The following is a 72,089-nucleotide window of genomic DNA, read 5'->3' as shown; positions in this document are numbered from 1 at the left end:
CCGGTTAATACAATTCTAACATGAATAATAAACATTTATCATGATATAAGGAAATAAATAATAACTTTATTATTGCCTCTAGGGCATATTTCCTTCAGTCTCCCACTTGCACTAGAGTCAATAATCTAGTTCACATCGCCATGTGATTTAACATCAATAGTTCACATCACCATGTGATTAACACCCATAGTTCACATCGTCATGTCACCAACACCCAAAGGGTTTACTAGAGTCAGTAATCTAGTTCACATCGCTATGTGATTAACACCCAAAGAGTACTAAGGTGTGATCATGTGTTGCTTGTGAGATAATTTTAGTCAACGGGTCTGTCACATTCAGATCCGTAAGTATTTTGCAAATTTCTATGTCTACAATGCTCTGCACAGAGCTACTCTAGCTAATTGCTCCCACTTTCAATATGTATCTAGACCGAGACTTAGAGTCATCTAGATTAGTGTCAAAACTTGCATCGACGTAACCCTTTACGACGAACCTTTTGTCACTTCCATAATCGAGAAACATATCCTTATTCCAGTAAGGATAATTTTGACCGCTGTCCAGTGATCTACTCCTAGATCACTATTGTACTCCCTTGCCAAAATCAGTGTAGGGTATATAATAGATCTGGTACACAGCATGGCATACTTTATAGAACCTATGGCCGAGGCATAGGGAATGACTTTCATTCTTTTTCCATCTTCTGCCGTGGTCGGGCTTTGAGTCTTACTCAATTTCACACCTTGTAACACAGGCAAGAAACTCTTTCTTTGACTGTTCCATTTTGAACCACTTCAAAATCTTGTTAAGGTATGTACTCATTGAAAAAACTTATCAAGCGTCTTGATCTATCTCTATAGATCTTGATGCTCAATATGTAAGCAGCTTCACCAAGGTCTTTCTTTGAAAAACTCCTTTCAAACACTCCTTTATGCTTTGCAGAATAATTCTACATTATTTCCGATCAACAATATGTCATTCACATATACTTATCAGAAATGTTGTAATGCTCCCACTCACTTTCTTGTAAATACAGGCTTCACCGCAAGTCTGTATAAAACTATATCCTTTGATCAACTTATCAAAGCGTATATTCCAACTCCGAGATGCTTGCACCAGTCCATAGATGGATCGCTGGAGCTTGCATATTTTGTTAGCACCTTTAGGATTGACAAAACCTTCTGGTTGCATCATATACAACTCTTCTTTAATAAATCCATTAAGGAATGCAGTTTTGTTTATCCATTTGCCAGATTTCATAAAATGCGGCAATTGCTAACATGATTCGGACAGACTTAAGCATAGATACAAGTGAGAAACTCTCATCATAGTCAACACCTTAAAGTTGTCGAAAACCTTTTGCAACAATTCTAGCTTTGTAGATAGTAACACTACTATCAGCGTCCGTCTTCCTCTTGAAGATCCATTTAATCTCAATGGCTCGCCGATCATTGGGCAAGTTAATCAAAGTCCATACTTTGTTCTCATACATGGATCTCATCTCAGATTTCATGGCCTCAAGCCATTTTGCAGAATCTGGGCTCACCATTGCTTCTTCATAGTTCGTAGGTTCGTCATGGTCTAGTAACATAACCTCCAGAATAGGATTACCGTACCACTCTGGTGCGGATCTTACTCTGGTTGACCTACGAGGTTCAGTAATAACTTGATCTGAAGTTCCATGATCATCATCATTAACTTCCTCATTAATTGGTATAGGCGTCACAGAAACTGGTTTCTGCGATGAACTACTTTCCAATAAGGGAGCAGGTACAATTACCTCATCAAGTTCTACTTTCCTCCCACTCACTTCTTTCGAGAGAAACTCCTTCTCCAGAAAAATTCCGAATTTAGCAACAAAAGTTTTGCCTTCGGATCTGTGATAGAAGGTGTACCCAACAGTTTCCTTTGGGTATCCTATGAAGACACATTTCTCCGATTTGGGTTCGAGCTTATCAGGTTGAAGTTTTTTTTTCACATAAGCATCGCAGCCCCAAACTTCAAGAAACGACAACTTTGGTTTCTTGCCAAACCACAGTTCATAAGGCGTCGTCTCAACGGATTTTCATGGTGCCCTATTTAACGTGAATGCAGCCGTCTCTAAAGCATAACCCCAAAACGATAGTGGTAGATCGGTAAGAGACATCATATATCGCACCATATCTAATAAAGTACGGTTACGATGTTCGGACACACCATTACACTGTGGTGTTCCAGGTGGCGTGAGTAGTGAAAATATTTCACATTGTTTTAACCGAAGGCCAAACTCATAACTCAAATATTTTACCTCTGCGATCATATCGTAGAAACTTTCATTTTCTTGTTACGATGATTCTCCACTTCACTCTGAAATTCTTTGAACTTTTCAAATGTTTCAGACTTGTGTTTCATCAAGTAGATATACCCATATCTGCTCAAATCATCTGTCAAGGTCAGAAAATAACGATACTTGCCGTGAGCCTTAACACTCATCAGACCGCATACATCAGTATGTATTATTTTCAATAAGTCAGTTGCTCGCTCCATTGTTCCGGAGAACGGAGTCTTAGTCATCTTGCCCATGAGGCATGGTTCGCAAGCATCAAGTGATTCCAAAATCCCATCAGTATGGAGTTTCCCCATGCGCTTTACACCAATATGACCTAAACGGCAGTGCCACAAATAAGTTGCACTATCATTATTAACTTTGCATCTTTTGGCTTCATTATTATGAATATGTGTATCACTACGATCGAGATCCAACAAACCATTTTATTGGGTGTATGACCATAGAAGGTTTTATTCATGTAAACAGAACAACAATTATTCTCTAATTTAAATGAATAACCGTATTGCAACAAACATGATCCAAGCATATTCATGCTCAACGTAAACAACAAATAACACTTATTTAGTTTCAACACTAATCCCGAAAGTATAGGGACTGTGCGATGATGATCATATCAATCTTGGAATTACTTCCAACACACATCGTCACCTCGCCTTTTACTAGTCTATGTTTATTCTGCAACTCCCGTTTCGAGTTACTACTCTTAGCAACTGAACTAGTATCAAATGTCGAGGGGTTGCTATAAACACTAGTAAAGTACACATCAATAACATGTATATCCAATATACCTTGGTTCACTTTGCCATCCTTCTTATCCACCAAATACTTGGGGTAGTTCCGCTTCCAGTGACCAGTCCCTTTGTAGTAGAAGCACTGAGTCTCAGGCTTAGGACCAGACTTAGGCTTCTTCACTTGAGCAGCAACTTGCTTGCCGTTCTTCTTGAAGTTCCCCTTCTTCCCTTTGCCCTTTTCTAGAAACTAGTGGTCTCGTCAACCATCAACACTTGATGCTCTTTCTTGATTTCTACCTTTGTCGATTTCAGCATCGCGAAGAGCTTGGGAATTTCTTTCGTCATCCCTTGCATACTATAGTTCATCACGAAGTTCTACTAACTTGGTGATGGTGACTAGAGAATTCTGTCAATCACTATTTTATCTGGAAGATTAACTCCCACTTGATTCAAGCGATTGTAGTACCCAGACAATCTGAGCACATGCTCACTGCTTGAGCTATTCTCCTCCATCTTTTAGCTATAGCACTTGTTGGAGACTTCATATCTCTCAACTCGGGTATTTGCTTGAAATATTAACTTCAACACCTGGAACATCTCATATGGTCCATGACGTTCAAAACGTCTTTGAAGTCCCGATTCTAAGTCGTTAAGCATGGTGCACTAAGCTATCAAGTAGTCATCATATTGAGCTAGCCAAACGTTCATAACGTCTGCATCTGCTCCTGCAATAGGTCTGTCACCTAGCGGTGCATCAAGGACATAATTCTTCTGTGCAGCAATGAGGATAATCCTCAGATCACGGATCCAATCCGCATCTTTGCTACTAACATCTTTCAACATAATTTTTCTCTAGGAACATATCAAAAATAAACACAGGGAAGTAACAACGCGAGCTATTGATCTACAACATAATTTGCAAAATACTATCAGGACTAAGTTCATGATAAATTTAAGTTCAATTAATCATATTACTTAAGAACTCCCACTTAGATAGACATCCCTCTAATCCTCTGAGTGATCACGTGATCCATATCAACTAAACCATGTCCGATCATCACGTGAGATGGAGTAGTTTCAACGGTGAACATCACTATGTTGATCATATCTACTATATGATTCACGCTCGACCTTTCGGTCTCCGTGTTCCGAGGCCATATCTGTTATATGCTAGGCTCGTCAAGTTTAACCTGAGTATTCCGCGTGTGCAACTGTGTTGCACCCGTTGTATTTGAACGTAGATCCTATCACACCCGATCATCACGTGGTGTCTCAGCACGAAGAACTTTCGCAACGGTGCATACTCAGGGAGAACACTTATACTTTGATAATTTAGTGAGGGATCATCTTATAATGCTACTGTCAATCAAAGCAAGATAAGATGCATAAAAGATAAACATCACATGCAATCAATATAAGTGATATGATATGGCCATCATCATCTTCTGCTTGTGATCTCCATCTCTGGAGCACCGTCATGATCACCATCGTCACCGGCGCGACACCTTGATCTCCATCGTAGCATCATTGTCGTCTTGCCAATCTTATGCTTCTACGACTATCGCTATCGCTTAGTGATAAAGTAAAGCATTACAGGGCGATTGCATTGCATACAATAAAGCGACAACCATATGGCTCCTGCCAGTTGCCGATAAATCGGTTACAAAACATGATCATCTCATACAATAAATTTAGCATCATGCTTTGACCATATCACATCACAACATGCCCTGCAAAAACAAGTTAGACGTCCTCTACTTTGTTGTTGCAAGTTTTACGTTGCTGCTATGGGCTTAGTAAGAACCGTTCTTACCTATGCATCAAAACCACAACGATAGTTTGTCAAGTTGGTGCTGTTTTAACCTTCGCAAGGACCGGGCGTAGCCACACTCGGTTCAACTAAAGTGAGAGAGACAGACACCCGCCAGTCACCTTTAAGCAACGAGTGCTCGCAACGGTGAAACCAGTCTCGCGTAAGCGTACGCGTAATGTCGGTCCGGGCCGCTTCATCTCACAATACCGCTGAACCAAAATATGACATGCTGGTAAGCAGTATGACTTATATCACCCACAACTCACTTGTGTTCTACTCATGCATATAACATCAACGCATAAAACCAGGCTCGGATGCCACTGTTGGGGAACGTAGTAATTTCAAAAAAATTCCTACGCACACGCAAGATCATGGTGATGCATAGCAACGAGAGGGGAGAGTGTTGTCCACGTACCCTCGTAGACCGAAAGCGGAAGCGTTAACACAACGCGGTTGATGTAGTCGTACGTCTTCACGATCCGACCGATCAAGTACCGAACGCACGGCACCTCCGAGTTCAGCACACGTTCAGCTCGATGACGTCCCTCGAACTCCGATCCAGCCGAGTATTGAGGGAGAGTTTCGTCAGCACGACGGCGTGGTGACAATGATGATGTTCTACCGACGCAGGGCTTCGCCTAAGCACCGCTACGATATTATCGAGGTGTAATATGGTGGAGGGGGGCACCGCACACGGCTAAGAGATCAATGATCAATTGTTGTGTCTATGGGGTGCCCCCCTGCCCCCGTATATAAAGGAGCAAGGGGGGAGGTGGCCGGCCTAGGAGGAGGGCGCGCCAAGGGGGGAGTCCTACTTCCACCGGGAGTAGGACTCCTCCTTTCCTTGTTGGACTAGGAGAAGGGAAGGGAGAAGGAGAAGGGGGCGCCCCCCTCCCTAGTCCAATTCGGACTAGTCCATGGGGAGGGGTGTGGCCACCCTTTGGGGCCTTTCTCTCCTTTCCCGTATAGCCCATTAAGGCCCAATACGAATTCCCGTAACTCTCCGGTACTCCGAAAAATACCCGAATCACTCGGAACCTTTCCGATGTCCGAATATAGTCGTCCAATATATCGATCTTTACGTCTCGACCATTTTGAGACTCCTCGTCATGTTCGCGATCTCATCCGGGACTCCGAACTCCTTCGGTACATCAAAACTCATAAACTCATAATAAAACTGTCATCGTAACGTTAAGCGTGCGGACCCTACGGGTTCGAGAACTATGTAGACATGACCGAGACACGTCTCCGGTAAATAACCAATAGCGGGACCTGGATGCCCATATTGGCTCCCACATATTTTACGAAGATCTTTATCGGTCAAACCGCATAACAACATACGTTGTTCCCTTTGTCATCGGTATGTTACTTGCCCGAGATTCGATCGTCGGTATCTTAATACCTAGTTCAATCTCGTTACCGACAAGTCTCTTTACTCGTTCCGTAATACATCATCTCGCAACAAACTCATTAGTTGCAATGCTTGCAAGGCTTAAGTGATGTGCATTACCGAGAGGGCCCAGAGATACCTCTCCAACAATCGGAGTGACAAATCCTAATCTCGAAATACGCCAACCCAACAAGTACCTTCGGAGACACCTGTAGAGCACCTTTATAATCACCCAGTTACGTTGTGACGTTTAGTAGCACACAAAGTGTTCCTCCGGTAAACGGGAGTTGCATAATCTCATAGTCATAGGACCATGTATAAGTCATGAAGAAAGCTATAGCAACATACTAAACGATCGAGTGCTAAGCTAACGGAATGGGTCAAGTCAATCACATCATTCTCCTAATGATGTGATCCCGTTAATCAAATGACAACTCATGTCTATGGCTAGGAAACATAACCATCTTTGATCAACGAGCTAGTCAAGTAGAGGCATACTAGTGACACTCTGTTTGTCTATGTATTCACACATGTATCAAGTTTCCGGTTAATACAATTCTAGCATGAATAATAAACATTTATCATGATATAAGGAAATAAATAATAACTTTATTATTGCCTCTAGGGCATATTTTCTTCAGATATATCATACCAATAAAAGACATGTAATATGGTCATAGTACCCCTGATAAGGTACAAATCCATTCATACCTAGGGGTGATAATGAAGTGATGTTAGGGCCTAAACTTCTACATCTCACTAACACTAAAGCACTCATATAATTGCAAACTACGTCAGGCCTGACACTATATTTGCTATCTTTGTTCAGAGTGAGTCCCCAACAAAAGCTATATGGCCAATATAAGAAATATCAACTTATGTCAAGCTCACAACAAATCTTGGGTATTCCATCAGGAAAATCAAGATATGAGCATGATATGATGAAATGATATTGGCTCTTTATTTGATCCCAACAATGCCATATCACTATACTAGTGACTGAATTCACGGGAGTAGTCTTCTCATGGAAGTCATAGTCTTCTCATGGAAGTCATCTAAATACACTTTAACGGCTACTTCCACTAATCATTCTAACATAATTGCTTTATCTAAAAGTACTGCCAAATATGTATGGCCCAGCAGAATGATTAACCACACTCAAAATCATGTGGTTGGGATTCATCGGAATCACATAACTTGATTTGTCAAGATGCTACTACTTGTGTTACTCAAAAACTACATGTTATATGAAGAGCAATATCATAAAGTACATTGCTCGAAAATTACTTATCCTCACGAATTATAGAAAAGTGAGGAAACAATATGCAAACAACATACTTTGAAAATCCTACAGATCATTCATAATGTCATGATCATATCAATGGAATTTGTATTACACATTCTCCAGGTTTGCAAAGTTCAGGGGGAGTAATCTCCCAAATCTATAACCTATTAACAATCCTAAGATTGCATATATTTTACTCTTTTTTCCTTCATGAGTTTTTCCCTAATGGTTTCTCATGAAGGTTTTTAACGAGACAATATAAACACAAGTGCCCGTATATGTCATGTTATATCTCCTTATATTTTTCCCACTGGGTTTTAAAGGAGTTTTCAATGGCATATCATATCGCACACTTTTCCCTTGTGAGTTTTCTCTCAAAGATTCTCATAATGGTTTTTAACGAGGCAATATATTACCAAAGATCATACGTCACACTTTCTGTTTTCCCTATCAGGGTTTTTAAAGAAAGTACTCAAAACATATTAATTGTTCTCTAAACTCACCGATGAGTTTTCTCCTTCTTCAAAGGTTTTTCTCATATGAGTTATCAAGAGCCAATAATCATTATATGTTGCATCATTTTCTCCTTATTATTTTTTCCACTGGGTTTAAAGGAGTTTTAGCAACATATCTGCACTATTCTCCTCATATTTTTTCCACAGGGTTTTTGAAAGGAGACATTCAAGATTACAAAGAATTTGTGAAGATGATGGACATACCCAAGAAGAGGCGTTGTACAAGGGGTAGTGTTAAGAATAGAATAGTTGCTTATTATTTAAGCTAATTAGGATTAAGTTAATTGTTAGATTGGTTTCTTGATTCTCAAGCAACCATGTACTTCCTTGGCTCTCAAGACAACTAGGTAATTCCTTGTCTCTCAAGTAACATTGAATTTACTTGACTCCCAAGTAACATGTGTACTTCCGCCCGGGTAAAAATACTCCACTTCTATCATCAATAAAGACTAATGGATCATCTTTCATTCAACTCTCTCATTTTTTTTTTTACTTTATCTACTTCAAACAGGTGCAAGCGAAGGAGGTGAATCGGTCGAGGTTCATGAAAGGAACACTAGGCTAGTTAAGATTAGCTGGCATGTGAACAGAGTTATACCGTTGCTTCTATGAGTCGCTCGCAACAGCTCAGTGCTTGCTCGAGAGAGCCAGCATAGTTAAAGCTGAATGCTCGATTAATGAAAGTCTCTTGTCCGGGAAAAATGAAGGACGTGTAGGCGCGAAGCAGTGAGCTCGCAAGCTACACATATCTTGCATGTGACATGTTTATCGTGTTTTTTATTGCACGTATCCGCAGGAGCTCAGAAGACAACGGTCCAAACAAATCTGGTCCTTTTCCGCAGAAAAGGAATGAAACCCGATCCAGTCACCCCTTGCTACACGCCGCATTCCATTATTATAGGAGCTTGCGCTTGATTTGGGGGCTAGGAGGATACTTCACTCAATCGCTCCGCCAAGCTCTGCGCTGCGCGGTATCTACACGTTCCACGCCGCACCGCCTTGCCTTGCCTACTTCATCGGCACTCGAGAGGAGCCGTGGGAGGCGCGGGAATCGCGAATCGATGGGGAGCGTCGGGCGGCCGGAGGTGGAGTTATCTAGCCCGCCGCCGCCGCCGCCGCCGCCGGCGGCTGCAGGAGCAGGCTCTGCGGACGCCGGGCAAGAGGCGAGTGAGCTCGCCCGATCTCCTTTCCACCTCATCTTCTCCCTCTCGTACAGTTGGCGCTTCGATTTGGTTGCCTCGCCATCACGCGGCTCTGAGTGAGATTCGATTCTGCGTGCGAGAGCAGAGTTTTTTCTTTTCTTTCCGGAGCAGACGAACCTTGAAGCAGAGGACTCGGGGCCCATTCAGCTCAGAAAGGCCCCGAGAGGAGGCCTCCTAGAGCGTTGCAATCGGCAAGCCCACTGCAATCTAGAGTGATGCTGGCCTTGTGGAGCTGTAGTATACGTGTATAGGCGGAGCAAGCAACGTGGCGGTCCGTTCAGCGACAGATGTTACCGAATACCGATGAGCCGGACATGGACAGCGCACGCCGCCGTCTGCGTAGGCTGCCGGCGAAATGTCCAACTCCACCGAGGCTGCGCGGCAAATATGATTCCGATCTCGTAGCTCCATCGCCGCATTTGAATTGATACTGCATCCTTCTTTCATTTCCGCGAATGAGCATTTGATACTGCATCTGCGTTTGGTATCCTGTTAGTTGATCGCTTGTTGCCACAACTCAAACACTTCTGATGCTCTAATGCCGTCATCTGAAGAACTATATGTCTTCTCTTCTCCAGCAGAAGCCCGCCCAGAACGGCGGACCGGCGACCGGCGCCGCACCGGCGATGGGCGAGGAAGGCACGGAGTACCGGGGCCTCCCTGGCGGCGCGGGCGCGGGCGCCGCGCCAGCGCCATCGCCGGCGTCGCTCTCGATCGTCCCGCTCATCTTCATCATCTTCTACGAGGTCTCCGGCGGGCCGTTCGGGATCGAGGACAGCGTGGGCGCGGCGGGGCCGCTCCTCGCCATCGCGGGCTTCCTCGCCCTCCCCGTCATCTGGAGCGTCCCGGAGGCGCTCATCACGGCGGAGCTGGGCACCATGTTCCCGGAGAACAGCGGGTACGTCGTGTGGGTGGCCTCGGCGCTCGGCCCCTACTGGGGGTTCCAGCAGGGGTGGATGAAGTGGCTCAGCGGCGTCATCGACAATGCGCTCTACCCCGTCCTCTTCTTGGACTACCTCAAGTCCGGCGTCCCGGCGCTGGGCGGCGGCGCGCCCAGGACCGGCGCTGTCCTTGGGCTGACCGCGCTGCTGACGCTCCTCAACTACCGCGGGCTCACCGTCGTTGGGTGGGCTGCCATCAGCCTCGGGGTCTTCTCCCTCCTGCCTTTCCTCGTCATGGGCTTCATCTCCATCCCCAAGCTCCGGCCGGCGAGGTGGCTCGAGGTGGATCTCCACAACGTCGACTGGAACCTGTACCTGAACACTCTGTTCTGGAACCTCAACTACTGGGACTCGATCAGCACGTTGTCCGGCGAGATCAGGAACCCTGCGAAGACTCTGCCCAAGGCCCTGTTCTACGCGGTCATCTTCGTGGTCGTCGGCTACCTGTACCCTCTCCTCACCGGGACCGGCGCGGTGCCTCTGGACAGGGAGCAGTGGACGGACGGCTACTTCGCGGACATCGCGAAGCTGCTCGGCGGCGCGTGGCTGATGTGGTGGATGCAGGCGGCGGCGGCGATGTCGAACATGGGCATGTTCGTGGCGGAGATGAGCAGCGACTCGTACCAGCTCCTGGGCATGGCAGAGCGGGGCATGCTGCCGGCCTTCTTCGCCACCCGTTCGCGGTACGGGACCCCGCTGGTCGGCATCCTCTTCTCGGCCTCCGGCGTGCTGCTGCTCTCGACGATGAGCTTCCAGGAGATCGTGGCGGCCGAGAACTTCCTCTACTGCTTCGGTATGCTCCTCGAATTCCTGTCGTTCGTCCTGCTGAGGGTGAGGCGGCCCGACGCCCCGCGGCCGTACAGGGTGCCGCTGGGCACAGCCGGGTGCGTGGCGATGCTGGTGCCCGCGACGGCGCTGATCGTGGCGGTGCTCGCGCTGTCGACGCTCAAGGTGGCGCTGGTGAGCCTCGGCGCCGTGGCTGTCGGGCTCGTGCTGCAGCCGGTGCTCAAGTTCGTGGAGAAGAAGCGGTGGCTCAGGTTCTCCGTCAACTCGGACCTCCCCGGCATCGACGTGAACCACCAGCCCGCCGCCCCCGACGAGCCGTTGATCGTGTAGGGCGCGAAAAAAAAAATCGGCGTAGACCTCGGGTTCTGAATTGCTGAAAGTTATGGTTTCCGGAGTTTTTGTCAGGCAGTAAGATGAATTTCGAGTAAACCAAATACCGATTTGGAAGGGAGCATCTGAAGTGATCATCACGTGTTTCATTCACGATTGTCTAACTAGTAAAGCTGAATATAGCTCCATGGTTAGAGCATCTACGGTCCCTTAAATCCTCCTCAAACGTCTATGAACACGGTCAATGGTCGGCCATGAGAGAGAAGAAATAAATGACCTAATCGAAGCCCTCGTATCATTTCTATACGTCGGGGTTATCTGTAAACCCTCATATTGACATCTAATATTGGGAGGATTTGAGAGCAACTCTAGCAGATGCGGTATAAATCTGTCCCGCGAAATCGTTTCACGGTTCGCCCTAAAATGATTTTGCGGTTATTTAAGCCTCGGCGTAGAATAGATTTTGCAAACGGGACACGGCGTTTTGGCTCTCGGGTGTAAAAGAAATTGATTTTTTTGTGATGCTAGATGCTCATGTGTGTGGAAGTCCGTGCCAAATTTAGTGGAGTTTGGTCATTTCAGTAGCTTTCAGCAAAAAAAAAAGACCGATTCTTATTATGGGGTTATAAGAAAGTTTACTGATCATTTTGACCGACTTTGTCCTTTTTTTGCCATGAGCTCCTCAGATATTCGAACAAGTTGAAATTTGACACGAACTTCACGCACTGAAACATCTTTCACCTATTTTTTCAGAATTTTTGGATTTTGTAATTTTTTGAATTTACTGTTCACGGGATGCAGATGAGCCCGGACATCAAATTGAATATCCGCAAACGTACGCTAAATTCAAAAATTTAAACATAGTTTCATTCCCGCTACATAGTTAACACACCGGAGATCATCAACACAAATGAACTAAAAACATAGAGAAAAATAAGCTCGATGTCGGGGGCGGCGGCTCATAGATTGACGTTGAGGTGGTACTCGCACGCCGACCGTTACAGGATGCCGACGAACTGGTACTCCTCCTTCGCCGCCCTGAGGCGTTCGGCGGCGCCCTCTTTGCCGGCCTCCACTGTCTCCTTAGCGGCGTGGTGCATGATCTCCGTGTCGCGGAGCCTCTTGGTGGTGGGTCAAAGCTGGTCGCCAAGCTCGTTGAAGCTGCTCCATGCACCCTGGCCGCCGTGTTTGAGCCGAGCACCGTAGCTCGACATAGGGCCGGATGGAAGTACCGACCTCCGCGTCGTGCCTGACGCGCTTGTGCGACGGCGACCTGCTGCGGCCCCCACGTCTCCGAGCACCTCCCGCCATGGATCTGCAAGAGAGGGCGAAAAAGGCACTAATTGCTCGTCGGAGAAACGAAATGAAGGTGACGAAAGGGAGAGGATTTCAGCGGAGGGTGGCGGAGCTTATCCAAGACAGGAACCCCGAAACGCCCCCACTCCCCCTAGATATAGTGGCAGACACGGGGATTTGTGGGCCGCCCATATATATTTTTTACGGGCCCAGGGAATTTTAGTGCACCTATTCTGGCTAAAAAATCCCGAAAACTATAGGCAGCGATATAGCGCATCTGCTAGAGTTGCTTTGAGTGCTCACAAATGTGTTCAGGTTGTATGTAAACCCTCATATTGACACCAAATATGGGGAGGATACGAGGGCTCATGAACGCGTCCAATCAGTTCGCCATGTAGGTGTTGGGGAACGTAGTAATTTCAAAAAAAAATCCTACACACACAGGATCATGGTGATGCATAGCAACGAGAGGGGAGAGTGTTGTCCACGTACCCTCGTAGACCGAAAGCGGAAGCGTTAGCACAACGCGGTTGATGTAGTCGTACGTCTTCACGATCCGACCGATCCAAGTACCGAACGTACGGCACCTCCGAGTTCAGCACACGTTCAACTCGATGACGTCCCTCGAATTCCGATCCAGCCGAGCTTTGAGGGAGAGTTCCGTCAGCACGACGGCGTGGTGACGATGATGATGTTCTACCCATGCAGGGCTTCGCCTAAGCACCGCTACGATATAATCGAGGTGGATTATGGTGGGGGGCACCGCACACGGCTCAGAGATCAAGAGATTAATTGTTGTGTCTTTGGGGTGCCCCCCTGCCCCCGTATATAAAGGAGCAAGGGGGGAGGCGGCCGGCCTAGGAAGAGGGCGCGCCAAGGGAGGAGTCCTACTCCCACCGGGAGTAGGACTCCTCCTTTCCTTGTTGGAGTAGGAGAGAAGGAAAGAGGGGGAGAGGGAGAAGGAAAAGGGGGCTGCACCCCTTGTCCAATTCGGACCAGAGGGGGGGTGCGCGCCTCCTTCCTTTTGGCCTCTCTCCTCTATTCCCGTATGGCCCAATAAGGCCCAATACTTCTCCCCGGCGAATTCCCGTAACTCTCCGGTACTCCGATAAATACCCGAATCACTCGGAACCTTTCCGAAGTCTGAATATAGTCGTCCAATATATCGATCTTTACATCTCGGCCATTTCGAGACTCCTCGTCATGTCCCCGATCTCATCCGGGACTCCGAACTACCTTCGGTACATCAAAACACATAAACTCATAATATAACCGTCATTGAACTTTAAGCGTGCGGACCCTACGGGTTCGAGAACTATGTAGACATGACCGAGACACGTCTCCGGTCAATAACCAATAGCGGAACCTGGATGCTCATATTGGCTCCCACATATTCTACGAAGATCTTTATCGGTCAAACCGCATAACAACATACGTTGTTCCCTTTGTCATCGGTATGTTACTTGCCCGAGATTCGGTCATCGGTATCTCAATACCTAGTTCAATCTCGTTACCGGCAAGTCTCTTTACTCGTTCCGTAATACATCATCTCGCAACAAACTCATTAGTTGCAATGCTAACCAGGCTTAAGTGATGTGCATTACCGAGAGGGCCCAGAGATACCTCTCCGACAATCGGAGTGACAAATTCTAATCTCGAAATACGCCAACCCAACAAGTACCTTCGGAGACACCTGTAGAGCACCTTTATAATCACCCAGTTACGTTGTGACGTTTGGTAGCACACAAAGTGTTCCTCTAGTAAACGGGAGTTGCATAATCTCATAGTCGTAGGAACATGTATAAGTCATGAAGAAAGCAATAGCAACATACTAAATGATCGAGTGCTAAGCTAACGGAATGGGTCAAGTCAATCACATCATTCTCCTAATGATGTTATCCCGTTAATCAAATGGAAACTCATGTCTATGGCTAGGAAACATAACCATCTTTGATCAACGAGCTAGTCAAGTAGAGGCATACTAGTAACACTGTTTGTCTATGTATTCACACATGTATCAAGTTTCCGGTTAATACAATTCTAACATGAATAATAAACATTTATCATGATATAAGGAAATAAATAATAACTTTATTATTGCCTCTAGGGCATATTTCCTTCAGTCTCCCACTTGCACTAGAGTCAATAATCTAGTTCACATCGTCATGTGATTTAACATCAATAGTTCACATCACCATGTGATTAACACCCATAGTTCACATCGTCATGTGACGAACACCCAAAGGGTTTACTAGAGTCAGTAATCTAGTTCACATCGCTATGTGATTAACACCCAAAGAGTACTAAGGTGTGATCATGTGTTGCTTGTGAGATAATTTTAGTCAACGGGTCTGTCACATTCAGATCCGTAAGTATTTTGCAAATTTCTATGTCTACAATGCTCTGCACAGAGCTACTCTAGCTAATTGCTCCCACTTTCAATATGTATCTAGACCGAGACTTAGAGTCATCTAGATTAGTGTCAAAACTTGCATCGACGTAACCCTTTACGACGAACCTTTTGTCACTTCCATAATCGAGAAACATATCCTTATTCCAGTAAGGATAATTTTGACCGCTGTCCAGTGATCTACTCCTAGATCACTATTGTACTCCCTTGCCAAAATCAGTGTAGGGTATACAATAGATCTGGTACACAGCATGGCATACTTTATAGAACCTATGGCCGAGGCATAGGGAATGACTTTCATTCTTTTTCCATCTTCTGCCGTGGTCGGGCTTTGAGTCTTACTCAATTTCACACCTTGTAACACAGGCAAGAAACTCTTTCTTTGACTGTTCCATTTTGAACCACTTCAAAATCTTGTTAAGGTATGTACTCATTGAAAAATTTATCAAGCGTCTTGATCTATCTCTATAGATCTTGATGCTCAATATGTAAGCAGCTTCACCGAGGTCTTTCTTTGAAAAACTCCTTTCAAACACTCCTTTATGCTTTGCAGAATAATTCTACATTATTTCCGATCAACAATATGTCATTCACATATACTTATCAGAAATGCTGTAGTGCTCCCACTCACTTTCTTGTAAATACAGGCTTCACCGCAAGTCTGTATAAAACTATATCCTTTGATCAACTTATCAAAGCATATATTCCAACTCCGAGATGCTTGCACCAGTCCATAGATGGATCGCTGGAGCTTGCATATTTTGTTAGCACCTTTAGGATTGACAAAACCTTCTGGTTGCATCATATACAACTCTTCTTTAATAAATCCATTAAGGAATGCAGTTTTATTTATCCATTTGCCAGATTTCATAAAATGCGGCAATTGCTAACATGATTCGGACAGACTTAAGCATAGATACAAGTGAGAAACTCTCATCGTAGTCAACACCTTAAACTTGTCGAAAACCTTTTGCGACAATTCTAGCTTTGTAGATAGTAACACTACTATCAGCGTCCGTCTTCCTCTTGAAGATCCATTTAATCTCAATGGCTCGCCGATCATTGGGCAAGTTAATCAAAGTCCATACTTTGTTCTCATACATGGATCTCATCTCAGATTTCATGGCCTCAAGCCATTTTGCGGAATCTGGGCTCACCATCGCTTCTTCATAGTTCGTAGGTTCATCATGGTCTAGTAACATAACCTCCAGAACAGGATTACCGTACCACTCTGGTGCGGATCTTACTCTGGTTGACCTACGAGGTTCAGTAATAACTTGATCTGAAGTTCCATGATCATCATCATTAACTTCCTCATTAATTGGTATAGGCGTCACAGAAACTGGTTTCTGCGATGAACTACTTTCCAATAAGGGAGCAGGTACAATTACCTCATCAAGTTCTACTTTCCTCCCACTCACTTCTTTCGAGAGAAACTCCTTCTCTAGAAAGGATCCATTCTTAGCAACGAATGTCTTGCCTTCGGATCTATGATAGAAGGTGTACCCAACAGTCTCCTTTGGGTATCTTATGAAGACACATTTTTCCGATTTGGGTTTGAGCTTATCAGGATGAAACTTTTTCACATAAGCATCGCAACCCCAAACTTTAAGAAACGACAACTTTGGTTTCTTCCCAAACCACAGTTCATAAGGCGTCGTCTCAACGGATTTAGATGGTGCCCTATTTAATGTGAATGCAGCTGTCTCTAATGCATAACCCCAGAACGATAGTGGTAAATCGGTAAGAGACATCATAGATTGCACTATATCCAATAAAGTACGGTTATGACGTTCGGACACACCATTATGTTGTGGTGTTCCAGGTGGCACGAATTTGTGAAACTATTCCACATTGTTTTAATTGAAGCCCAAACTCGTAACTCAAATATTTGTCTCCGCGATCAGATCATAGAAACTTTATTTTCTTGTCACGATGATTTTCCACTTCACTCTGAAATTCTTTGAACTTTTCAAATGTTTCAGACTTATGTTTCATCAAGTAGATATACCCATATCTGCTCAAATCATCTGTGAAGGTCAGAAAATAATGATACCCGCCGCGAGCCTCAACACTCACCGGATCGCATACATCAGTATGTATAATTTCCAATAAGTCAGTTGCTCGCTCCATTGTTCCGGAGAACGGAGTCTTAGTCATCTTGCCCATAAGGCATGGTTCGCAAGCATCAAGTGATTCATAATCAAGTGATTCCAAAATCCCATCAGCATGGAGTTTCTCCATGCGCTTTACACCAATATGACCTAAACGGCAGTGCCACAAATAAGTTGCACTATCATTATTAACTTTGCATCTTTTGGCTTCAATATTATGAATATGTGTATCACTACGATCGAGATCCAACAAACCATTTTCGTTGGTGTGTATGACCATAGAACGTTTTTATTCATGTAAACAGAACAACAATTATTCTCTAACTTAAATGAATAACCGTATTGCAATAAACATGATCAAATCATATTCATGCTCAACGCAAACACCAAATAACACTTATTTAGGTTCAACACTAATCCCGAAAGTATAGGGAGTGTGCGATGATGATCATATCAATCTTGGAACCACTTCCAATACACATCGTCACTTCATCCTTAACTAGTTTCTGTTCATTATGCAACTCCCGTTTCGAGTTACTACTCTTTAGCAGCTGAACCAGTATCAAATACTGAGGGGTTGCTACGAACACTAGTAAAATACACATCAATAATTTGTATATCAAATATACCTTTGTTCACTTTGCCATCCTTCTTATCCACCAAATACTTGGGGCAGTTCCACTTCCAGTGACCAGTCCCTTTGCAGTAGAAGCACTTAGTCTCGGGCTTAGGTTCAGACTTGGGCTTCCTCACTTGAGCAGCAACTTGCTTGCCGTTCTTCTTGAAGTTCCCCTTCTATCCCTTTGCCCTTTTCTTGAAACTAGTGGTCTTGTTAACCATCAACACTTGATGCTCTTTCTTGATTTCTACCTTCGTCGATTTCAGCATCACGAAGAGCTCGGGAATTACTTTCGTCATCCCTTGCATACTATAGTTCATCACGAAGTTCTACTAACTTGGTGATGGTGACTAGAGAATTCTGTCAATCACTATTTTATCTGGAAGATTAACTCCCACTTGATTCAAGCGATTGTAGTACCCAGACAATCTGATCACATGCTCACTGCTTGAGCTATTCTCCTCCATCTTTTAGCTATAGAACTTGTTGGAGACTTCATATCTCTCAACACGGGTATTTGCTTGAAATATTAACTTCAACTCCTGGAACATCTCATATGGTCCATGACGTTCAAAATGTCTTTGAAGTCCCGATTCTAAGCCGTTAAGCATGGTGCACTAAACTATCAAGTAGTCATGATATTGAGCTAGACAAATGTTCATAACGTCCGCATCTGCTCCTGCAATAGGTCTGTCACCTAGCGGTGCATCAAGGACATAATTATTTTGTGCAGCAATGAGGATAATCCTCAGATCACGGATCCAATCCGCATCATTGCTACTAACATCTTTCAACATATTTTTTCTCTAGGAACATATCAAAATAAACATAGGGAAGCAACAACGCGAGCTATTGATCTACAACATAATTTGCAAAATACTATCAGGACTAAGTTCATGATAAATTTAAGTTCAATTAATTATATTACTTAAGAACTCCCACTTAGATAGACATCCCTCTAATCATCTAAGTGATCACGTGATCCAAATAAACTAAACCATAACCGATTATCACGTGAAATGGAGTAGTTTTCAATGGTGAACAATCTATGTTGATCATATCTATTATATGATTCACGCTCGACCTTTCGGTCTCAGTGTTCCGAGGCCATATCTGCATATGCTAGGCTCGTCAAGTTTAACCTGAGTATTCTGCGTGTGCAAAACTGGCTTGCACCCGTTGTAGATGGACGTAGAGCTTATCACACCCGATCATTACGTGGTGTCTGGGCACGACGAACTTTGGCAACGGTGCATACTCAGGGAGAAAACTTTTATCTTGAAATTTAGTGAGAGATCATCTTATAATGCTACCGCCAATCAAAGCAAGATAAGATGCATAAAAGACAAACATCACATGCAATCAATATAAGTGATATGATATGGCCATCATCATCTTCTGCTTGTGATCTCCATCTCTGAAGCACCGTCATGGTCCCCATCGTCACCGGCGCGACACCTTGATCTCCATCGTAGCATCGTTTGTCGTCTCGCCAACTATTGCTTCTACGACTATCGCTACCGCTTAGTGATAAAATAAAGCAATTACATGGCGATTGCATTGCATACAATAAAGCGACAACCATATGGCTCCTGCCAGTTGCCGATAACTCGGTTACAAAACATGATCATCTCATACAATAAAATTTAGCATCATGTCTTGACCATATCACATCACAACATGCCCTGCAAAAACAAGTTAGACGTCCTCTACTTTGTTGTTGCAAGTTTTACGTGGCTGCTACTGGGCTTAGCAAGAACCGTTCTTACCTACGCATCAAAACCACAACGATAGTTTGTCAAGTGGTGTTGTTTTAACCTTCGCAAGGACCGGGCGTAGCCACACTCGGTTCAACTAAAGTTGGAGAAACTGACACCCGCCAGCCACCTCTGTGCAAAGCACGTCGGAAGAACCAGTCTCGCGTAAGCGTACGCGTAATGTCGGTCCGGGCCGCTTCATCCAACAATACCGCCGAACCAAAGTATGACATGCTGGTAAGCAGTATGACTTATATTGCCCACAACTCACTTGTGTTCTACTCGTGCATATAACATCAACGCATAAAACCAGGCTCGGATGCCACTGTTGGGGAACGTAGTAATTTCAAAAAAAAAATCCTACGCACACACAGGATCATGGTGATGCATAGCAACGAGAGGGGAGAGTGTTGTCCACGTACCCTCGTAGACCGAAAGCGGAAGCGTTAGCACAACGCGGTTGATGTAGTCGTACGTCTTCACGATCCGACCGATCCAAGTACCGAACGTACGGCACCTCCGAGTTCAGCACACGTTCAACTCGATGACGTCCCTCGAACTCCGATCCACCCGAGCTTTGAGGGAGAGTTCCGTCAGCACGACGGTGTGGTGACGATGATGATGTTCTACCGACGCAGGGCTTCGCCTAAGCACCGCTACGATATAATCGAGGTGGATTATGGTGGAGGGGGCACCGCACACGGCTAAGAGGTCAAGTGTGTTGGGGATCGTTGCAGAATTTTAAAATTTTCTACGCATCACCAAGATCCATCTATGGAGTTTACTAGCAATGAGAAGGAAGGAGTGCATCTACATACCCTTGTAGATCGCGAGCGGAAGCGTTCAAGTGAACGGGGTTGATGGAGTCGTACTCGTCGTGATCCAAATCACCGATGACCGAGCGCCGAACGGACGGCACCTCTGCGTTCAACACACGTACGGAGCAGCGACGTCTCCTCCTTCTTGATCCAGCAAGGGGGAAGGAGAGGTTGATGGAGATCCAGCAGCACGATGGCGTGGTGGTGGAAGTAGCGGGGATCCCGGCAGGGCTTCGCCAAGCGCAAGCGGGAGGGAGAGGTGCCACGGGAGGGAGAGGGAGGCGCCAGGGGCTGTGGTGCGGCTGGCATCGCCCCCCACTATTTATAGGGGCCATGGGGGGGCGCCGGCCCCCTGGAGATCCCATCTGAGGGGGGGCGGCGGCCAAGGGGGTGGCTTGCGCCCCAAGCCAAGTGGGGTGCCCCCCCACCCCCAGGGTTTCCAACCCTAGGCGCAGGGGAGGCCCATGGGGGGCGCACCAGCCCACCAGTGGCTGGTTCCCCTCCCCACTTCATTCCATGGGGCCCTCCGGGACAGGTGGCCCCACCCGGTGGACCCCCGGGACCCTTCCGGTGGTCCCGGTACAATACCGATAACCCCCGAAACTTTCCCGGTGGCCGAAACTGGACTTCCTATATATAATTCTTCACCTCCGGACCATTCCGGAACTCCTCGTGACGTCCGGGATCTCATCCGGGACTCCTAACAACTTTCGGGTTTCCGCATACTAATATCTCTACAACCCTAGCGTCACCGAACCTTAAGCGTGTAGACCCTACGAGTTCGGGAGACATGCAGACATGACCGAGACGCCTCTCCGGTCAAAAACCCACAGCGGGATCTGGATACCCATGTTGGCTCCCACATGTTCCACGATGATCTCATCGGATGAACCACGATGTCGAGGATTCAATCAATCCCGTATACAATTCCCTTTGTCAATCGGTACGTTACTTGCCCGAGATTCGATCGTCGATATCCCAATACCTCGTTCAATCTCGTTAGCGGCAAGTCACTTTACTCGTACCGTAATGCATGATCCCGTGACCAGACACTTGGTCACATTGAGCTCATTATGATGATGCATTACCGAGTGGGCCCAGAGATACCTCTCCGTCAAACGGAGTGACAAATCCCAGTCTCGATTCGTGCCAACCCAACAGACACTTTCGGAGATACCCGTAGCGCACCTTTATAGTCACCCAGTTACGTTGTGACGTTTGGTACACCAAAGCACTCCTACGGTATCCGGGAGTTGCACGATCTCATGGTCTAAGGAAATGATACTTGACATTGGAAAAGCTCTAGCAAACGAACTACACGATCTTTGTGCTATGCTTAGGATTGGGTCTTGTCCATCACATCATTCTCCTAATGATATGATCCCGTTATCAATGACATCCAATGTCCATAGTCAGGAAACCATGACTATCTGTTGATCAACGAGCTAGTCAACTAGAGGCTCACTAGGGACATGTTGTGGTCTATGTATTCACACATGTATTACGATTTTCGGATAACACAATCATAGCATGAACAATATACAATTATCATGAACAAAGAAATATAATAATAACCATTTTATTATTGCCTCTAGGGCATATTTCCAACAGTCTCCCACTTGCACTAGAGTCAATAATCTAGTTACATTGTGATGAATCGAACACCCATAGAGTTCTGGTGTTGATCATGTTTTGCTCGAGGGAGAGGTTTAGTCAACGGATCTGCTACATTCAGGTCCGTATGTACTTTACAAATATCTGTGTCTCCATTTTGAAAACTTTCACGAATGGAGTTGAAGCGACGCTTGATATGCCTGGTCTTCCTGTGAAACCTGGGCTCCTTGGCAAGGGCAATAGCTCCAGTGTTGTCACAGAAGAGAGTCATCGGGCCCGACGCATTGGGAATCACCCCTAGGTCGGTAATGAACTCCTTCATCCAGATTGCTTCCTGTGCTGCCTCTGAGGCCGCCATGTACTCCGCTTCACATGTAGATCCCGCCACGACGCTTTGCTTGCAACTGCACCAGCTTACTGCCCCTCCATTCAAAATATACACGTATCCGGTTTGTGACTTAGAGTCATCCAGATCTGTGTCGAAGCTAGCATCGACGTAACCCTTTACGACGAGCTCTTCGTCACCTCCATAAACGAGAAACATATCCTTAGTCCTTTTCAGATACTTCAGGATATTCTTTACCGTTGTCCAGTGTTCCATGCCGGGATTACTTTGGTACCTTCCTACCAAACTTACGGCAAGGTTTATATCAAGTCTGGTACACAGCATGGCATACATAACAGACCCTATGGCCGAGGCATAGGGGATGACACTCATCTTTTCTCTATCTTCTGCCGTGGTCGGGCATTGAGCCATGTTCAATTGCACACCTTGCAATACAGGCAAGAACCCCTTCTTGGACTGATCCATATTGAACTTCTTCAATATCTTGTCAAGGTACGTACTCTGTGAAAGACCAATGAGGCGTCTTGATCTATCTCTATAGATCTTGATGCCTAATATATAAGCAGCTTCTCCAAGGTCCTTCATTGAAAAACACTTATTCAAATAGGCCTTTATACTTTCCAAGAATTCTATATCATTTCCCATCAATAGTATGTCATCCACATATAATAAGAGAAATGCTACAGAGCTCCCACTCACTTTCTTGTAAACACAGGCTTCTCCATAAGTCCGTGTAAACCCAAACGCTTTGATCATCTCATCAAATCGAATGTTCCAACTCCGAGATGCTTGCACCAGCCCATAGATGGAGCGCTGGAGCTTGCATACCTTGTTAGCATTCTTAGGATCGACAAAACCTTTTGGCTGCATCATATACAATTCTTCCTTAAGAAAGCCGTTAAGGAATGCCGTTTTGACGTCCATTTGCCATATCTCATAATCATAGAATGCGGCAATTGCTAACATGATTCGGACGGACTTCAGCTTCGCTACGGGTGAGAAAGTCTCATCGTAGTCAACCCCTTGAACTTGTCGATAACCCTTAGCGACAAGTCGAGCCTTATAGATGGTCACATTACCATCCGCGTCTGTCTTCTTCTTAAAGATCCATTTATTTTCTATGGCTCGCCGATCATCGGGCAAGTCAGTCAAAGTCCATACTTCGTTTTCATACATGGATCCGATCTCGGATTGCATGGCTTCAAGCCATTTGTTGGAATCCGGGCCCGCCATCGCTTCTTCATAGTTCGACGGTTCACCGTTGTCTAACAACATGATTTCTAGGACAGGGTTGCCGTACCACTCTGGTGCGGAACGTGTCCTTGTGGACCTACGAAGTTCAGCAGTAACTTGATCTGAAGCTTCATGATCATCATCATTAACTTCCTCCCCAGTCGGTGTAGGCACCACAGGAACATCTTCCCGCGCTGCGCTACTTTCCGGTTCGGAAGGGGTGACTATCACCTCATCTAGTTCCACTTTCCTCCCACTCACTTCTTTCGAGAGAAACTCTTTCTCCAGAGAGGACCCGTTCTTGGCAACAAAGATCTTGCCTTCAGATCTGAGGTAGAAGGTATACCCAATGGTTTCCTTAGGGTATCCTATGAAGACGCATTTTTTCGACTTGGGTTCGAGCTTTTCAGGTTGAAGTTTCTTGACATAAGCATCGCATCCCCAAACTTTTAGAAACGACAGCTTAGGTTTCTTCCCAAACCATAATTCATATGGTGTCGTCTCAACGGATTTCGGCGGAGCCCTATTTAAAGTGAATGCGGCAGTCTCTAAAGCATAGCCCCAAAATGAGAGCGGTAGATCGGTAAGAGACATCATAGATCGCACCATATCCAATAGAGTGCGATTACGACGTTCGGACACACCATTTCGCTAAGGTGTTCCAGGCGGCGTGAGTTGTGAAACTATTCCACATTTCCTTAAGTGTGTGCCAAATTCGTGACTTAAATATTCCCCTCCTCGATCTGATCGTAGGAACTTTATTTTTCTGTCACGTTGATTCTCAACCTCACTCTGAAATTCCTTGAACTTTTCAAAGGTTTCAGACTTGTGTTTCATTAGGTAGACATACCCATATCTACTTAAGTCATCAGTGAGAGTGAGAACATAACGATAGCCACCGTGAGCCTCAACACTCATTGGACCGCACACATCAGTATGTATGATTTCCAATAAGTTGGTTGCTCGCTCCATTGTTCCGGAGAACGGAGTCTTGGTCATCTTACCCATGAGGCATGGTTCGCACGTGTCAAATGATTCGTAATCAAGAGACTCCAAAAGTCCATCTGCATGGAGCTTCTTCATGCGTTTGACACCTATGTGACCAAGGCAGCAGTGCCACAAGTATGTGGGACTATCGTTATCAACTTTACATCTTTTGGTATTCACACTATGAATATGTGTAACATCACGTTCGAGATTCATTAAGAATAAACCATTGACCAGCGGGGCATGACCATAAAACATATCTCTCATATAAATAGAACAACCATTATTCTCGGATTTAAATGAGTAGCCATCTCGAATTAAACGAGATCCTGATACAATGTTCATGCTCAAAGCTGGCACTAAATAACAATTATTGAGGTTTAAAACTAATCCCGTAGGTAAATGTAGAGGCAGCGTGCCGACGGTGATCACATCGACCTTGGAACCATTCCCGACGCGCATCGTCACCTCGTCCTTCGCCAGTCTCCGCTTATTCCGCAGCTCCTGTTTTGAGTTACAAATATGAGCAACTGCACCGGTATCAAATACCCAGGAGCTACTACGAGTACTGGTAAGGTACACATCAATTACATGTATATCACATATACCTTTGGTGTTGCCGGCCTTCTTGTCCGCTAAATATTTGGGGTAGTTCCGCTTCCAGTGACCACTTCCCTTGCAATAAAAGCACTCAGTCTCAGGCTTGGGTCCATTCTTTGACTTCTTCCCGGCAACTGGCTTACCGGGCGCCGCAACTCCCTTGTCGTCCTTCTTGAAGTTCTTCTTACCCTTGCCTTTCTTGAACTTAGTGGTTTTATTCACCATCAACACTTGATGTTCCTTTTTGATCTCCACCTCCGCTGATTTCAGCATTGAATATACCTCAGGAATGGTCTTTTCCATCCCCTGCATATTGAAGTTCATCACAAAGCTCTTGTAGCTTGGTGGAAGCGACTGAAGGATTCTGTCAATGACCGCGTCATCCGGGAGATTGACTCCCAGCTGAGACAAGCGGTTATGTAACCCAGACATTTTGAGTATGTGCTCACTGACAGAACTATTTTCCTCCATTTTACAACTGAAGAACTTGTCGGAGACTTCATATCTCTTGACCCGGGCATGAGCTTGGAAAACCATTTTCAGCTCTTCGAACATCTCATATGCTCCATGTTTCTCAAAACGCTTTTGGAGCCCCGGTTCTAAGCTGTAAAGCATGCCGCACTGAACGAGGGAGTAATCATCAGCACGTGATTGCCAAGCGTTCATAACGTCTTGGTTCTCTGGGATGGGTGCTTCACCTAGCGGTGCTTCTAGAACATAATCTTTCTTGGCAGCTATGAGGATGATCCTCAGGTTCCGGACCCAGTCCGTATAGTTGCTGCCATCATCTTTCAGCTTGGTTTTCTCTAGGAACGCGTTGAAGTTGAGGGCAACGTGGGCCATTTGATCTACAAGACATATTGTAAAGATTTTAGACTAAGTTCATGATAATTAAGTTCATCTAATCAAATTATTCAATGAACTCCCACTCAGATAGACATCCCTCCAGTCATCTAAGTGAAACATGATCCGAGTTAACTAGGCTGTGTCCGATCATCAGGTGAGACGGACTAGTCAAGATCGGTGAACATCTTCATGTTGATCGTATCTTCTATATGACTCATGCTCGACCTTTCGGTCTTCCGTGTTCCGAGGCCATGTCTGTACATGCTAGGCTCGTCAAGTCAACCTAAGTGTATCGCGTGTGTTCCGAGGCCATGTCTGTACATGCTAGGCTCGTCAACACCCGTTGTATGCGAACGTTAGAATCTATCACACCCGATCATCACGTGGTGCTTCGAAACAACGAACCTTCGCAACGGTGCACAGTTAGGGGGAACACTTTCTTGAAATTATTATAAGGGATCATCTTACTTACTACCGTCGTTCTAAGCAAATAAGATGTAAAACATGATAAACATCACATGCAATCAAATAGTGACATGATATGGCCAATATCATTTTGCTCCTTTGATCTCCATCTTCGGGGCGCCATGATCATCTTCGTCACCGGCATGACACCATGATCTCCATCATCGTGTCTTCATGAAGTTGTCACGCCAACGATTACTTCTACTTCTATGGCTATCGTGTTTAGCAATAAAGTAAAGTAATTTACATGGCGTTATTCAATGACATGCATGTCATACAAAAAATAAAGACAACTCCTATGGCTCCTGCCGGTTGTCATACTCATCGACATGCAAGTCGTGATTCCTATTACAAAAACATGATCAATCTCATACATCACATATATCTCATTCATCACATCCTTTTGGCCATATCACATCACAGGGCACATGCTGCAAAAACAAATTAGACGTCCTCTAATTGTTGTTGCATGTTTTTACGTGGCTTCTATAGGTTTCTAGCAAGAACGTTTCTTACCTACGTAGAACCACAACGTGATATGCCAATTTCTATTTACCCTTCATAAGGAGCCTTTTCATCGAATCCATTCCGACTAAAGTGGGAGAGACAGACACCCGCTAGCCACCTTATGCAACTACTGCATGTCAGTCGGTGGAACCTGTCTCACGTAAGCGTACGTGTAAGGTCGGTCCGGGCCGCTTCATCCCACAATACCGCCGAAACAAGATAAGACTAGTAGTGGCAAGAAAAATTGACAACATCTACGCCCACAACTGCTTTGTGTTCTACTCGTGCATAGTAACTACGCATAGGCCTGGCTCATGATGCCACTGTTGGGGATCGTTGCAGAATTTTAAAATTTTCTACGCATCACCAAGATCCATCTATGGAGTTTACTAGCAACGAGAAGGAAGGAGTGCATCTACATACCCTTGTAGATCGCGAGCGGAAGCGTTCAAGTGAACGGGGTTGATGGAGTCATACTCGTCGTGATCCAAATCACCGATGACCGAGCGCCGAACGGACGGCACCTCCGCGTTCAACACACGTACGGAGCAGCGACGTCTCCTCCTTCTTGATCCAGCAAGGGGGAAGGAGAGGTTGATGTGTTGGGAATCGTAGCATAATTTAAAATTTTCCTACGCTCAGCAAGATGCATCTATGGAGTCTACTAGCAACGAGGGGAAAGGAGTGCATCTACATACCCTTGTAGATCGCGAGCGGAAGCGTTCCAATGAACGTGGATGACGGAGTCGTACTCGTCGTGATCCAAATCACCGATGACCGAGTGCCGAACGGACGGCACCTCCGCGTTCAACACACGTACGGTGCAGCGACGTCTCCTCCTTCTTGATCCAGCAAGGGGGAAGGAGAGGTTGATGGAGATCCAACAGCACGACGGCGTGGTGGTGGATGTAGCGGGTCTCCGGCAGGGCTTCGCCGAGCTTCTGCGAGAGAGAGAGAGGTGTTGCAGGGGAGGAGGGAGGCGCCCAAGGCTGCAGGTCGCTGCCCTCCCTCCCCCCCTTTATATAGGCCCCCTGGGGGGGCGCCGGCCCTGGAGATGAGATCCAAAGGGGGGGCGGCGGCCAAGTGGGGGGGGGGAAGGGGTGCCTTGCCCCCCAAGGCAAGGGGGAAGCTCCCCCCTAGGGTTCCCAACCCTAGGCGCATGGGGGGAGGCCCAAGGGGGGCGCCCCAGCCCACTAAGGGCTGGTTCCCTTCCACTTTCAGCCCACGGGGTCCTCCGGGATAGGTGGCCCCACCCGGTGGACCCCCGGGACCCTTCCGGTGGTCCCGGTACAATACCGGTAACCCCCGAAACTTTCCCGGTGGCCGAAACTTGACTTCCTATATATAATTCTTCACCTCCGGACCATTCCGGAACCTCTCGTGATGTCCGGGATCTCATCCGGGACTCCGAACAACTTTCGGGTTTCCGCATACTCATATCTCTACAACCCTAGCATCACCGGACCTTAAGTGTGTAGACCCTACGGGTTCGGGAGACATGCAGACATGACCGAGATGCCTCTCCAGTCAATAACCAACAGCGGGATCTGGATACCCATGTTGGCTCCCACATGCTCCACGATGATCTCATCGGATGAACCACGGTGTCGAGGATTCAATCAATCCGTATGCAATTCCCTTTGTCAATCGGTATGTTACTTGCCCGAGATTCGATCGTCGGTATCCCAATACCTTGTTCAATCTCGTTACCGGCATGTCTCTTTACTCGTACCGCAATGCATGATCCCGTGACTAACGCCTTAGTCACATTGAGCTCATTATGATGATGCATTACCGAGTGGGCCCAGAGATACCTCTCCGTCACACGGAGTGAGAAATCCCAGTCTCGATCCGTGCCAACCCAACAAACACTTTCGGAGATACCCGTAATGCACCTTTATAGTCACCCAGTTACGTTGTGACGTTTGGCACACCCAAAGCACTCCTACGGTATCCGGGAGTTGCACGATCTCATGGTCTAAGGAAAAGATACTTGAAATTGGAGAAGCTCTAGCAAACGAAACTACACGATCTTTTATGCTATGCTTAAGATCGGGTATTGTCCATCACATCATTCTCCTAATGATGTGATCCCGTTATCAATGACATCCAATGTCCATAGTCAGGAAACCATGACTATCTGTTGATGAACGAGCTAGTCAACTAGAGGCTTACTAGGGACACTTTGTGGTCTATGTATTCACACATGTATTACGATTTCCGGACAATACAATTATAGCATGAATAATAGACTATTATCATGAACAAAGAAATATAATAATAACCATTTATTATTGCCTCTAGGGCATATTTCCAACAGTCTCCCACTTGCACTAGAGTCAATAATCTAGTTACATTGTGATGAATCGAACACCCATTGCGTCCTAGTGTTGATCATGTTTTGCCCTAGGGAGAGGTTTAGTCAACGGATATGCTACATTCAGGTCCGTATGTACTTTACAAATATCTATGTCTCCATTTTGAACACTTTCACGAATGGAGTTGAAGCGACGCTTGATATGCCTGGTCTTCCTGTGAAACCTGGGCTCCTTCGCCAGGGCAATAGCTCCAGTGTTGTCACAGAAGAGAGTCATTGGGCTCGACGCATTGGGAATCACCCCTAGGTCGGTAATGAACTCCTTCATCCAGACTGCTTCCTGTGCTGCCTCCGAGGCTGCCATGTACTCCGCTTCACATGTAGATCCCGCCACAACGCTTTGCTTGCAACTGCACCAGCTTACTGCTCCTCCATTCAAAATATACACGTATCCGGTCTGTGACTTCGAGTCATCCAGATATGTGTCGAAGCTAGCGTCGACGTAACCCTTTACGACGAGCTCTTCGTCACCTCCATAAACGAGAAACATATCCTTAGTCCTCTTCAGGTATTTCAGGATATTCTTGACCGCTGTCCAGTGTTCCATGCCGGGATTACTTTGGTATCTTCCTACCAAACTCACGGCAAGGTTTACATCATGTCTGGTACACAGCATGGCATACATAATAGACCCTATGGCCGAGGCATAGGGGATGACACTCATCTTTTCTATATCTTCTGCCGTGGTCGGGCATTGAGCCGTGCTCAACTGCACACCTTGCAATACAGGCAAGAACCCCTTCTTGGACTGATCCATACTGAACTTCTTCAATATCTTGTCAAGGTATGTACTCTGTGAAAGACCAATAACTCCTAGGTCGGCAATGAACTCCTTCATCCAGATTGCTTCATGTGATGCCTTCGAGGCTGCCATGTACTCTGCTTCACATGTAGATCCCGCCACGACGCTTTGCTTGCAACTGCACCAGCTGACTGCCCCACCATTCGAAATGTACACGTATCCGGTTTGTGACTTAGAGTCATCCAGATCTGTGTCGAAGCTAGCATCGACGTAACCCTTTACGACGAGCTCTTCGTCACCTCCATAAACGAGAAACATATCCTTAGTCCTTTTCAGGTACTTCAGGATGTTCTTGACCGCTGTCCAGTGTTCCATGCCGGGATTACATTGGTACCTTCCTACCAAACTTACGGCAAGGTTTACATCAGGTCTGGTACACAGCATGGCATACATAATAGACCCTATGGCCAAGGCATAGGGGACGACACTCATCTTTTCTCTATCTTCTGCCGTGTTCGGGCATTGAGCCGTGCTCAATCTCACACCTTGCAATACAGGCAAGAACCCCTTCTTGGACTGATCCATATTGAACTTCTTCAATATCTTGTCAAGGTATGTGCTTTGTGAAAGACCTATGAGGCGTCTCGATCTATCTCTATAGATCTTGATGCCTAATATGTAAGCAGCTTCTCCAAGGTCCTTCATTGAAAAACACTTATTCAAGTAGGCCTTTATACTTTCCAAGAATTCTATATCATTTCCCATCAATAGTATGTCATCCACATATAATATGAGAAATGCTACAGAGCTCCCACTCACTTTCTTGTAAACACAGGCTTCTCCATAAGTCTGTGTGAACCCAAACGCTTTGATCATCTCATCAAAGCGAATGTTCCAACTCCGAGATGCTTGCACCAGCCCATAGATTGAGCGTTGGAGCTTGCATACTTTGTTAGCATTCTTAGGATCGACAAAACCTTCCGGCTGCATCATATACAACTCTTCCTTAAGGAAGCCGTTAAGGAATGACGTTTTGACATCCATCTGCCATATCTCATAATCATAGTATGCGGCAATTGCTAACATGATTCGGACGGACTTCAGCTTCGCTACGGGTGAGAAAGTCTCATCGTAGTCAACCCCTTGAACTTGTCGATAACCCTTAGCGACAAGTCGAGCTTTGTAGATGGTCACATTACCATCTGCGTCCGTCTTCTTCTTAAAGATCCATTTGTTTTCTATGGCTCGCCGCTCATCGGGCAAGTCTGTCAAAGTCCATACTTTGTTTTCATACATGGATTCTATCTCGGATTTCATGGCTTCTAGCCATTTGTCGGAATCCGGGCCCGCCATCGCTTCTTCATAGTTCGAAGGTTCACCGTTGTCTAACAACATGATTTCCAGGACAGGGTTGCCGTACCACTCTAGTGCGGAATGTGTCCTTGTGGACCTACGAAGTTCAGTGACTTGATCTGAAGCTTCATGATCATCATCATTAACTTCCTCCCCAGTCGGTGTAGGCACCACAGGAATATCTTCCCGCGCTGCGCTACTTTCTGGTTCGGAAGGGGTGACTATCACCTCATCAAGTTCCACTTTCCTCCCACTCAATTCTTTCGAAAGAAACTCCTTCTCTAGAAAGGACCCGTTCTTGGCAACGAAGATCTTGCCTTCGGATCTGAGGTAGAAGGTGTACCCAATAGTTTCCTTAGGGTATCTTATGAAGACGCATTTTTCCGATTTGGGTTCGAGCTTTTCAGGTTGAAGTTTCTTGACATAAGCATCGCATCCCCAAACTTTTAGAAACGACAGCTTAGGTTTCTTCCCAAACCATAATTCATACGGTGTCGTCTCAACGGATTTAGACGGTGCCCTATTTAAAGTGAATGCGGCAGTCTCTAAAGCATAACCCCAAAATGAGAGCGGTAAATCGGTAAGAGACATCATAGATCGCACCATATCCAATAGAGTGCGATTACGACGTTCGGACACACCATTTCTCTGAGGTGTTCCAGGCGGCGTGAGTTGTGAAACTATTCCACATTTCCTTAAGTGCGCACCAAACTCGTGACTTAAATATTCTCCACCATGATCTGATCGTAAGAATTTTATTTTCCTGTCACGTTGATTCTCAACTTCACTCTGAAATTCCTTGAACTTTTCAAAGGTTTCAGACTTGTGTTTCATTAGGTAGACATACCCATATCTACTTAAATCATCAGTGAGAGTGAGAACATAACGATATCCTCCGCGAGCCTCAACACTCATTGGACCGCACACATCGGTATGTATGATTTCCAATAAGTTGGTTGCTCGCTCCATTGTTCCGGAGAACGGAGTCTTGGTCATCTTACCCATGAGGCATGGTTCGCACGTGTCAAATGATTCGTAATCAAGAGACTCCAAAAGTCCATCTGCATGGAGCTTCTTCATGCGCTTGACACCAATGTGACCAAGGCGGCAGTGCCACAAGTATGTGGGACTATCGTTATCAACTTTATATCTTTTGGTATTCACACTATGAACATGTGTAACATCACGTTCGAGATTCATCAAAAATAAACCATTGACCAGCGGGGCATGACCATAAAACATATCTCTCAAATAAATAGAACAACCATTATTCTCGGATTTAAATGAGTAGCCATCTCGAATTAAACGAGATCCAGATACAATGTTCATGCTCAAAGCTGGCACTAAATAACAATTATTGAGGTTTAAAACTAATCCCGTAGGTAGATGCAGAGGTAGCGTGCCGACGGCGATCACATCGACCTTGGAACCATTCCCGACGCGCATCGTCACCTCATCCTTCGCCAGTCTCCGTTTATTCCGTAGTTCCTGTTTTGAGTTACAAATATGAGCAACCGCACCGGTATCAAATACCCAGGAGCTACTACGAGTACTGGTAAGGTACACATCAATTACATGTATATCACATATACCTTTGGCGTTGCCGGCCTTCTTCTTGTCCGCTAAGTATTTGGGGCAGTTCCGCTTCCAGTGACCACTTCCCTTGCAATAAAAGCACTCAGTCTCGGGCTTGGGTCCATTCTTTGACTTCTTCCCCGTAACTGGTTTACCGGGCGCGGCAACTCCCTTGCCGTCCTTCTTGAAGTTCTTCTTACCCTTGCCCTTCTTGAACTTAGTGGTTTTATTCACCATCAACACTTGATGTTCTTTTCTGATCTCTACCTCAGCTGATTTCAGCATTGAATATACCTCAGGAATGGTCTTTTCCATCCCCTGCATATTGAAGTTCATCACAAAGCTCTTGTAGCTTGGTGGAAGCGACTGGAGGATTCTGTCAATGACCGCGTCATCCGGGAGATTGACTCCCAGCTGAGACAAGCGGTTATGCAACCCAGACATTCTGAGTATGTGCTCACTAACAGAACTGTTCTCCTCCATTTTACAGCTGAAGAACTTGTCGGAGACATCATATCTCTCGACCCGGGCATGAGCTTGAAAGACCAGTTTCAGCTCCTCGAACATCTCGTATGCTCCATGTTTCTCAAAACGCTTTTGGAGACCCGGTTCTAAGCTGTAAAGCATGCCGCACTGAACGAGGGAGTAATCATCAGCACGCTGCTGCCAAGCGTTCATAACGTCATGGTTCTCAGGGATTGGTGCTTCACCTAGCGGTGCTTCTAAGACATAATCTTTCTTGGCTACTATGAGGATGATCCTCAGGTTCCGGACCCAGTCCGTATAGTTGCTGCCATCATCTTTCAGCTTGGTTTTCTCTAGGAACGCGTTGAAATTGAGGACAACGTTGGCCATTTGATCTACAAGACATAGTGTAAAGATTTTAGACTAAGTTCATGATAATTAAGTTCATCTAATCAAATTATTTAATGAACTCCCACTCAGATAGACATCCCTCTCGTCATCTAAGTGAAACATGATCCGAGTTTAACTAGGCCGTGTCCGATCATCACGTGAGACGGACTTGTCAAGATCGGTGAACATCTCCATGTTGGTCGTATCTTCTATACGACTCATGCTCGACCTTTCGGTCCTCCGTGTTCCGAGGCCATGTCTGTACATGCTAGGCTCGTCAAGTCAACCTAAGTGTATTGCGTGTGTTCCGAGGCCATGTCACACCCGATCATCACGTGGTGCTTCGAAACAACGAACCTTCGCAACGGTGCACAGTTAGGGTGAACACTCTCTTGAAATTATTATAAGGGATCATCCTACTTGCTACCGTCGTTCTAAGCAAATAAGATGCAAAAACATGATAAACATCACATGCAATCAAATAGTGACATGATATGGCCAATATCATTATGCTCCTTTGATCTCCATCTTCGGGGCACCATGATCATCTTTGTCACCGGCATGACACCATGATCTCCATCATCATGATCTCCATCATTGTGTCTTCATGAAGTCGTCACGCCAATGATTACTTCTACTTGTATGGCTAACGCGTTTAGCAACAAAGTAAAGTAATTTACATGGCGTTATTCAATGACACGCAGGTCATGCAAAATAATAAAGACAACTCCTATGGCTCCTGCCGGTTGTCATACTCATCGACATGCAAGTCGTGATTCCTATTACAAGAATATGATCAATCTCATACATCACATATATCATTCATCACATCTTCTGGCCATATCACATCACATAGCACTTGCTGCAAAAACAAGTTAGACGTCCTCTAATTGTTGTTGCAAGTTTTTACGTGGTTTGTAGGTTTCTAGCAAGAACGTTTCTTACCTACGTATGACCACAACGTGATTTGCCAATTTCTATTTACCCTTCATAAGGACCCTTTTCATCGAATCCGTTCCGACTAAAGTAGGAGAGACAGACACCCGCTAGCCACCTTATGCAACTAGTGCATGTCAGTCGGTGGAACCTGTCTCACGTAAGCGTACGTGTAAGGTCGGTCCGGGCCGCTTCATCCTACAATGCCGCCGAAACAAGAAACGACTAGTAGCGGCAAGAAGAATTGGCAAACTCAATGCCCACAACTGCTTTGTGTTCTACTCGTGCATAGTAACTACGCATAGGCCTGACTCTGATACCACTGTTGGGAATCGTAGCATAATTTAAAATTTTCCTACGCTCACCAAGATGCATCTATGGAGTCTACTAGAAACGAGGGGAAAGGAGTGCATCTACATACCCTTGTAGATCGCGAGCGGAAGCGTTCCAATGAACGTGGATGACGGAGTCGTACTCGCCGTGATCCAAATCACCGATGACCGAGTGCCGAACGGACGGCACCTCCGCGTTCAACACACGTACGGTGCAGCGACGTCTCCTTCTTGATCCAGCAAGGGGGGAGGAGAGGTTGATGGAGATCCAACAGCACGACAGCGTGGTGGTGGATGTAGCGGGTCTCCGACAGGGCTTCGCCGAGCTTCTGCGAGAGAGAGAGAGAGGTGTTGCAGGGGAGGAGGGAGGCGCCCAAGGCTGTAGGTCGCTGCCCTCCCTCCCCCCCCTTTATATAGCCCCCCTGGGGGGGAGCCGGCCCTGGAGATGAGATCCAAAGGGGGGGCGGCGGCCAAGTGGGGGGGAAGGGGTGCCTTGCCCCCCAAGGCAAGGGGGAAGCTCCCCCCTAGGGTTCCCAACCCTAGGCGCATGGGGGGAGGCCCAAGGGGGGCGCCCCAGCCCACTAAGGGCTGGTTCCCTTCCACTTTCAGCCCACGGGGTCCTCCGGGATAGGTGGCCCCACCCGGTGGACCCCCGGGACCCTTCCGGTGGTCCCAGTACAATACCGGTAACCCCCGAAACTTTCCCGGTGGCCGAAACTTGACTTCATATATATAATTCTTCACCTCCGGACCATTCCGGAACCTCTCGTGACGTCCGGGATCTCATCCGGGACTCCGAACAACTTTCGGGTTTCCGCATACATATATCTCTACAACCCTAGCGTCACCGGACCTTAAGTGTGTAGACCCTACGGGTTCGGGAGACATGCAGACATGACCGAGACGCCTCTCCGGTCAATAACCAACAGCGGGATCTGGATACCCATGTTGGCTCCCACGTGCTCCACAATGATCTCATCGGATGAACCACGGTGTCGAGGATTCAATCAATCCGTATGCAATTCCCTTTGTCAATCGGTATGTTACTTGCCCGAGATTCGATCGTCGGTATCCCAATACCTTGTTCAATCTCGTTACCGGCAAGTCTCTTTACTCGTGCCGCAATGCATGATCCCGTGACTAACGCCTTAGTCACATTGAGCTCATTATGATGATGCATTACCGAGTGGGCCCAGAGATACCTCTCCGTCACACGGAGTGACAAATCCCAGTCTCGATCCGTGCCAACCCAACAGACACTTTCGGAGATACCCGTAATGCACCTTTATAGTCACCCAGTTACGTTGTGACGTTTGGCACACCCAAAGCACTCCTACGGTATCCGGGAGTTGCACGATCTCATGGTCTAAGGAAAAGATACTTGACATTGGAAAAGCTCTAGCAAACGAAACTACACAATCTTTTATGCTATGCTTAAGATTGGGTCTTGTCCATCACATCATTCTCCTAATGATGTGATCCCGTTATCAATGACATCCAATGTCCATAGTCAGGAAACCATGACTATCTGTTGGTCAACGAGCTAGTCAACTAGAGGCTTACTAGGGACACTTTGTGGTCTATGTATTCACACATGTATTACGATTTCCGGACAATACAATTATAGCATGAATAATAGACTATTATCATGAACAAAGAAATATAATAATAACCATTTATTATTGCCTCTAGGGCATACTTCCAACATGATGGAGATCCAGCAGCACGATGGCGTGGTGGTGGAAGTAGCGGGGATCCCGGCAGGGCTTCGCCAAGCGCAAGCGGGAGGGAGAGGTGCCACGGGAGGGAGAGGGAGGCGCCAGGGGCTGTGGTGCGGCTGCCATCCCTCCCCCCCACTATTTATAGGGGCCATGGGGGGGCGCCGGCCCCCTGGAGATCCCATCTGAGGGGGGGGGGGGCGGCGGCCAAGGGGGTGGCTTGCCCTCCAAGCCAAGTGGGGTGCCCCCCCCCACCCCCAAGGTTTCCAACCCTAGGCGCAGGGGAGGCCCATGGGGGGCGCACCAGCCCACCAGTGGCTGGTTCCCCTCCCCACTTCAGCCCATGGGGCCCTCCGGGATAGGTGGCCCCACCCGGTGGACCCCCGGGACCCTTCCGGTGGTCCCGGTACAATACCGATAACCCCCGAAACTTTCCCGGTGGCCGAAACTGGACTTCCTATATATAATTCTTCACCTCCAGACCATTCCGGAACTCCTCGTGACGTCCGGGATCTCATCTGGGACTCCGAACAACTTTCGGGTTCCGCATACTAATATCTCTACAACCCTAGCGTCACCGAACCTTAAGCGTGTAGACCCTACGGGTTCGGGAGACATGCAGACATGACCGAGACGCCTCTCCGGTCAATAACCAACAGCGGGATCTGGATACCCATGTTGGCTCCCACATGTTCCACGATGATCTCATCGGATGAACCACGATGTCGAGGATTCAATCAATCCCGTATACAATTCCCTTTGTCAATCGGTACGTTACTTGCCCGAGATTCGATCGTCGGTATCCCAATACCTCGTTCAATCTCGTTACCGGCAAGTCACTTTACTCGTACCGTAATGCATGATCCCGTGACCAGACACTTGGTCACATTGAGCTCATTATGATGATGCATTACCGAGTGGGCCCAGAGATACCTCTCCGTCAAACGGAGTGACAAATCCCAGTCTCGATTCGTGCCAACCCAACAGACACTTTCGGAGATACCCGTAGTGCACCTTTATAGTCACCCAGTTACGTTGTGACGTTTGGTACACCCAAAGCACTCCTACGGTATCCGGGAGTTGCACGATCTCATGGTCTAAGGAAATGATACTTGACATTGGAAAGCTCTAGCAAACGAACTACACGATCTTTGTGCTATGCTTAGGATTGGGTCTTGTCCATCACATCATTCTCCTAATGATGTGATCCCGTTATCAATGACATCCAATGTCCATAGTCAGGAAAACCATGACTATCTGTTGATCAACGAGCTAGTCAACTAGAGGCTCACTAGGGACATGTTGTGGTCTATGTATTCACACATGTATTACGATTTCCGGATAACACAATTATAGCATGAACAATAGACAATTATCATGAACAAAGAAATATAATAATAACCGTTTTATTATTGCCTCTAGGGCATATTTCCAACAAAGAGATCAATTGTTGTGTCTTTGGGGTGCCCCTTGCCCCTATATATAAAGGAGCAAGGGGGAGGCGGCCGGCCTAGGAAGAGGGCGCGCCAAGGGGGGAGTCCTACTCCCACCGGGAGTAGGACTCCTCCTTTCCTTGTTGGAGTAGGAGAGAAGGAAAGAGGGGGAGAGGGAGAAGGAAAAGGGGGCTGCACCCCTTGTCCAATTTGGACCAGAGGGGGGGTGCGCGCCTCCTTCCTTTTGGCCTCTCTCCTCTATTCCCGTATGGCCCAATAAGGACCAATACTTCTCCCCGGCGAATTCCCGTAACTCTCCGGTACTCCGTAAATACCCGAATCACTCGGAACCTTTCCACAGTCCGAATATAGTCGTCCAATATATCGATCTTTATGTCTCGGCCATTTCGAGACTCCTCGTCATGTCCCCGATCTCATCCGGGAGTCCGAACTACCTTCGGTACATCAAAACACATAAACTCATAATATAACCGTCATCGAACTTTAAGCGTGCGGACCCTACGGGTTCGAGAACTATGTAGACATGACCGAGACACGTCTCTGGTCAATAACCAATAGCGGAACCTGGATGCTCATATTGGCTCCCACATATTCTACGAAGATCTTTATCGGTCAAACCGCATAACAACATACGTTGTTCCCTTTGTCATCGGTATGTTACTTGCCCGAGATTCGATCGTCGGTATCTCAATACCTAGTTCAATCTCGTTACCGGCAAGTCTCTTTACTCGTTCCGTAATACATCATCTCGCAACAAACTCATTAGTTGCAATGCTTGCAAGGCTTAAGTGATGTGCATTACCGAGAGGGCCCAGAGATACCTCTCCGACAATCGGAGTGACAAATCCTAATGTCGAAATACGCCAACCCAACAAGTACCTTCGGAGACACCTGTAGAGCACCTTTATAATCACCCGGTTACGTTGTGACGTTTGGTAGCACACAAAGTGTTCCTCCGGTAAACGGGAGTTGCATAATCTCATAGTCATAGGAACATGTATAAGTCATGAAGAAAGCTATAGCAACATACTAAACGATCGAGTGCTAAGCTAACGGAATGGGTCAAGTCAATCACATCATTCTCCTAATGATGTGATCCCGTTAATCAAATGACAACTTATGTCTATGGCCAGGAAACATAACCATCTTTGATCAATGAGCTAGTCAAGTAGAGGCATACTAGTGACACTCTGTTTGTCTATGTATTCACACATGTATCAAGTTTCCGGTTAATACAATTCTAGCATGAATAATAAACATTTATCATGATATAAGGAAATAAATAATAACTTTATTATTGTCTCTAGGGCATATTTCTTTCAGTAGGACGCGGCCCACCCCAAACCACCTTTCTCGCTTTCTATTCTTTCTTAATTTCTCTCTGGTACGATTTCTGAAAATAGTTGACTAGATTGAATCAAAAAGAGTCCGAGAGCACACTACTTCCTTCGTCCGGATTTATTGTGCCCCCTCATATTTTGGGTTGAATTGAACATCTAAAAAGTTGACAAAATGTTAATTATACGATACAAAAAGTGTATTGTTGGATACGTATTTGAAAGAGCTTCCACATAGTATACATTTTGTGACATACAATTTATTTTTTTTACTTAAATTTATTGTCGAACTTTATCCTAAAATAAAAATAAGAGAGGGCCTAATAAACCCAGACAAAGATAGTAGAAGATACCCATAAGACATCTTTGAGCTCATTGTGCGAGCGGGAGTTGCATTCTGCCAAAACGCCATCCGCTAGACCATGAAAGGGTACACTTTATGAGAGATGTTGATTTAAGTGGGAGGGCACTTTTGAATTAAATTTGTTTAATAGCTAGTGTAATTAATTATGAACGATGTCTAAATGAACTTGTATCTGTCGTTGTAGATAAAATGGCATGCAACACACCGTTTAACTTAGACCTAATGCTAGAGAAATAAAAGTTAATTACAAATGGAAGCAACTATATGGATTGGATGCACACCCTAAGGCTCGTCCTTGGGAGTGCTACTAAGGAGTATGTTCTAAATGGAGCTCTTTCGGTACCTTTGACGGATGATGACCCAGAGGACGACGGGAATGTCTATGCGACCAAGCTAGATAACATCACCATAGTACAATGCCTTATGCTCACTTGCATCGACCCAGAGCTACGGAAGCGATTTGAAAGGTTTAGTGCCTTCGTGATGATCGCAACATTGAATGCTCTGTATAAGAACAAGCAAGAGCGGACATTATTAGATAACCAAGGCCTTCTGGGAATGGGAGATGACAGAGGGTAGGTCACTAAGTGAACACGTCAGCAAAATGGTTGGTTACACAGAGAGGGTCTCAGCCTTGGGATTTATGATACCCAAAATGCTTGAAACTGATCTTGTCCTTGCTTCACCCCCTCCACCCCACCCGCCCCCCCCCCACCCGCGCGTCCACAGTTTTATCATGAATTACAACTTGAATGGGATGGCAAGAGTGCAAACGAGTTGTTCGCATGCTAAAAACTGCTGAGGGGCAGAAATGCGGAATAATCCCAGACATGTGATGTTGATGAGGCTGAAATGCAGAAGAAACCCAAATATATGATGTTGGTGAATAAGACCACCAGTTTCAAAAAGAGAAGCAAAGCAAAGAAGGCCAAGGGAGCTAGTAAGACCGGCGCCCAGGAAAAGCCTAATGGTGATGCCACTAAGAACATTTGATGAGGTTATCTCGGTACGCCCATGAAGACTCAAGCCCACATACTATGTATACCAAGATAACATCATCAATGAAAGAGTTTTTGTCACTTGACATAGGTCACTCATGTGAAGAATTCCGTCCCTCGGCTCATAATGAAAAGGATATACCTTCACTTGGATAGACTTTAGGTGCTCACAAGCCCAACGGTCAGAAGCCTGCAGTTACAACTAGCAATTAGAGTGTTCGTTGCCGTCAGGCGAGGACATGTTAGGGCATATACAATGATGCTATTTTAGGAGTGCCACATAAGATAAATAATGAGGTGGAGAAAAGACAACTCATAAGAAAAGGCTTGCCTTCTCTTATTTAAGAGAAAACAAGAGGTGATCTCTTAGCACAATATGTCTCACCATATTTTTAGGAATAACTAGTTATTGAAGATAACGCTAAGAGATGACCCATTGTAGAAAAAAAAATTGTCATCTCTAAATTACATTCAAGACTTAAGATAAGACTATCTTATCAACCATTGTACATGCCCTTAATACCTCTTTATCGGTCCGTGGACGGATGAGGCGCCGTGTTAGATGCCAAAACATGTGTGGATGGATGCGGGCAGTTTGAAAGTTAGCGTTCGAAATGCCTAAGAGCTATTTGACGCAGCACCCTTGCCATCAAGCGAACGAAAACTATCTGGTTTGCATGGATAATTCTAGACTCACGGGCTGCCTCCAACGGACCTTCGCGGAGTGGCCAACATGCCATCTCCTAATTCGCCCCCCCCCCCCCCCCCCATTTTCACTGTGGGGCCCGCCAACCTTAATTAAACCCTTGCCGCTAATACTCCCTCCGTTCCTTTATATAAGGTGTATTTATTTTTTTATAAAATTTCAGAATGTAAGATGCGTTTTTTCTAATTCCTCGTGAATACCCCGTGAGTGTACCATTGCCCAGGTTTGCATCTTCTGATTCGCCACACGAAGAGTCTTCATTTCTCGGGTCTTTCTCTAAGCAAAAACGAGGGGAAAAGCAGTAGGCCACTCCAATTTTTCGTGCCAAAACAAGTCCACTAAAACTAACAATCTTTCCTTATCCGTTGAAATGGGAACACAAAGATTCTAGACACGTCCACGCACAGCCAAGTTCAGAGTCCACTGGAAGTCCTAGCAGCCACCCCACCACATAGCAGCCCCAACGATTTTGACACCCAATCCTGCTGCCTCCTGAAAAGCCGGGGCACATACGAAACTACAAATCTCACGGGCGAGCGCACGCAGAAGCTGTCCACCAGTCAATAGCGAGCTCCAGAAATATCAGTCAAGCAGAGCCGCCATTCCTCTTCCTCCCACGTCTCGCGTCGTCTGCTCGTAGCGCCATGCCATCGTGGCGCGCGCTAGCTCGGCGACACCGACACGTCATCCCGTCACCCTCTCGGAGCTTGGCACGTCCACAGGTTCTCGATCCTGCGACCACGAGTTTCGCGAGCAGAGCGGCAGCTCACCAAGCAGGCTCGCCATCTTCGGCGATGAGTTCCCGCGTCGCCGGATCCGTCCTCCTCCGCCACCTGGGCCCGCGCGTCTTCGGGCCGACCACTCAGGCTGCGCAGAGGACCCTGCTTGCCGGAGGGGAAGGGGGCGCCGTGGCCATGTGGGCGTGGCCGCTGTCCACCTCCGCCGCCGAGGCGGCGAGGGAGGAGGCGGCCGCGTCCAAGGACAACGTGGCGAGCACCGCCGCCGCGACGGCCGAGGCGATGCAGGCCGCGAAGGCCGAGGCGGTGCAGGCCGCCAAGGAGGGGGGCAAGAGCCCGGCGAGCAGCTACTGGGGCATCGTGCCTGCCAAGCTGGTGAACAAGGACGGCGCCGAGTGGAAGTGGTCTTGCTTCAGGGTAATGAAATCCTCTGCATATTCTCCTTGTCGTTGACAGTGCACGTAGCCGTGGTGACCGTGTGATTTCGCAGCCGTGGGAGGCGTACACGTCGGACACGACGATCGATCTCACCAAGCACCACAAGCCCAAGGTGCTGCTCGACAAGATCGCCTACTGGACCGTCAAGTCGCTGCGCGTGCCCACCGACATCTTCTTCCAGGTACGGCAAGGTGACCGGTCAAGCAAAGTAGATTTCTGCTGGTGTCCAGGTGCTGACCATGGCACGGCGTGCAGAGGAGGTACGGGTGCCGGGCGATGATGCTGGAGACGGTGGCGGCGGTGCCGGGGATGGTGGGCGGGATGCTGCTGCACCTGCGGTCGCTGCGGCGGTTCGAGCAGAGCGGCGGCTGGATCCGGGCGCTGCTGGAGGAGGCGGAGAACGAGCGGATGCACCTGATGACCTTCATGGAGGTGGCCAACCCCAAGTGGTACGAGCGCGCGCTGGTGCTGGCGGTGCAGGGCGTCTTCTTCAACGCCTACTTCCTGGGCTACATCGTGTCCCCCAAGTTCGCGCACCGCGTCGTCGGCTACCTGGAGGAGGAGGCCATCCACTCCTACACCGAGTTCCTCCGCGACCTGGAGGACGGCAGGATCGAGAACGTCCCCGCCCCGCGTATCGCCATCGACTACTGGCGCCTCCCGCCCGACGCCAGGCTCAAGGACGTCGTCACCGTCGTGCGCGCCGACGAGGCGCACCACCGCGACGTCAACCACTTCGCCGCGGTACGCTCATCTCCCATACATGGTCCCCGATGTATCGACGTCTGAACTCTGCTCTGCTCAGCTTCTCCTGATGTGATGTCTGGACTCTCAACTGTTTGGATTCTGATGAGTGATGATGGGCATGCAGGACATCCATTTCCAGGGGCTGGAGCTCAACAAGACGCCTGCCCCGCTAGGATATCACTGACGGATGAATGCCCAGACCGCCTAGCTCTGCCCTTGTCAGTGAAGAACAAAAGTTGTTGCTAATATATATATGTGTGTCGGATAGGTAAGATAGTGATGCTTGTGTGAGAAATAAAACGGCCGTTTGTCACGAGAGCTCCAAGATTTCTCGAGGAACCAATGTACACGTCCCAACTCTTACAGCTTACAGCAACGAGTAGCTAGCTAGCTATTCGATTAGCTAGCGATGAACGGTGGGGCACTAGGCTTGTAGTGGAAGTTGCTTCGGTTAGCAAAGGATATACTGTATGTGCTGGCATTCTGCTTCAGAATTCAGAAGTGCACTTTCAGTTGCAGGCTTGGAAATATGAATTTTCACTTGCTCCTCTTTTTACTAGTTAGTCAGCACATGTAAACAAGTACCCACCGTTGACTTCCACTTCCCCGCAGTAAGTCAATAATCTCATCTGCTTACTCGACAGGATATAAGAAACAAGATATCTTTTCATGCATAGGAAGAATCAACTGAACCCAACCACAAGACACACAGAATGCAACACATCGTATTTTTTAAGAAAAGGAGGATTACTCCCGGCCTTGCCATCGAAACGATGCGTGCAACCATCTTATTAACCAAAAGATCCAACAAGTGTGGATGTGTGCAACCATCTTATTAACCAAAAGATCCAACAAGTGTGTAGTACGATACAAGAACTGGAATAAATAAAAGAAGAACTCAAAGCCACAACCGGCAAAATCTAGGGCTAGATGCCTATACACTTATCCTATTGTCGGACCGTCATCCAAACCAGTTATAGGTATCCCATGCGGCCGTCTCCTTTGGTTGCATCTATAAGCCACATGCTCCTTCGCATACACACAGTTGCTCCTTCTCATACACACAGTTGAGTAACGACCGCGTACAGATCCAGCCAGTTGCCCTGTAGATTACCTTATCCTATTGTCGGACCGTCATCCAAACCGGTTATAGATATCCCATGCGGCCGTCTCCTTTGATTGCATCTATAAGCCACATGCTCCTTCGCATACACACAGTTGAGTAACGACTGCGTACAGATCCAGCCAGTTGCCCTGTAGATTACCTTATCCTATTGTCGGACCGTCATCCAAACCGGTTATAGGTATCCCATGCGGCCGTCTCCTTTGGTTGCATCCATAAGCCACATGCTCCTTCGCATACACACAGTTGAGTAACGACCGCGTACAGATCCAGCCAGTTGCCCTATAGATTACCTGCAAAAATTTGTGATGTTTTTCTTGTTAAAAATTGCATCATTTCGGCAGTTTCATATGGCCTAAAGTAATGCACACACTCTGACTCGAGTATGCGCCGCTAACTTAGGCTCTACCCCATTTAGCCAAATTTCAAAAGGAGTGTTTATGGTATCAGGTGGACTGACGTTAAATGCCACATGCACTGTGCGCGACAGTAGCTTGGCAGGTGGACAGTCAAGAAACGGGTGTTGGATTGATTCATCCCGATTACAGAAACAACATCATTTACTATCTTCCCATTTACGTTTTCCAAGGTTATCTTCAGTCGGGACCACTTCTTTGTGACAACCACATAATTTTTTGATCTTTAAGGTCACTTTTATTCTCCAAATGTGTACTAACTTTGGGATTGGCCCATTGGTTATCAAGTTTGTATACATAGACTTCACTGAGAATACCCCTGACACTGAAAGTCACCAGTGTAGTGTATCTGACTCATCAGAAAGGGTGACCTGCATCAACCTGCGCATAAGATGTAGCCATCTATCCCATCGTCCCCCCCACAAGTAACCTTCTGAACTATATGTTTAAGCGAACAGATTTCAGAATTGTAGTAACGAATGTCTCTTTTCGTTGTACAATATTGTAGAGGATTGGATATTGTATGGCCAGTGACGTGCCTCCTAGCCAAGTATCTTCTCAAGAGCTAGTTGAATTGCCATTCCCAATAGTGAATTTGGTCCTATTGTAAAAGGCTACCTTTGTCCGCATGAGCCCCTTCCAAAAAGGAGAATCATTTGGCTGCGCCGTAACTTGTGCGAGGGTTTTGGAGTGTAGATACTTTTTACGCAATAACTATATCCATACCCCCTCGTCCTCAACAGAAAGTTTGTACAACCATTTACCGAGTAAGCATTTGTTCTTTATCTCAACACTTCAAAATGCTATTCCTCACAAAAACACTCCATAATGCTATGCTCTAGGACGGTGGGACAAGAGAACGGTATGGGACTGCCAAAGCATCGTTGGGATTTTGGCGGTACTAGTGAGCCTCCTTCCTCGTCAATCATCGTTGCGTGTGTGGTGGCGACCTTCGCCACTCGAAGTCTATGGTGGTGACTGCCTTTTGTCACGGCGAGATAGTCTGCTTGTGCGGGCATGGTCTTCACTTGTGTGGCATCTCATGACAAGACTATGCTACACATGTAGCTACTAGAATCACGAAAAGTGGTGGTTACAACAAATAATGACTTTGTTTTGGTGGTGAAAACCTATCTAACCCTAGTTGGTTGTACTTCAATGACGGTGCTTTCACGTCGTTAATTTGTTGAAGCATTGTTTGGATTTGCTCAGCCTTCATCTTTAGGCTGAAAACTCAGGATCTAGCCTTCGATGGTTGGTTCCGGCGAAGGCGGCGCCTGAGTGTAGTTCCCTTCCTAGAGGCATTGTTGCTGAAAAACCTTTCTCATTGTCCTTCTGGCGTGAAGAGATGAGTGGTGCGGATAACTGTTATTATAGTTTGTCAGTCGCTGTTATAGCTTTAGAATCCTTTACCCCCCCTCCCCCCCCCCCCCCTATAGCTTCAGTCTTGCATGCCTTTGCACTTTGCCGACGTAATGCTTGATGTGTGTGTTGATGTTGGCTATGCGCATCCTAGTCATGAAGAGAGAAGTTGCTTATGTTAGCACTGATGTATGTGCTAGAAGTGTCGTCCTTCAAGTAGAATGAGGGGTCCATGTCATATCAAGGTCATATCATTTCCTCTCCGAACCCTAGCTAGAGGCGATCTTGGGGGCGTCGTGCCACTCCTCCTTCATCGGTAGGTCGTTGTCCCTCCTTCACCGGCGACATGTCGGTATGGTAGTATGAGGAGGCCTCGATCTACCAAATTGAGATGTAGTTTCTCTCCTTATGGTATTTTTAGGTTGACCTTCATTGTCAGTCGCTTCGACCCTTCCGGTGATGGTGACGATAGCGTAAAGTAAAGCCATCTTCGGTGCCGCATCGTTGATGTTGGCGACGATGGCTGCCCGAGAAATAATTATTCCTCGAGCATTCCCGTCTCATGATGTTGTCTGGCAGCGTCGATGGTTCACTGATGTAGATTCCAGCCATCTGTTTTGGACAGTGATGCTAGGGTCATAGGGTTTGTAATGCAGCGGCGGCGGCATCCCTTTAGAGGTGGGTCTTCCCGCCTCATCTTCGTCACATTAGCACGCTCCCTGGTGTCGTCGTGAGGCCTTTGAGATCTAATAGAGGTTGGGTTCTTGGATCTAAGGCTCTTTCGGTTGTGAGAGCTTCTTTTCCAGGGTGATGGTCCGGTAGGACTGTGACCTTGATGACTTACCATCCGTGATCAACAAGGGTAAGCTGACTCCAGCGTTGGAGCTGTTTGGGGTGATGTGCCATCGGCTGTATGAGAGGAAGAAGAAGGTCAGCCCTCGGGGACTTTAATGTAATTTTTTTCCAGGGTGTTTGCACTACTCGTTTGGACAACAGATCTGAGTGCTTTTTCGAAGAAGGAGCAAGGATACGTGTGTTGACATTCTGCTTGAGAATTCAGAAGTGCACTTTCAGTAGCAGGCTCGAAAATTTGAATTTTCAATTGCTCCTCTTCTACCAGTTAGTCAAGACATGCAAAGCACCACCCACCATTGACTTCCACCTCGCCACAATAAGCCAATAATGTGATCTGCTTACTCGACAAGACATTAGGAACAAGATATCATTTTCATACATAGGAACAGAGCTACTGAACCCAACTACTACAAGACAGACAGAATCTCTTGAAGGTGCCTGGTCTGTTGCATGCAACACCTCATAATGCCATCCCTCAACAGCAGCAAAAACACTCCATGATGCTATGTTCTAGTAGTCGATCAGAATTTTAGGAGGTACGTACACAGTGCAATCAGATCTCACACTCGATCATCATCTAGCTACACTTATTCGAAGCCTGGATCTCAATTTCCACAGATTTTACATCAGCATAGGTACGTACGTATAAAGTGTAACCAGACCGTAAACAAGCATCCTCGGGACTGCCAAAAGAATCTCTCGTAGGGAGCTCAACTGCTCGACTTAAAAACTACGCTCGCCCTTCTACCGAAACACATTTTTACCTCCGGTGCTGGCCGACCGTCAGGTCCACCGCGCCGCGCGGCATGCCGTGGGCGGACAGCCGGTGATCGTACCCTCCTTTGATGTTCAGGTCCAGCAGGAGCAGGTCCTCGTCGGTGGCGCATTTCACGTCGTCGCCGCCGTGGTAGAGCTGGAAGCCCAGGTTGCCGGCTCTGAGGCCGTCGTCGGAGAGGGCCTTGGCCAGCTCCCCGCCGTTCTGCTGGCACGCCTGCGTCGCGTCGTCCATGAACCCCGAGAGGGCTAGGTTGAAGTCGGTGAGCTGCGACCTGGTAGTCTCTAGGGTTGCGTCTCCGCCGGCTTCGTAGGAGAGGTTCTTCTGGGCCTTCTCCAGGATCGTTTGCAGGTACTTCCCTTGCGCCTCGATGCGCATCTGCAGCTTCTTCTGAACCTGCATGTGTGGTGTAGTGTATGAGAACACTCAAGGGTTGAACAAAAATATGTTGTTGGAGGCAAGGATTGGAAAAATGACTAATTGAGGCTCATGTTGATGATGCTTGCTCTGGAAATAATTTGTTACCTCGAGCTGTTCGTGCAGCTTCCTTTGGACTTCGATTTGATATCTTAATGCATCCGCGAGTGGCGTTTCTCTGTTATATGCAAAAGTGTTCAAGAATGTATTTAGGGGCACCGCCTTCAGAGAGCAATTGCATGACATACAACCCACCAAACATAATTGATTTCAAAATTTAAGACTAATCAGACCGGCGACATTTCATATGTTACTTGCTCGTTGAGTGTGAAGAAATACATAAACTGATTCGGTATAGATAGACTGATGCAGCATTTTTCTTTGACGGGACTGATCCAGCATTTTGTGATGTCGGTATAAAATTTCCTGTATGAACATATTAATTAGCAGACATGCATGCATAAGGTCATCTATATGCCTGAATAGTCATCAACAGATTGATGTCCCTATCCCATGACCTCACCGTCCAAATCATTGAAAGTCCATCACAATCAAGTAAGTGTATTCTTGTGTATAAACCAATATTAGTATTAGTATGTAAGAGTATATAGTATGATAAATCGTCATATATAACTGCTATGTCAGCTAAAAGATGCTGCTAGTTCTCCCGTCCTGGTCATCATGGTTAATTAGACTAGAAATTAGACATGAACCTGCGCTCTTGGTATAAGGTTGACTCACCCCATGTTGCTGTTTCCGGCGGACGGAACGTTTGGAGGCACCGCCGAGGAGAAACTGATACCCTGCGCGGCGAAGGCTGTGCAAAGAGAAGTTGAAGGCATGTGAGATTTGGAACAGGGAAAAAGGGAAACGAAAAACAAAATGCATCAACGTCAAATGCTTTGTCATGTTGTTTCTTTTCTTTTAAAAGGTTGTCATGTTCCCTAATCTAAGTGCTGCTTTTAGCAGGTGCAGGTTCATGCATGCATACCTCCTCTGTTGGTTTCGAAGCCTGTGTCTTTCTTGCTCTGCTTTCCCATCCTGTATTTCTGAAGTTTTGACATCATCCAGAGTTAGGAATTACTAGTAGCACTCAATAAAAACAGCAACGATATACTATGCATAGCTGTTTTTTTGTAGGGAATAACTAGTCTGCAGTGATGTTGAGTGGAAACCTGAAGATGGCTCTTGAGGTGGTACAAGGTGAGCCCTTTCATGCCCATCAGTCTCAGCACCGACTTGGGCGTCGCCTCTGTCGACAGCAAAGTCAAATGGGAAACCAAGTCAAATCAGTACTTGCATATACTACAGGCATGGATGGATCAGAACAGAAAACAACCAGAAATGGGGCCACAGATCAACTCCGTCTCAAAGAAAAAGGAAGATCGAGCGATCAACAGATGATCGTGATCATAACACACGGATCTCTCTGAAGACTCTGATGCTCAGAGAGTTGTAGCCTCCGGTAATCCTTCACTCTATACTTAATCGTCAAAGTTTAAACCCCGAATTCCTGTGCGCACACATGACATGCTGACACGCATGCATGCTCGGCCCCTTTGGCCTTTACAGGCTACAGCGGCCGGGTGGGGCGGGCAAATGCTCCGACAGGCTGCCGGACATGAACATGAGCTGGGCGATGGGAGCTGGAGCAGACCGGCTGGTGGCGGCGGTGGCAAATTACTTGCGCACATGTATGCATGGAGTGGAGTAGCAAAGGAGGAGGTGGTGCTTACTGTCGGGCCCGCCGAGCTTGGTGACGGCCTCCACGAAGCGCTCGTGCAGGTCGGGCGTCCAGCGCAGCCGGGGCTTGGGGTCCCGCGACAGCACCACCCCGGCGCCCACGCCGTACCCCGCCCGCTCCATCCCCTCGAACATGATGATCTCCGGCGAGCTCTCGCCTCCGTCCGTCCACCTCGATCGCGCCTCCGGCCGGCCGCCCTTCGCCTCCTAGTTGGCAAGCTACCTAGCTAGCTTCCTCTCGTGGCCGATCAACTGGTATATCTCCCGGAGTAGGGTCAGCTCTGTGTGTGTGCGTGCCGCAGCTAGCTAGCTCTGCCTAGAGCGCGAGCGCGCGTGGCCGGCTCGCCCGGTGCGGTGCGGCGCGGCGCGAATCTGGTGCGGTGTGAAGTTGGCGTGGGAATTCGGCCAAGCCCGAGGAGGATTCGTGATGGGAATGTGTGCTGCTGGCTCGCTAGCTATATGGCCGGGCGTGGGCGGAGATAGAGACGCGGGGAGGAGGCGCGGTGCGGTGCGGCGATATGTAGACAGGTGGGGAGAGAGATGGGCGCCGAGGCGGGCGAGAGAGCATGAACCGAACCGGACGCCGGGCATCGCATCGCATGCCGCAGCATCGTGTGCTCTGCTCGGTCGATCATGCGTGCGGTGCGGCGCGGCGCTTGGAATCTCGGGGAGCCTTGCGCTAGGGTGCAAAACAAAACAAAGAGCTAGACAACCGACCCAGCGCCAACCGGGCCGCGACGCGTGGAGGGCCGCCGGCGGCGTGCGTACGGCCGGCCGATCGGGCCCGGGAAGGGCGCGCGCCACGTTGTCGCCGCGGCCCACGACACGAGCGGTTGCGCCATGTGTGCATGTGCGCCGCTGCCGCCGGGTCCCGGTCGTAGCTAGCGAGGCGAGGAAGGCGCTGTCTGTTGTTCGGATCGATCATGACGCGCCTGTTTGTTTTTTGCTAAAGATGATCATTGCTCACTTGCTAGATTTTACCTGAAGATCGTTGGCGATTGGGTGTCGCCTCGCCGGTCAATGATCACGACAACACGCATCGATCGCTCCATCGGCTCACCGCCGGGACCAAGGGAGGTAGACGGATCAAAATACCGCATATACCAAAACTAGGCGAAGTCTGGCTCTCTTAGTCGAGGAAACTAACTGCTTGTCAGTAGCACACGTCGACGGAACTGGAACTCGTACGGTTTTGATCTACAGAAACCTTCACTGCGAGCTGCGAACGGCGCCTCGAGGGAATATTCCGGCGGCGGCTCCGGCTTGTAGGCGGCGGTGACGGAGAGTGGAAGAGAGGCGGTGGAGGAGCGGCGGGGGCGAGAGAAACGCGGGGAGATGTTGGCGATGATGTCGCCTGACCCCTCACAGGGAATATTCGGGCCAACTTGGTTGCGACCGCCGCCCCCCACACGCTTTGCTTTTTGCTTTTGCGCTTGTTCTTTTCTGGCCTGGCCTCGCCTCCGTTCCGTCCGGCCTCGACAGCGAAGAGGTGTCCTTCAGAAAGAAGGAAACAAAAACAGCGATGAGCATATGGATTGGACGGTACGTGACACACCAGTGTGTATGTGTGCGCGCCAAAAGTCTCTGAAAATGGTTTCACCGCACGTCCAAGTCTGGACTCGAATGCGGACGCAACAACAACATTTTTATTTTGGAGAGCAAACATTTGAATTCATCATCAACAGAGTGACGACATATTCTTCCAAAAAAAACATGATGACAACATTTAAAAAGGAAAAAAAAATCATGAGTTGTTACCACCGGCTCTAGTTTTCTTGTATCGGCTTTTATAAAACATCCTTAAAGTTGAAGTCTGGAAGTTAAGATTTCATGTTAGGTGTTTCAATCTATGCAAGGATTTAACAACGATGTCTACGGTTTCAGGGTGCTGGTCCTTAGGGCCACATGCACGAAGACTTTCCGGTTGTTATCGACCAGGTCAAGCCGGTTCCGCTGGGGGGCGACGACAAGGTGTGCCGACAGCTCGTTCTGACGACAATAATGGTCATTCGGTGGTCTCGGAATCTCGATGCAACTTTTGTTATGTTTGAGATGCTTTGTACTTCCGGTAAACTTTTATAATATATGTGATGTTTAAAAAATAACAATCTTTATAGAAAGAAAGTTACATTAAAATAATAAAACCGTACGTTAAAAAATAATATAATTGTTTCCCGTAATAGAAAAACATTGAAGACGTTGTCTCTTACCTCCGGTGTTCATATTCGGCTTTATTCCACGAGTTTACCGAAGAAATTGCGGAAAACCAAATCTAAGAAAATAATCCAGAATAACCTTGATAGTCTTGAAGAGACACATGGGTAGCCCACCTTGTGACAAGTGGAGACCTTCGAACACTGTGCTGAAAGAAAACCACCGCTGGACAAGTTATAAAAACGTTGCTTCATGCCAAAGCGCAAGAAGATAGACTAAGAACACATAAAAATGAAATAAAAGAATCATATACCAAACATAACTTGGCCCACCACCAAGAAATTATAACAGATATACGCGATAAAATCAACCACATTACGCCTCTAGTTGTTTGGCTTTTGTCTTGACAACCCCGCTATTATAGAGACATATTTGAGGAACCACATATCCACGACTAGTGTTTGTTGTGTGTGTGGGATGTGGGAATCGAGGACATAGGCCGAGGAACACATGAATGGTAGTTCGCTCGCCATAGCAGCTATGGCTAGGCTCGTGTAATTAATTGATTCCCATTGGCAAAGCATTTCACAACTTTGATACTATGGGCTGCAAATAAGTGAAAGTCACATTCGAGTCGCTCCAAGGAGACATGCCCCTCCCCCCTCCCGCGTCCCTCCTCCCTACCAACATCACTTCTAGTTCTTCCCACCATCCAATCCCATCACTAACATCGGCGACGGTCACCTCGGCCAACCAAAATCGGTGTCGGGCTAGCAAGTTGCATTTTCAAAACCCTAAACTTTCCTTCTCCTATCCTTGGTCTGCCTTGTGTCCGTTCATTGGTGGACCTCTAGCCATCCACAATGCTAGTGTTGGTTCTTTATGTGTCATTAAGCTTGATGTCATCACACTGATTTGCCCTACTCGAAGTTTTCTTTTGCTCAGTGATATCCTGCAAATGCACAGACTCAGTTGTAGCATTTTCAGAGTAAGAGTACCAATCACATAGAGAGCTCAGGAAATGGTCTTTGCCTCTTACTGAGGTTTGTATGAATGTATCTGTGAGTTCATTGCGAGCAAAGTTAAGGCGATGCAAAGGTGGAAATATTGCAGGATTGTTGTGGCAAGAATTAAAGTGTGTAGGAGTAAGAGTAAAGAATAAGAGAGTAACGAAAGCAATGAAATCTGTAGTAGGGCTAAGACGTTCTCCGCAAGTCCGGATTCACCACTAGTACGTATGTTACTTAATTATGTGAATGCACAATTATTGGTTCAGATAACTAATGCACTTTATATGTTTTTATGTGTGGGCGGAGCCAAGTACAGATACGTGAATACTACCACAGCTCCATATTACGCGTGCCACTACTATTCCTCCCCCGGCAGATGGAGGCAACGGTGATTAAGGGTCTCGCTATGAATGTGGCTTAAGACAATCTCCACTATTTCCCTATGTAAGTTCCATGAAGGAGGGTGGTAGTTGTTATGACCGCAATACCTCATCTTTCCCGCTTCACTCGGATTGTAAAATGCTTCAACTCCATATAGACAGTTGTTGTGAGGTCGACTTCACACAATATGATGAAGAAGAACTAATGCAACATATAAAGAGAATCATGTCTATTGTTGGTGTTAAGATCATAGACATACTAGGGTTCCTCTATATCCCCGAGAACAAGGGGTTTACTCGGACATAGAGTCAACACGCATCGTCAAGATGTTCGTAGCAATGACTGATAAATGATTAATGTAGCATGCATATTAATCGGATGACTGGATTTTTGCACCACTTTTTAAAGTATATTCTAGTAGAAAATCCCTTATATCACATCCATCTAGCAAATTTTCATGTCCACAATGCACAATTTTTATCTATCCAATTTTACCAAGTTCTTTGCACAATTTTAGTTTGTATTTGTTTTCCTTTGTTTTGTTGTCTTTGTAGGTGTATTGGCATGTTCATGGACTTGGCGCATAAAAGGACCAAGTTGGGGCCAAACCAGAGAAGTTCCACGCATCAGATTTAGGCCCTCTGAAGAGTTTGATATTCTAACATTTTGCAAAGTGTCCAAATTGATGATCCAGTACATGGGTGTAACAAGCTTTCTGAGAAGAATCCAACGAGCCCCAGAATGTCCAAATCATAATTCGTATGAAGAAATGAAGACCAAAACACGAAACTGCATTCGTAGACTCCAGAGGAGAAGACGGCATCTGGTACGAGCGTGGATGATCGTACCAGCCTCTGAAGGCTGCGAAATCAGCCATAACTTCTGTGATTCTTCACCGATTTCGCCCAGCTTTGTTTCTACATGACCCTTGGCATCCAAGGGAGGTATTGGGAGAGGATAAGGCTCCCCTAGAGCCCTTGGATGAAGGATTGTGTGAAGGATCTATGGAGGAGACCTCAGAAGGCCTCCTATATATTCACCTCATTAGTGGTCATATCAAAGTGATTATCTCAAAAAATATGGGATTATTTGGTTTGAACAATGCTAAAAATGAGTGTAAAAATACACTCATCATCGGCCGCCTTTCACTCTGTGTGGTGGTGATGGAAGCTAGTAATGTAGTCAACTTCATGGTCTTGGTGCGGTCACGGGTTAGCAGTACTCAAAGATGTGGGCGTCCAACCTCAACCACAAAATGCTCGGGGCCTTGCTATGTGGCAGGTTATGTTCAAGGTTCGAGTTACCTAGGCCTACGACACTTGACTAGCATTTACTCTCAATTACCGGCTAAGGCTACCAAGCAAGTGGGTATTTTGTTGTAATCTGGTGGTTCTCGGAACGTTGATGCTCTTTGATGCTCTTAGAGAAACTCTAGCAGAGTTGTGATATCTTTGGTCGCCATAATTAATGGGTATGGAGACTTTGTATTTGCGCATAGTGGTCGATCGCTGTTCTGAGAAAATACAAAGTCGCCATAACATAATGTGTTCTCCATTAAAAAAATGTTTTTTGTTTTCTTCAGTTTTGTAACGGCAATTTAGGCTCAGATTAGTCTAAGCAAACACATATATCAGCATGATAACTTCATAGCAACTATATTCTGTGCCCAATATGTTAATAGCAACTTCATAGCGACTTCAAATGTAATTTAGTGACATTTTGAAACTAAGCAATGCCGCTATTTGAGTTACATTGCTACCTAGTACTACCTACACTAGTCGCTGATCGGCGCCGTCTAGTTATCATGCTCCTCCTACTTGTCATTGTCCTCCGAGAGAGAGAGAGAGAGAGAGAGAGAGAGAGAGAGAGAGATTGTCAAAGTAGTCGTAGGAGATGGACTCATGAGCGGCAGCCGTGAGCTGGTGCTTCTCCTCCTCGTCAATGAGTGTGGGATTGTACTCTCGGAGGATGCTCTCCTCGTTGCGAGCTTCGAGGGCAAAGAGGGACGGGAGGTTCTGCTCCGCCGCCAAGTTGAGCCAATAGGTTGCGTTCTTTGTCCCGGAGGAGATGGGAAGGGAGGAGGATGTGGCTAGCGATTTGGTGATGAGACGCCTCACCGTCGGACTTTTATAGCCAGGGATGAAGTCGTGTGACCATCCAAGAGGTCGCCTTGGGAATTAGCCGAAGTAGTGGATTCCATTAATGGCAGATTGTTAGCCGTCTTGCCGGTTGTGGGATCAAAAGGATAGGTCTGAAGGGAGATGAGTAGACATTAACAAGGCAAAATGTGCAATTTTTAATTCTCTTGGAACTTAGGAAGATTTTAACACAAGTTAGATAGCAAGCAATACAACCTACACATGAATATCTAAAGTATGGACAACAGAAAGTAAATGACATGCAAGTGCAAGAAATTAAGGAGTAGAGTTTAGGATATTTTGCAAACGAAGGGTGACATAAAGATTTTTCTCGTGGTTCCGATCGGTGATGCTATCGTATATCCACATTGATGGAGACTTCAATCCCTAAGGGGATATTGGTTTTGTGAGTACACGAAGAGCTCCACCCACGAAGGATCCACGAAGAAGCGACATTCTCTATGCCATTATGGCTTACGCCCATGAAGGACTAGGCTCATTTTCTTCAGTTTTGTAAGGGAAATTTAAGCTGAGATTAGTCTAATCAAACACATGTATCAGCATGATAACTTCACAGCAACTATATTCAGTGGCCAATATGTTCCACTTTATATATAATTAGCAACTTGAAATGTAATTTAGTGACATTTTGAAACTAAGCAATGTCGATGTTTGAGTTACATTGCTACCTAGTACTACCTACACTAGTCGCTAATCGGTGCGTTCTAGTTATCACTCTCCTCCTACTCGTCATTGTCCTCCGCGCGCGCGAGAGAGAGAGAGAGAGAGAGAGAGAGAGAGAGAGAGAGAGAGAGAGAGAGAGAGAGAGAGAGAGAAAGAGAGAGAGAGAGAGAGAGAGAAAGAGAGAGAGAGAGAGAGAGAGAGAGAGAGAGAGACTGTCAAAGTAGGCGTAGGAGACGGACCCACAAGCGGCAGCCGTGAGCTGCTGCTTCTCCTCCTTGTCAATGAGTGTGGGGTTGTACTCTCGGAGGATGCTCTCCTCGGTGCGAGCTTCGAGGGCAGAGAGGGACGGGAGGTTCTACTCCGCCGCCAAGTTCAGCCAATAGGTTGCGTTCATTGTCCCGGAGCAGATGGGAAGGGAGGAGACAACATGGAGGGAGGAGGATGTTGCTAGGGAATTGGTGATGAGGACGCCTCACCGCTGAACTTTTATAGTTAGGGATGAAGTCGTGTGGCCATCCAAGAGGTCGCCTTGGGAATTGGGCAAAGCAGTGGATTCCATTAATGGCGGGTTGTGAGCCGTCTTGTCATCATGGCGCCGATTGTGGGATCAAAAGGATAGGTCTAAAGGGAGGTGAATAGACACTAACAAGGCAAAATTGCAATTTTTAATTCTTTTGGAACTCAGGCAGATTTTAACACAAGTTAGATAGCAAGCAATACAACCTACACATGCATATCTATAGTATGGACTAGGCTCACGCCCACGAAGGATCCACGGAAAACTAGGCTCACCCGGGTAGATCTTCACGAAGTAGGCGATATTCTTGCCCTTACAAACTCCTTGGTTCTATGTTTATTTGTTAATCCGCCCTTTGTCTCTCCTCCAAGAAAAGGCAGCTAGGGTTTCTGCCTCCCGCCGGCGGCGCCGCTGATCTCCCACGTCTCCTATGGCCTTAGGGCCATGGGTGCGCGGTGGATCCCAGCCCTTGCCGGCGGGAGGGCACCATTTTTAGATGCTTCTTCAAGTTTTGTTAGGGTTTGTGTCCTGCTCAAGAAGACGAAACGACGGCGGCTTCTTGAAGATGGAATAAGTTTCTCCCCGCCTAGCCCCGTCCCAATGGTGTGTCTAGCATCATCAGAGAGCGTGTGGAGGTGTGTCTCTGGCAGATCTCGCGGGATTTGGTCGGTGGTTGTCTTTGGTGGACCCGCTCGGATCCGGTCTTTGTTCGTCTTTGTTCATGTGTCTTTAGGTTGGATCCTTCCAATCTAAACTTCTCTTCATCGACGGCGGTTGCTGTTCTGGGGCGTTGGTCCTATGGGACCTTAGCACGATGACTTCCCGACTGTCTACTACAACAAGTTATGCACGGCTACAGCGAGGGAGGGTCGATGATGGTGGTGCGCCTTTGGCTCGCTTCAGTGTTTGTAGTCATCGCTAGGTGGTCTATGAATCTGGATGTAATTTTTATTATTTCCGGTGTTCATTGTACTATCATGATTGAAGATGAATAGATTGACAGTTTCTCGAAAAAAAACTCATTGGTTCTACTTACCCGGGGCGGTAGGTGTGAGTATAAAACTTCCTAAATACTTGTAAGTGCAGCTGCACTATTTGGTTGCAGCGAGCGCACGCGTTTAAGCCGTCCGATCTCAGTTTTCTTAATGCGATTGCATTGCTACTAGTCCCCTGCGTTTCAAAAGATGATACCTGACTAAATAGAAAAAGTACCTGGTCGGTTGGTCCCCTCATGTCTTCACGTTCCCCTCTGCCCCACTATTCAATAAGATCCCACGTGCATGCATCGATTTGGAGCTTCAAAATTTTCTAAAATCCGTAACTTTTGACTCGAGCATCGAATTTCAATTCTGTTTTCACCATTGTGTCTGTCGCGAGGAGTTCTTCAAATCTAGATCCCATATTGGTACGTTTCAACAAAAAAATTTAAAGCAACTTTGGATGCTGCGCATGCAACTTTAGTGCTATAAAAAAGCAACTTCTTATTAGTATGCGTAGTATGATCGCATATCAATGAAAATCCCTTTGAAGTTGACTACCATGACTGCCAAGTTAAATACCTTCACCCTTTAAGTTTCCTACCATAACTAGCAAGTAGTCTATCATAACTAGCTTCCCCGCTAAGTTCATAGTATTGTAGGCAACCTAGTTTTCAAGGTAGGCTAACAGTACCCTAAGGTGGCTACCATGACTAGCTAGTAGCTTAACATCATTCTTAGTTGCATAGAACTTAGTTTCATATATAGGCGACTTTGGACCTAAGTTGCTAACGCTAATGAGCGTGCACTTGCGGGCTAGCCAGGTCACGAGTGATAGATGGGAAGTTGCATAGGGGGTAATGACAAGGGGACGGATTAGACAATTGCCCACATACCTATTCAAGTCCTTAATTTTCGGTCAAGTAATCTGCAAAAATCATTAAAATCTTCAGATATAATGATGCAAAACACACATGAGTTGGCTAGTCAGGTCAAAACTAAACCCCATATGGATATGTTTCTTTGATTTTTTTTTTTCAAAAGCAACTGTGACGCTGGATGAGGCAACTTTAGTACTGAACAGAATCAACTTCATACCTAAAAATAACTAATTAGCAACAATAAGCAACTAACTAGTAATACAGAACAACTTTGGAGGTGGATAATATCACATCACCTTCGTAAGCAACTTTCCTTTGATAAGTGGCAACCTTAGTGCTAAAAGCAGGCAACTTTACTACATTTTGTGTCCTAGTTAATTTTATGTAATATTCTCCTAACTTCCTCGCCGGTACTTCTAAGTTGCCTACTGTTCATGCTCATATGTCATCATTGTTTCTAAATGGCCTATAATACTATGATGTCGTCTACCGATGATGCTCTTGTGTCTGCTATTGCTAGTTATGGTAGACAACATGATGGTGAATCTTGGCCACTTCAGAGTGTTTGTAGACAACTTAAAAAACAATGATAAAGAACTTTGTAATATTGTAGGCAACTATTTTTGCAAAGTTAGTGAAAGTGCATTAAGTCGACTAGAGGGGGGTGAATAGGCGATTTTTATGAATTCTTCATTGAGGAATTTCAGGGTGAGGAAATTCCTAAGAGAAGAACTACTTGCAGCGGAATAAGTACTCAGATGTAAACATAACAGAACATAAGCATGGTCATCATGATGAAATGAAAACAAGCACAGAGTACAGAAAGCGTAAACACAGGATAAAACAGGATGAAGACAAACAGACTGAAGAAATTAAACTGAAGAAATGGAGAAAGTCTTCAGTCAAAGTCTTCAAACAGATATGAATAAGCACACAACACAGTTATGAGGAAATGAAAGCGTTGAGGAAATAGAACCAGTATGCTTGGTGAAGACAATGATTTGGTAGACCAGTTCCAACTGCTGTGATAGTTGTACGTCTGGTTGGAGCGGCTAGGTATTTAAAACTGAGGACACATAGTCCCGGACACACAGTCCTCACCGTATTTTCCTTGAGCTAAGGTCAAACAGACCTCGCCCAATCACTCGTGGTAAGTCTTCAGGTGACTTCCAAACCTTCACAAACTCGGTCAGCCGGCGATCCACAATTTCCTCTTGGATGCTCAGACCATGACGCCTAACCGTTTGGAAGATGCACAGTCTTCAAAGGTAACAAGCGTTGGATCTATGCAAGATCGATCTCTTCAGTGATGCTCAATAACTTTGGGTTTGTAGGTGTTTGGGTTTGGGTTTCCTCACTTGATGATTTTCGCTCAAAGTCCTCGGAAGATGGGATGCTCTCAAATGACAAGTGTCAGTTTCTCTCGGAGCAGCCAACCAGCTAGTGTTGTAGGGGGCAGCTATTTATAGCCTAGGGAGCAGCCCGACATGATAAGACATAAATTCCCTTCAATGATATGACCGTTAGGTGGGTAGATATTTTGGGACAGCTGGCGCATAGCACAGCAACGGTCGGAAATTTGACTATCAAATTCCTCAGGGCTATCATGTTCCTCACTTGTAGGCAATCCGCACTGGCGAATTCCTAACTCCTCAGTCAGAACAAATTCCTCAGAGACCAGAAGAACTTCGTCTCTGTCACTAAAGAAATTGACTGAACTGTATGAGATTTTCAATAGCTTCACTCAAAGGGATTGGTAGGTGTAGGATTTTGAGTTGAGCATCACTTGGAAATTTTTCCTTAGTATTTCCTCGACCCCATTTAATAGTACGGTGTTTCCTATGACTCAAGAAAGATAAAATGAAAGTATGACAACGAAAGTCTTCACGCTCCATGTTCCTCGAATGAATTCTAAGTCTTCAAGGTCACACCAATTTCTTCACTTTCAAAGTCTTCAGAAAGTCTTCAGAAATCCAAAGTCTTCAGACGAAGACATTCATTTTTAGGGGTCGACTTTCTCTATAAATATCAAACTCCTCATAGACTTATAGACCTGTGTACACTCAACAACACATTAGTCCCTTAACCTATAAGTCTTCAATACACCAAAATCACTAAGGGGCACTAGATGCACTTACAGTCTCCCCCTTTTTGGTGATTGATGACAATATAGGTTAAGTTTTCAACAGGGATAAACATATGAAGTGTAGATACTTATATTGAGGAATTTGATTGCAAGATATAGAAGAACTCCCCCCTGAAGATGTGCATAGTGAGGAATTTGCTTTTGAAGCAATGCACACTTGAAGAGTAGAATCATGGAGATCTCCCCCTATATCTTGTAATTCATACACGCATTTGATATATAGTATGAAGAATTTGAAATGCATGATGAAATATGGTGACTGATGTAATTCAGCATGCGTTCATTAACATTAATGAGGAATAAGCATGCAGAAGAACGCAGCAAAAGTATCAGACCACCATAGAGTTTAAGTTTACAACTCGATCAAATAAAGTCTCAGAAGAACGAGAGTTGTAACTTTGAAAAAAACGCCCATATATGTAGACCCGCTTGAAGACTAACTCAATCCCCCCCTTTGTCATCGAATGACCAAAAGGGTCAAAAAATGAGGACTAACGCCCCTGAAGAAAATCAAGTTGATGGAGGAGCGCCAGCATTGTTGGGGTTGGTTGTTCTAGTAGGGCCTGCCGCAGTGTCGTCCAAGTCTTCATGCTCATCTGTGTCGCGCGATGAAGAATAGGAGCTGGCCACCAAGGAAGGAACCCTGACCTTCTTGAATTTCTTCGCTAGTGGTGCAGACCAGTCAAAGTCCTCCTTGAGACCCATTTGCTTCAGATCTTCTTCACCATATAGATGTGACAGAACAGCCCAGGTGCGACCGAAGACTTCATGGAGGTAGTAATGGTTTTTCTTCACTGCATTGTGTGTAGCAGTCATGTTGTGAAGAATAGAACCAAACTGACGCTTAACCCATTTGTGGTTTCGATCCACCTTTTGGTGAAGACTGAGGAGAAGCTCACGGTCAGTCATCACTCTTGGAGCTGTGGCTTGAGGATTTGGCTTGGAAGCATTGGCAGAATCATGAGTGGCAGAGTCATCATTGGTGGAGTACGAAGCAGCTTTGCGGAACTGACCATCCAATGGATGAATGCCTTCATCAATAATAGTAGGTGCCTTGCCCTTTTCATCAGTTGTGGAAAATGTCCGCTTGAGGACTTCAATGGGGGGCAAGTAGCTGCCATGGTTGAGGGTGTCAGCTTTGTAGTTGAGTGAAGACCTTGATCTGAGGAATTTCATAATCCAAGGAGCATAAGGCTTCAGCTCAAACGGAGATAGTGCAACATTTGTCAGAGTCCTCATGAAGAAATCATGATAGTTGACAGGAATGCCATGCATGATATTGAACAGCAGATTCTTCATGATGCCAACAACTTCCTCATCAGTTGAGTAGTGGCCTTTGATAGGACTCAAAGTCTTCGTCAGAATGTGATAGACTGTTCTTGGCACATATAGCAATTCCTTCACAAGGAATTTGGTCCTTGGGGCTTGACCGGGCTTCAGCGGCTTCATTAGCACTTGCATGTAATGAGCAGTAAGTTCAGGCTCATGGTACAGACAACGAGCGCCTTCAAGGGGAGGACTGATTGGCAGGGCATGAAGCAATTCAGAGGCCGGTGCTTTATAGTGAGTATTTTCGGTCATCCAGTCCAAAACCCAAGAGTTCACATCGTCATCATCTCCTGTGATGTGCAGTGTTGCGTAGAACTGAAGAATTAGCTCTTCATTCCAATCGCAAATATCCGTGCAAAAGTTGAGTACTCCTGCATCATGAAGCACACTAAGGATTGGGGTGAAGCAAGGCAGGGATTCCATGTCTACGTGAGGAATATGCTCATGGTCGAAGACTTTGTCTTTGTTGAAGAGAAGTGAAGAATAGAAGTTGGCTTGGCTGGCAGTCCAGAAACGCTTCCTTCTAAGACGAGCAGAGTCATATGGGTTAAAGTTGGTGAAGAACACATGCTCGCCGAAGAAGTCATCAGCCTTGAATTTCTGCTTCTTCGAGAAGGGATCCTTAGGCTTGGTCTGAGGAGTATCAGTCAATTGCATCACCACCTCAGGAATCGCAATCTCGGGTTCCACATGCTGAGGAATTTCAGTTTCTTCAGTGGCAGCCTGGGTCTTCAATTCTTCATTAACAATTTCTTCAGCACTAGTGGCTGGAATCTCTTCATGGACAGACGGGGTGGCACGAGGTTCTTCAGATCCCATTTGTACTTCAGTATTTACTGGGGACTGAGGAATTTGTTGCAGAAGTGTGAACAGTGGAGAATTGGGGTGCTGACTTTCCCAAAAGTCATCATTCATCACTGGTGTTGTACTCCCAATGTCCACATCTTCTTCTTCTTCACTCATTTCTTCAACGCCGGCCTCTTCAGCAGTGAACTGAGGCATGGGCGATGAGACGATTGGGGTTGAAGGGATTGCATCCGCTTCAATTTCTTCATCCAACTGCTCTGAAGAAGCAGCAGAAGGAATATCATCATCAAATCCACTTGGGATCTCATATTCTTCATCAAAAGGAACAAGGTCCTTTGATGGAATGGATGAGACAGGAACAACATCAATTGGATTCTCAAAAGAGCTAGTCAAAGGTTTCATCTTCTTCGGAGCTAAAGAATCTGATAAAGTTGATGCTTTCCTTTTCTTCACAGTTGCACGCTCCGTAGCCTTGGTCTTCTTCACATCTGATGTAGAAGGAAGAATTGGAGTTGAGGCAGGTGCAGGAGGAGCAGAGGAAATTGGTTCAAGTACTTCAGGCACAACTGATGTAGTTGCCCTGTCTTCTCCAGTTTCTTCAGGCATAGTTGTTGAAGCTTCAGCTGCCCTGGCAGTTTCTTCAAGCGCAACACTAGTGGTTGCCCTGGCAATTTCTTCAGCGGCTGGATTCCAGTCATCAGCCCTGGTACTCTGAGTTTCATCCGCAGCCTGATTTTCATCAGTGGTGCTGGCATGTTCTTCAGTAGGCTGAGCAGATGCGTCAGCCTGAGGAATTTCCTATTGCGTTGGGGCTGCAACATTGGAAGTGAACTTCTCAGTAATCTTCACAAATCTGACCTTGGCTCCAAGCTAGTCAGCATAGTAGCGATCAAATTCATTACTTAGTTGCTTGGTTTCTGATTGTAGAGCAACAAGTTCTTCATGTGAAAGCTTCAAGATGTTTTGCTTCAGAAAGCGCTTTTTCTTGTACTGCGGTTTCTTCACCTTCCTTCCTTGTTCATATTTCCATTTTTCTTCATCAATGAAGCCAGTCAACACATGACTTTGACCAGGAGTGAGGTTCATCTCAGGCAAAGGTGTGTTAGGATCCTTGTGCCATAGGTCGATGAAGTCGAGGATCAGCTTCGGATCCAGTATCAATGGCACATTGTTGCCTTTGGCTCTAGCGGCCCTGAGTTGCCTGTCTCTGATGATTTCAGCGAGTTCTTCATCATCAGCTTTGTCATCATCGGACGGTACTTCAAAGGCGACCTGCTTCTTGTGAGGACTTGGTCGAGAACCTCGTCCAGCAGTGGCCTTTGTCTTCAGCAGAGTGGGGCCAGTTGAGGAATTTGGTGGAGCTGAAGAACTAGCAGAGGCTCCTGAGGCAATAGAGATGCATGTTGTCCTTTGGCACGAGGCGAGATGCACAGGTGCTGAGGATTTGGATGGAGGAGCTGAGGACTTTGGAGGAGCTGGAGCAGCTTGAGGAATTGGTCGTGAGGGCTTTGAAGAACTTGGCCGTGAGGGCATTGCTGAGGAGCTTGGCCGCGAGGGCATTAAGGTTGAAGCACTTGGCATGTGAGCAGGCTTCTTTGCCATGGCCTTCTTTGGCTTGCTTGCAGAGGCCTCAGCAGTGGTAGCAGCAGCAGGGTCTTCATTGAATTTCCTCACTGCTTCCTTAGCCATTTTGGCTAGCTTGGCCTCGCACTTGGCCCATTCATCAGGATAGTCCTCACCATGCTTGAGGCTGGTAGGATCAGCTTCTTGGCCAGGTGCCAATGGAGGTCTTGGGCATGGTGGGTTAAGAGTGAATTTCTTCATGTACTTTGGAGTGACATATCTGTATTCCCTCCATTCCAGTGCCCATCTCCTCTCTATCCTTTGTATGCGCACCTTGCACTGATTTTTGTCCTCCTTGCCATGTTTGGCCTCATCAGGAGTGCAATAATCCTTGTATATGTCATCAGGGATTTCGAAAGCAGTGTTGACCTCAGGCCTCTTTCCACCCTTCTGAGGCTTCTTGCCGTCAGCCATTTTCTTCAGCTGAGGAATCTGAACAATAGAATTCTCTGAATAAGTGTGCAACTTTTCTTCAAGGAACGCTGCAAATGAGTTAAGTTGATGAGAACCTAGTGATTCAGCAGCGGACATGTGTACCTGTGAACAGAGTATAGTTGCGAGGAATTTGGAGAGGTCATATGCGTTCTCAGAAGTTTTTGCAAAAGAACAAGTTTGAGGAATTTGACCAGATGAGTCTTGAAGAATTTCACTAAGCGTTCTTTGTCTTAGGTTCCAGAGTTGTATAGATTGAAAATCCACACAATTGAGGAATCTTGAAGAAAAACATTGCTTAGGGAAACAGATCAAGAACAGATGATATGTGGGGTGTTTAGCGTGTGAAGATTTGAAGAATAAACACCTTTTGAAGATTTTGCAGAAAACATTCGAATCAACGAGGGTAGTAAAAGTAGCTTTTAATTACCCTTGACTAAGAACACAACGAACTGGGAAGTGTAGATGTGAAGTTCATTGGTTCAGATCTTCCACGCCCTAACTTGGCAGAGGAAGACAGCTACAGCGGCGACGGAGTGAAGAAATCCGCAGCCGGCGCGAGTACGACGGCGATGAGGTCGAGGCAGTGAAGCTCTTCCTCACCGGCGACGATGGAAGTAGCGGCGGCGCTAGGTTTTGGGAAGCTCAAGCGGGAGTGAGGTTGAGCGGAGTAAAAACGAAGTGAGGAAGGGGAGGAGTATTTATAACCGAGGTGAAAAACCACTCATCCGAAGAAATTGGACAAACGTGCCCCTGACCCTTCTCATTCGCTTGACACATGTCACCCACGTACTGAGAGGTGACGATCGTGGATGAATAGATAATCATTTCGTGGAATGCGGAACGGTTTGAGCGGCAAACGCTGAAAATTCAGATAAGATAAGTTTTAAAGTTACGTTCGCAAATTCTTCAGCTGACAAGGACACAGTGAAGATTTTGAACGAGTTTCAAATAGAACGCACATGGAGAATTTGTGAATAGAGTGGGTTGAGTTTAGCATAGAGGGGGAAGGGTCCGATCACATTCACTTAGCAAAAAAAAGTTGAAGAAATAGCAATAAGTGAATGCTGTAGAGGACATAAACTCATAGATATATATAGCCAATGAAGAAAAACGACGGAAACAGTGAATACATTGCAAAGTTGAAGAAATTGAACAACTGGGGAATTTCATAAAAGAGGAAAAACTCAAATTGAAGATTTTCAACTTTTGGTGGTGGCGTGACCTAGCGTGTAAGAATGATGATTTCAGACACCGCGTACAATTGTCGTAGGGCTCTGAGAATCAAATTCTTCGTTAATTTCTTCACACTTAGAGTGTTAGTCTTCATTGATTGAAGAAAAACGTTTCTTCATGTGTTGCACATCTAAGTCATCAATTTTTCATAAGTGTTAGGATGTGTGTCCTTTTCAAAGGACATTCGAAGATTCTAAGATATTTAGCTCACACCGCAACTTGCTAAATCTCTTCTCATCCAAGGGCTTTGTGAAGATATCGGCTAGCTGTTCTTCAGTCTTCACATGTTCAATAGAAATGTCGCCCTTCAACAAATGATCACGAAGAAAATGATGACGAATCTGAATGTGCTTTGTCTTCGAGTGTTGAACTGGGTTATGAGCAATCTTGATGGCACTCTCATTGTCACAGTAGAGAGGCACATTCTTCATGTTGACGTCGTAGTCCTTGAGAGTTTGCTTCATCCATAGCAATTGAGCACAGCAAGAACCAGCAGTAATGTACTCAGCTTCAGCAGTAGACAGTGATACGGAGTTCCGCTTCTTCGAGGACCAACAGACCAAAGATCGTCCGAGGAAATGATATGTACCAGATGTTGACTTGCGGTCCACACGATCACCAGCATAGTTAGAGTCTGAATATCCAATGAGATCAAAATCCGAGCCCTTGGGGTACCATAATCCAAGTGTTGGTGTGTGAGCTAGATATCGAAGAATATGCTTCACAGCCTTATGGTGTGATTCCTTCGGTGTAGCTTGAAATCGGGCACACATGCAAACACTAAGCATAATGTCTGGCCTAGATGCACATAAGTACAATAAAGAACCAATCATGGAGCGGTATACCTTTTGATCGAAGTCAATACCATTTTCATCAGTGCATAGATGGCCATTTGTGGGCATAGGGATTTTGACGCCTTTGCAATCTTGCATGCCGAATTTCTTCAATACATCCTTGAGGTATTTCTCCTGAGATATGAATATGCCATTGCGCCGTTGACGACTTTGAAGACCTAAGAAGAATTTCAGTTCTCCCATCATAGACATTTCATATTCCTCCCTCATCATATAACCAAATTCGTCAGTGTAACGTTGGTCAGTACAGCCAAAGATAATATCATCAACATATATTTGGCACACAAACTGAAAGTGCGTTATATCGACTAGAGGGGGGTGAATAGGCGATTTTTATGAATTCTTCACTGAGGAATTTGTGGGTGAGGAAATTCCTTAGCGAAGAACTACTTGCAGCGGAATAAGTACTCAAAAGTATGCATAGCAGAACACAAGCATAGTCATCATGATGAAATGAAGACAAGCACAGAGTACAGAAAGCGTAAACACAGGATAACACAGGATGAAGACAAACAGACTGAAGAAATTGAACTGAGGAAATTGAGAAAGTCTTCAGTCAAAGTCTTCAAACAAGATATGAACAAGCATACAACACAGTAATGAAGAAATGAAAGAGTTGAGGAAATAGAACCAGTTGGCTTGGTGAAGACAATGATTTGGTAGATCAGTTCCAACTGTTGTCTCAGTTGTATGTCTGGTTAGGGCGGCTAGGTGTTTAAACCTGAGGACACACAGTCCCGGACACCCAGTCCTGAACACGCAGTCCAGGACACTTAGTCCTCACCGTATTCCCCTTGAGCTAAGGTCACACAGACCTCGCCCAATCACTCGTGGTAAGTCTTCAGGTGACTTCCAAACCTTCACAAACTCGGTCACTCGGCGATCCACAATTTCCTCTTGGATGCATGCTCTAGACCATGACGCCTAACCATCTGGAAGAAGCACAGTCTTCAAAGGTAACAAGCATCGGATCCACGCAGGATCAATCTCTTCAGTGATGCTCAATCACTTGGGGTTTATAGGTGTTTGGGTTTGGGTTTTCCTCACTTGATGATTTTCGCTCAAAGTCCTCGGAGGATGGGATGCTCTCAAATGACAAGTGTCAGTTTCTCTCGGAGCAGCCAACCAGCTAGTGGTTGTAGGGGCGGCTATTTATAGCCCAGGGAGCAGCCTGACATGATAAGACATAAATGCCCTTCAATGATATGACCGTTAGGTGGATAAGATATTTTGGGACAGCTGGCGCATAGCACAGCAACGGTCGGAAGTTTGAGGCTTAGATTCCTCAGGGCTATCATGTTCCTCACTGTGTAGGCAATCCGCACTGGCGAATTCCTAACTCCTCAGTCAGAACAAATTCCTCAGAGACCAGAAGAACTTCGTCTCTGTCACTGAAGAATATGACTGAACTGTATGAGATTTCCAATGGCTTCACTCGAAGGGATTGGTAGGTGTAGGATTTTGAGTTGAGCATCACATGGAAATTTTTCCTTAGTATTTCCTCGACCCCCTTTAACAGTACGGTGTTTCCTATGACTCAAGGAGAAAATGAAACTACAAAAACAAAAGTCTTCACGCTTCATGTTCCTCAAATGAATACCAAGTCGCCAAGGTCACACCAATTTCTTCACTTTCAAAGTCTTCAGAAATACCAAAGTCTTCAGTCGAAGAACTTCATTTTTAGGGGTCGACTTTCTCTGTAAATATCAAACTCCTCATAGACTTATAGACCTGTGTACACTCATAAACACATTAGTCCCTTAACCTATAAGTCTTCAATACACCAAAATCACTAAGGGGCACTAGATGCACTTACACAAACAGTTCATCATCATAAGATTTAGTGAAAAGAGTAGGGTCAAGTGAACCGGGTTTGAAGCCTTTCTTCATGAGGAATTCCTTCAAAGTATCATACCACGCCCGAGCGGCCTGCTTGAGGCCATAGAGGGCCTTATTGAGTCTGAAGACTTTGTCAGGATGCTTTGGATCTTCAAAACCTGGGGGTTGAGCAACATATACTTCTTCCTCAAGCTTACCATTGAGGAATGCACTTTTCACATCTATTTGATATAAAGTGATATCATGATGGTTAGCATAAGCAAGTAATGTGCGAATAGCCTCAAGTCTAGCAACAGGTGCAAAGGTTTCATCGAAATCAATTCCTTCAACCTGTGTGTAGCCTTGACCTACAAGTCGTGCCTTATTCCTCACCACAAGGCCATTTTCATCTTGCTTGTTGCGGTAGATCCACTTTGTGCCGATGATATTGTGCTTGCGAGGATCTGGACGTTTGACCAGTTCCCAGACGTTGTTGAGCTTGAATTGATGTAATTCTTCTTGCATAGCTTGAATCCACTCAGGCTCCAGAAATGCTTCATCTACCTTAGTGGGCTCTGTGATAGAGATGAAAGCAAAGTGCCCACAAAAGTTAGACAAATGTGAAGCTTTTGAGCGTGTGAGAGGACCTGGAATGTTGATGTCGCTGATGATTTTCTCAATTTGCACTTCGTTTGCAACGCGAGGATGAGCTGGTTGTCGTCGAGGAATTTGATCAACATTTTCTTCAGCACCATTTTCTTCAGGTGCATCAGCATGACGTTCTTCACGTTCTGGAATGATTCCTTCAGCAAGTTCTTCGGTGGGAATGACATCCTCAGTAGCCTTGAACTTGATAGTTTCCTTAGGTGACTGCTCATCTAACACAGAAGGTAGGTGCTCTTTTTGCGAGCCATTAGTTTGATCGAACCGCACATCTACAGTTTCAACAACTTTGTGGTGAACGTTGTTGAAGACTCTGTAGGTGTGCGAGTCCTTTCCGTAACCAAGCATAAAACCTTCATGTGCTTTGAAATAGTGATGAGGATCTCTAATCCAACATTTAGCACCGAAGACTTTGAAATAGCTCACATTGGGTTTCTTGTCAGTGAGGAGTTCATATGCAGTCTTCTTGAAGAATTTGTGAAGATATACCATGTTGATGATGTGGCACGCAGTATCAATTGCCTCAGTCCAGAAACGACGAGGTGTCTTGTATTCATCAAGCATAGTGCGAGCCATCTCAACAAGAGTCATGTTCTTGCGCTCCACGACGCCATTCTGCTGAGGAGTATAAGGAGCAGATAACTCATGAGTAATACCAAGTTCATCAAGATAGTCATCAAGACCAGTATTCTTGAACTCAGTTCCATTGTAACTTCTGATGTGCTTAATCTTCACACCAAAGTTGGTTGAAGCCCTTGAGGAAAAACGTTTGAAGACTTCCTGCACTTCATGTTTGTAAGTGACAATATGCACCCATGCGTAACGAGAGTAATCATCAACAATAACAAAGCCATATAGAGATGCTTCATTTGTAAATGCAGAATAGTGATTAGGACCAAAGAGATCCATGTGAAGCAATTCAAACGGTCGAGTAATAGTCATGATAGTCTTCGCTGGATGCTTGGCCTTGGCCATCTTTCCAACTTCACAGGCACCGCATAAGTGATCCTTGAGGAATTTGACATTCTCAATGCCAATGACATGCTTCTTCTCCGCGAGCGTGTGCAAATTCCTCATTCCAGCATGACCAAGTCGTCGATGCCATAGCCAGCCTTCTGAAGCTTTTGCAAGTAGACATACGGCTGGTTGTGGTCCTGTAGAGAAATCAACAATATACAGATCTCCTCTCCTAAAGCCTTTGAAGACTTTGGAATTGTCAGCTTCCATGATCAAAACAAAATGATACTTGCCAAAGACAACGACCATATCAAGATCACAAAGCATTGAGACAGACATGAGTTTGTATCCTAAGGACTCGACAAGCATGACTTTGTCCATGTGTCGATCCTTTGAGATCGCAATCTTACCTAGACCCAATACCTGACTTTTGCCTTTGTCAGCGAAGATGATATGCTTCAGATGCGATGGAGATAAGGGGACATCCATCAATAGATTCTTGTCTCCAGTCATGTGATTTGTACATCCACTATCGAGGATGTTGGAAATATGCCCTAGAGGCAATAATAAATGGTTATTATTATATTTCTTTGTTCATGATAATTGTCTATTGTTCATGCTATAATTGTGTTATCCGGAAATCGTAATACATGTGTGAATACATAGACCACAACGTGTCCCTAGTAAGCCTCTAGTTGACTAGCTCGTTGATCAACAGATAGTCATGGTTTCCTGACTATGGACATTGGATGTCATTGATAACGGGATCACATCATTAGGAGAATGATGTGATGGACAAGACCCAATCCTAAGCATAGCTCAAAGATCGTGTAGTTAGTTTGCTAGAGCTTTTCCAATGTCTAGTATCTTTTCCTTAGACCATGAGATCGTGCAACTCCCGGATACCGTAGGAGTGCTTTGGGTGTGCCAAACGTCACAACGTAACTGGGTGACTATAAAGGTACACTACGGGTATCTCCGAAAGTGTCTGTTGAGTTGGCACGGATCGAGACTGGGATTTGTCACTCCGTATGACGGAGAGGTATCTCTGGGCCCACTCGGTAATGCATCGTCATAATGAGCTCAATGTGACTACGGAGTTAGCCACGGGATCATGCATTGCGGTACGAGTAAAGAGACTTGCCGGTAACGAGATTGAACAAGGTATTGGGATACCGACGATCGAATCTC

At 46.1% G+C, this 72,089-nt stretch overlaps 3 protein-coding genes across 6 annotated transcripts; 2 read left to right on the top strand and 1 right to left on the bottom strand.

The window, feature by feature from the left end:
- Window positions 1-8,606: 8,606 nt before the first annotated feature.
- Window positions 8,607-11,518, top strand: LOC109750631 (polyamine transporter PUT1). Of its 4 annotated transcripts, none has more exons than XM_020309594.4 (2): window positions 8,607-9,223; window positions 9,841-11,518. In XM_020309594.4, exons 1-2 carry the CDS (start codon window positions 8,822-8,824, stop codon window positions 11,317-11,319), a joined length of 1,881 nt encoding a protein of 626 aa, XP_020165183.2. In that variant the 5' UTR covers window positions 8,607-8,821; the 3' UTR covers window positions 11,320-11,518. The 4 variants fall into 4 exon arrangements, with proteins under 4 accessions (XP_020165183.2, XP_020165184.2, XP_045085915.1 ...); XM_020309595.4 differs by having other exon boundaries at window positions 8,611-9,223; window positions 9,844-11,518; XM_045229980.2 differs by lacking the exon at window positions 8,607-9,223 and adding an exon at window positions 9,247-9,753 and having other exon boundaries at window positions 9,844-11,518.
- Window positions 11,519-42,077: 30,559 nt separating this feature from the next.
- Window positions 42,078-44,128, top strand: LOC109755905 (ubiquinol oxidase 1c, mitochondrial). Its single transcript, XM_020314782.4, has 4 exons — window positions 42,078-42,832; window positions 42,906-43,034; window positions 43,109-43,597; window positions 43,725-44,128. Exons 1-4 carry the CDS (start codon window positions 42,323-42,325, stop codon window positions 43,782-43,784), a joined length of 1,188 nt encoding a protein of 395 aa, XP_020170371.1. The 5' UTR covers window positions 42,078-42,322; the 3' UTR covers window positions 43,785-44,128.
- A 3,709-nt stretch (window positions 44,129-47,837) lies between these two features.
- Window positions 47,838-50,720, bottom strand: LOC109755906 (myb family transcription factor PHL11). Its single transcript, XM_020314783.4, has 6 exons — window positions 50,285-50,720; window positions 49,724-49,800; window positions 49,540-49,597; window positions 49,290-49,365; window positions 48,657-48,726; window positions 47,838-48,527 (listed from the first exon to the last, which is right to left on the bottom strand). The coding sequence occupies exons 1-6, from the start codon at window positions 50,424-50,426 to the stop codon at window positions 48,117-48,119; spliced, it is 834 nt and encodes a 277-aa protein (XP_020170372.1). The 5' UTR covers window positions 50,427-50,720; the 3' UTR covers window positions 47,838-48,116.
- Between the last annotated feature and the right edge of the window lie 21,369 nt (window positions 50,721-72,089).

Source organism: Aegilops tauschii, chromosome 6 (assembly GCF_002575655.3).
Source record: "Aegilops tauschii subsp. strangulata cultivar AL8/78 chromosome 6, Aet v6.0, whole genome shotgun sequence".
In the NCBI taxonomy this organism is placed as follows: Eukaryota; Viridiplantae; Streptophyta; class Magnoliopsida; order Poales; family Poaceae; genus Aegilops; species Aegilops tauschii.
This window is presented reverse-complemented; position numbering and strand designations above follow the sequence as displayed.

What these genes read in the sequence shown, in the direction of transcription:
- LOC109755906 (XM_020314783.4), bottom strand. Translation starts at nt 50,426, where the DNA reads ATGTTCGAGGGGATGGAGCGGGCGGGGTACGGCGTGGGCGCCGGGGTG. An exon ending in CTTCGAAACCAACAGAGGAG is followed by an intron (nt 49,366 to 49,539) that starts GTATGCATGCAT and finishes CTCTTTGCACAG; the next exon opens with CCTTCGCCGCGCAGGGTATC. An exon ending in GCCGGAAACAGCAACATGGG is followed by an intron (nt 48,727 to 49,289) that starts GTGAGTCAACCT and finishes TGCATATAACAG; the next exon opens with AGAAACGCCACTCGCGGATG.
- LOC109755905 (XM_020314782.4), top strand. Translation starts at nt 42,323, where the DNA reads ATGCCATCGTGGCGCGCGCTAGCTCGGCGACACCGACACGTCATCCCG. An exon ending in GGAAGTGGTCTTGCTTCAGG is followed by an intron (nt 42,833 to 42,905) that starts GTAATGAAATCC and finishes GTGATTTCGCAG; the next exon opens with CCGTGGGAGGCGTACACGTC. An exon ending in ACGTCAACCACTTCGCCGCG is followed by an intron (nt 43,598 to 43,724) that starts GTACGCTCATCT and finishes ATGGGCATGCAG; the next exon opens with GACATCCATTTCCAGGGGCT.
- LOC109750631 (XM_020309594.4), top strand. Translation starts at nt 8,822, where the DNA reads ATGTTTATCGTGTTTTTTATTGCACGTATCCGCAGGAGCTCAGAAGAC. An exon ending in CTGCGGACGCCGGGCAAGAG is followed by an intron (nt 9,224 to 9,840) that starts GCGAGTGAGCTC and finishes TCTCTTCTCCAG; the next exon opens with CAGAAGCCCGCCCAGAACGG.